This window comes from Emydura macquarii, unplaced genomic scaffold, assembly GCF_026122565.2.
Source record: "Emydura macquarii macquarii isolate MOO-44397 ecotype Brisbane River unplaced genomic scaffold, CSIRO-AGI_Emac_v2 contig_2825, whole genome shotgun sequence".
NCBI classification, from domain to species: Eukaryota; Metazoa; Chordata; order Testudines; family Chelidae; genus Emydura; species Emydura macquarii.
Window position 1 is genome coordinate 1,807,819 of NW_027132962.1, and position 72,089 is coordinate 1,879,907.

The 72,089-nt window shown below is 39.6% G+C and overlaps 1 protein-coding gene and 1 long non-coding RNA gene across 2 annotated transcripts; one reads left to right on the plus strand and one right to left on the minus strand.

Annotated features, from left to right (window-relative positions):
• Positions 1–866: 866 nt before the first annotated feature.
• LOC137166295 (uncharacterized) lies at positions 867–16,207 on the plus strand. The gene is made up of 4 exons (XR_010923635.1): positions 867–940; positions 1,149–1,491; positions 3,388–3,503; positions 16,087–16,207. It is a non-coding gene; the product is annotated as an uncharacterized lncRNA (long non-coding RNA).
• LOC137166294 (glutamate decarboxylase 1-like) lies at positions 9,004–38,571 on the minus strand. The gene is made up of 12 exons (XM_067567943.1): positions 38,485–38,571; positions 32,862–32,974; positions 31,760–31,875; positions 29,148–29,227; positions 24,860–24,914; positions 21,100–21,216; positions 18,779–18,843; positions 17,845–17,923; positions 14,966–15,115; positions 13,254–13,361; positions 11,453–11,542; positions 9,004–9,177 (listed from the first exon to the last, which is right to left on the minus strand). Coding segments are annotated over exons 1-12 (1,149 nt in total). The 5' UTR covers positions 38,487–38,571.
• Between the last annotated feature and the right edge of the window lie 33,518 nt (positions 38,572–72,089).

The following is a 72,089-nucleotide window of genomic DNA, read 5'->3' on the forward strand; positions in this document are numbered from 1 at the left end:
TTTCACTTGCATTTGGGATCACTGAGTCAGGAGTAAAGCCCTGCAGGTGCTCAGTATCCTAACACCCTAATGAGCCAGCTAGGCTGCTGGATGGATTGCCCTGCCTGATTGGCTGAAGAAGCTAGCAGGCCAGTTCTTAAGCAAGCGCAGCGACACAGTGGCTTCTCAATGTATATACTCATGAACTCTCATATCTCTTGCCAAACCCTGCTCCTGCTTTATTCCTCCACAGCTCAAGCCTAGATCCTGCCCTGCATCCAGCCTTCTTCCAGTTCTGTCTCAGCCTTGCTCTTGCCTCAGGACTAGCCCTCCTCATACATTCCCTGACCCCTGGTAATTTGGTTCTGACCCTTGGTTCTGATTCCAGACTCTGTCTCAACCTTTGGTTCTGGCATTTGGACTCTGACTCCATGTCTGACCTTTGGTCTTCTTTTCTGGCTCTGTTTTGACCCCATGGCTCTGGTTCCACTCACTAGGCCTGACCACCTACAATCTGGTCTCCTTGCACCCTACCCCCTGCTTAGCAGTCATAGCAAGTGAGGTTCCAGTTAGGGTGCACCCCATCAGTCAAGGCATGTTAAGTACAGTTCTGCTGCCCTTTACTTAAACAATAAGGATAACAACATTTAATTACCCCAACAATCAAAACTGAAAGCCAAATTTGATTACTGTGGAAAGCAGCTCGGTCCGCTGAACACCTAAACTGAATAGGTTTGGCTCTGCAATCAGGCACATGCTGCTCCTGAAGACTCCTCTCCCCCCATCCCCAGTTAATCACTAGCTAGCAGGGGAGAGTTCGTGCTCACCCTGGTTTTTACACCCACACCAGAACCCGGTGTAATTGATCTAATTGGGACAGGGGCCAGCTGGGATCAGCAAAGATTCAGATAATCTGGAGAATGGGAAAGTGCAAGGCTTCAGTGCCATCTAGTGGCCCCAGGTGAGATTGCCTGCTTCTGGATCTGGGTTTGCTGGTTTCAGTTAATACGGAGAGCTGGATAATGGAGGGTCAAATACAGGGGGGTTCTATTGTGTGTGTGTGTGTGTGTGAGTGACCTACAGCTGTATAAACTTCATCAGTTAAAGGCCATGTGGTATCAGCACAAGCCAACAATGTCTATGTTGAGCTTTTCTTCCTTTCCTCCCAGGTTTTCAGTGATTTCATGGAGACAGTACCTCTAAAAAGAGAGACATACGAAGTTCACATAACTTCTGAACTCCTCCCTGAAGCCCAGCAGAGGCTTCTTCATGTGAGGAATGTGAGCTACATTCTTCAGAGCTCTGTGGATCTTGTGGAATGCTGCAGGGCGAAGCTAATGAGCCGCTATTCCACTATAGACCCCACAGATGTCCCCCTGGATGTTTGAACAAGAATTAATGCTGTCCCACACAGCAATCGTTTCCCATTCCATTAGGACCTGATACAAGGCCTGTTGAAGTCAGTGGGAAGACTGAAATGGGATCAAGCTCTTCGGCCCACATCCTCAGAAGGTATTTACACACCTAACTCCTATTGACTTTAGGTTTTCAGAATTCTTTTGAGGATCTGGGCTTTACAATTCAGCTGTACAGGACAGCTGTGGAGAGTGAGTGTCAACATGGCTTCTGAGAGTGCTGTTTAGCCAGGGGGAAAAGAGGCCTGGAGAACTTTGAGGAGGCATTGCGGCTATCCTGAGGTTTGTGTAAATCTAGACACACAACTGATTTAGGGGTTGTATTCCTGTCTTGTTGATGGGGTGCAAACACCCATCTCCTCCCTTCCAATAGAATGATTGGAAGGAAACTCCATGGCCTGACACTGAGCCTTTCCTGCTCCATGAATGTAATGGTGTAATCATAAATTTTCAAAAAACTAGTGATTCCAGGTGCCCAAACTGAGACACCTGAGAGGAGCCTTATTTTCAGAAAGTGCTGAATATCCATGCTCTGATAGTCAAGCCATTTTAAGGTTTCTCAAGTTGCACTCTCAAAACTGGAGGCACGGAAAAGCACCAGTTATGTCTAAAAATGTTGGCCATAATGTAAGTACAATTATCACCATTGCTGACATTTAAAGAGACAGCAACTCTCTTTCCACAACCTTAAATATGTAGTATGCCAGTAGCTCAGTGTCACATTTTTGTTTCAATAGAATTTTCATTGTACATCAGCTGGGAGACTTTTCCTTCTGGTACAGTTCAGTTGAGCAGAGAAGCCTTCTGTGCACTCAAGCTACCAATAAAAGTGTAGCATCCTGAATTCTTTTCCCTTCAGTTTGAGACATTAACTATCAAAGGAACTGAATTATTGCCCAAAGGTGACATTGTAAAATATCATGTACATGACAAAAAAGAATTATGTTGAAACTCCTGACTGGTAGACAAAGCCTTCCAGACAATTTCAGCACCATGTAGTTCTCCCCAGATCAGGCCCCTTTTCAGCTCTAAACTACTAAAATTAATGAGTCTAGCCACAGGTTAGATGAGAGGGAATCCACTTGCTGCCTTCAAATTGCTGTTCAAGCAGAAACAAAATCTCCCCTGATGCTAATTTGAGAAATAATGGCTGCTAGCTTTTCGCCAGGATTTAAGGCTATGTAGTAATAAAGTGCACTATGGCAATGACAAAAGTGCATTTGGTGAGTTTATTTTTCAAATGGTTAGCTTTGTTTGGAACCTCTCAAGTCACCAAGAAGCAGTAAATGAAGTTGCCAAAAGAAGATGTCCAGAGTTACGCTAGGGAAAGGGTTAATGACCCTGAAAAGCTGTTTCAATGGCTGAAACACACAAGCACCAAAATCAAAATAAAATTTCAGGTGAAGACTACGGCCTAGTCTGCATTAGAAAATTAGGTCGGTATAACTGCCTCCATCGGGGGTGTGAAAAATCCACACCCCCTGAACAGTGTAGTTAAACTGACCTAAGTCTCCATGTAGACAGCATTAGCTACTGCCTCTCGCGGAGGTGTATTACCTGTGCCAACAAGAGAACCCTGCCCATCAGCATAGGTAGTGTCTACACTGAAGCCCTATAGCAGCACAGCTGCAGTGGTGCAACTGCACTGCTGTAGCATTTTAAGTGTAAACTTGCCCTAAGAGGAAGAGACAAGGCCATTAGGAAAAGAGGCTCAACTGTTTCTTTCTTATCTTTGAAAACCAGAAAAGGTTTAGAATTTAGAAGTCAATCTGATCTACCATGAGTAGCTGGGAGAAGAAAAACATTCACTAAAAGAAGTAAGTTATAACGAAGAAACATTGCTGACAGAAGAGATCAAATTGCCGGGAGAAATTTCTGAGATTTAAACACATTTTTAGTACATTTTGTATGTGGCAATCCATACATATTTCAGACCTGCCAATGCTCTGATATTTCCCAGGGAATTGCCTGTTTTGTTTTGGTTTTTTTTCAGCTTCCGTTTCACTTGCCAGAGGCTACAAAGTCCTTTACATCTTGCCTACAACTGAATGATGAAAAAACTTCAAAGAACCCTGCCCACCTTTTTCATGGAATTCTAAGCATCTGTGGGTGAGTGGGGGGATGGTTGTAATAAAGACAGACCCAGGTCTTTATCATAAAGATTTTTTTCATTCTTTATAGTTCAGCAGTCAGCACTCAACACATTACATCGAGCTACAGTACCATATTCTGCTGACAGACAGAGTTAGCCTTGTAGTTAGGGTGGCTAACAAGTCAGATTATTAAAGACCCAGGCTAAAAGAATCATGATGCTGGGCTGCTAAACAACTGATTTGCCATTCTACCCTCTAGAGGGGGCTGCCCCGTTAGTTGGAAATGGGATGTTTTCCTGACTTAAATCAGTCGCTTCCTCTCTCAATGTCTCCATTTTTCCCTCCCACCAATTCTCTGTTTTATCTAAGTCACTTTGTCCTTCTGTACCTCTGTTTCTCTTCTTGTTCTTTGACTGTTTTGTCTATTTAGACTGTAAAGTCATTGGGCCAAAGAAAGTCCATTTATTGTGTGTTTGTCCAGTGCAAAGTAGTTCCAATCTCTGTTGGATCCTCTGAGTGTTACTGTAATACAAATAATAATAAACTACAAACAACTCATCCTGAACAAGCTCTGAGGGCAGGTCTACACTGCCGGAAAAATTTGGTGGCAGTCGACAGGAGTTACGCAAGCTACTCTGTGTAGCTTGTGTAACTCCCATCGACTTCGTAACTTCCCTTTAGCATGCCGTCTCCTGCACTGCACTTCACTTCACCAATGAGAAATGTGTTCCCATCGACACAGTGCTACGCTTTCTTTTGGAGATGGTTTTAATAGATTGACTTCCGGATCGATTGAGTGTGTCTTCACTGCTGCTCAATTGAACCAGAAAAATTGACCTGAGGGTGGCAGATTTGCCACTGTCAGTGCGTACGTAGCCTGAATGTGCATAGCTAGCTGCCCCCACCACTTCCACCCCCACAAAAACCTGCGGTTGCTTGGTGAAACCTGCTCCTGATGTAGCTGAGTGTTGTGAGGTGGTGGGGTCCTTGGCCTGAGGTACTGGAAGACTAATGCACCCCCTAATGGTCACTGAAGAAGGTGCAGGGCAGAGCTGTGCAGGGGATCAGGGTTGGATATAGAGGGTGGAATAGCAGGGACCAAGGGACATGGGTGAGGGATGCAAGGAACCAGTGGGAGCATGTATGTGTCTGTGGAGGGGAGGGTTCTAGGTACCAGAATGATAAGGCAGAGTATGGAGCACTGGCAGAGATCAAGCTGGGATAAAGAAGTGGGAAAACTTGAACACTCTTATAAATATTAAACTGTAAGTACCTGAAATTTGCATTGTGGATAAAAGCCTCCTCTGCTCTCCTTGTCAATACTCACTAAGCCCCATATCGGACACCTGCTATGCACTTACTAAAAGCTCCAGGATGGGAGTTCTATTTGGGTAGGCCCTACTGCTGAGCCTGTTGGTCCTACTGTTTGTCCTGTAGATAGGACCCTGTTGGTCCTACTGCTCTATTTTGGTATGCCCTACTGTTGGTCCAACTTGATTGAAAATGATGGGGCTCATTCAAAAGACAGGGAAGTTCCTAAACAATAACCAAAACTTTTTGAACAAAAGGTGAGGCTGGAAGTATAATGTAAAGAAAAGCATCTAATATCTCTCCTGCACCCAAAATATTACACTTATCTCTTTACAACGTATCGACATTTTCAAAAACAAAACACAAAAGAAAACCCACCCCAAATGTTGGAACATCAGCTAAAGAATTCCGCAGTTTCTTCTCCATTGTCTTGTAATTCTTTATCACTCTTCCTCACCCCATCTCACTCAGGTTACAACACAATATTTGCATTTTCTTTTCTATATTCTAGCCCCCTGTTCATGAGGTAGTGTTTTTTCTATGGACAAAGAAAACTGGAAAGTTCCTGCCCACCTTTCTCAGGTAATAGTATTTTAATGGAAGTTTTGTCTGAGGAAGGAGTTCAGGATAGGGCCCATGGTGAGTGTAGTGCAGAAAAACCCTCTGAACACTCCTTTGAAACTAGTTTAGAGCACAAGTGCTGTTTGTAAGCTTCAACATTTTAAAGATTTGATCAGTTTTCTCCAGATAGTGGGTGATCTGTTCCCCTTATCCAGCTGGCATTTTTCTATTGGGAAACTAAATTTTATTAACCTTAAAACACAAGGTTTGTTTTTCTGTCTAATTTCAAGTAAATTTAATTTGTTCTTTTGTTGTTGTTCAAGCACAAATAACTAGGTTATTTTTTTTAAAAAAGGGCCAGATAGCATTAAGGGTATTGAGTTTACAATTACCTTGATGCTGTACAAGATCAGGAGAAATATCCTGTAGGTGAAACCTAGCAGAGTATCCCAAGGGCAGTAGTATAAATGCATCACTTCACTAAACTCAAAACAGACTGGCAAATGGGAGTAGAGCACAATGATATACAAGCCCTGGGGAATGGAGTAAATAATTCCAGGTCAAATGCCAATTATTGGTTATCTCTGTTAATAAGATCTAACAAAAAACATTTACTGCGTGTATACACACCTAGGTGAGATTATAAAATATATTTCTGAAAGGGTGATCTATTAGTCTCTGAAGTAGCCTTCCAAGGGAAATGGTGGAAGCTCTATCCCTTCAGCTATTTAAAACAAGATGAGGCACAGCACTAAAAAAACCCTCATCCTCCATTTCTACATATAATAAAAAAGCAGATTACCATGGATTTCTCTCTGATACCTCATATAGCCACGTCCATCTACCTCTGTGTCATAGGAAGTGGCCGCTGCTGCCTCCCTTTCTACCACAGATGACCCAGCAATGCCACCGCCAGCATTTCCTCAGGTAAGACTGCAGTAGTGAGGCATAAGGGGCTTTGCAGAAGGTCTTAAGAAGTGATAACAGCTGTCACTGGTGCAGAGGACTCAATCTGCCTTTCACACACACACACTTGGATTGCACGTCTTTGCTACAGTGTCCCCAGTCTGATGAGGACAAGGGTTTTGCTACCTTTGCCTGCACCTGCCAGTGCCCCACTCAATAAAATGATCTTTCCCAAATTCCCAACAACTAAGCACTAATGACTCCTCCAAATTAACCCTTCTCCCTGCAAATAAGCCAATCAAATTCCTATAATTAATTGAAAACTGCCCCCCCAAACACAAATCAAATCAATCAACATCCCTCCTGAATGCTAAATGTGTCCTCCTGCTATGCCCCTTTATAAGTTCTTCTTCACAGAATGCCTGCTGCTCTGCTCCCCTCACCCAGGGCTGATCCCTCTTCACAGCAATTGAAGATAGGGTGACCAGATATCCTGATTTTATAGGGACAGTCCTGATATTCAGAGCTTTTTCTTATAGAGGTGCCTATTAGCCCCCCGCCTCCTGTCCCGATTTTTCACACTTGCTGTCTGGTCACCCTCGCTGGAAATAAGAAAGGTGCGTGTCTGGCAGACTGGGGAAGGAGGGATTCCCAAGAGCAGTGAAGAAGTAAGTAGCAAACGGTGGCAATTGAAAAAGAAAAAGACTTATACCATGATTAAAACTACAGAAGCGCTGTGTATGGTTCCTATGGTGGACTCTACTGAAATAAAGGACGCCTTTAACACAGTAGGCGGAACATACGGGCAATGAATGAGGTCTTTATTCCACATTAGTTTAGAGAGTGCAGTTCTGCCATTAGGCCAGTGTTTTAACCCACCCTTTGCTCTACTTACCAGAGGGAGCAATTCTCAAAGTTACATACACATTTCAGCTACAAATCTGATTTCATGTCATGTTTCATTGTTTAGGGGATTCCCTATTCATGCACATATTTGAAATACCCAGTAATATAGGGCTAAAAAACCCAAACAAACAAAACAATACAGCACAAAGGTAAATAAATATAAAACACAAGCTACAAACATTAAAATAGAAAATTTTAAAAATATATCCTTCATAAAAAACCTTTAGAAAAGTCATCTAAATAACTGAACCTATTACCAATACAATGTACACTATGTTAATGTTAGTGTTATCTGTAGTGTCAAAGGAGAATAAAAATTAGACAGGGGAAAAAAAACCTGTTAGGTCATTTATTCCACATCAAGGGACCAGTGCAGGATAGTTCTCTATGGTATATTCTCCAGAGCCCAGGATAATCTGATTGGCATGTGTAGATGCAAAGTTTCATGTACACTGTGATGAGGAAAGCTTTGAGCCAAAGGTCCTTCGTGAGCTTCTGCCTCTGTAATCTGCTCTTCTTGTTTAATGAAAAAGAGTGCTATATTTATAGAGCCTAAAACCCATCTGTTCAGTTATTTCTAAGAGATCCATATTCTGATCTACTTGCCCAAAGGTTCTTAGGAATATACTCAGCGGAGAAAACAAGTAAACCTCTAGCATTCCTTTATATTCACTTGTGGCAGAGACAGAGGGAAGTATGGCTGAATAGATCATAGTCACTAAGGGATAGACTTTGCCACAAGCTTTGAGTTATTAGCAGTGTGTAGTTAGGGTGCCTCAGGAGAAAACTAGGAACAATCTGGTCCCTAATTGCCCCTTGTTCGGGGCAATGTGCAGAGAGTAATCTGTACCAGTCCTATATAATGTGCAGAATACTTCCTCCTTTGCATCAGCTCAGCTGAGCTGTGCTGGCTGGCACAGAGGTAAGCAGAGGGGTGGAAGGGGGAGTCCATACCTTACCAAGGCTCTACCCATTTGCACCACAGGGAGAGTAGAGGCTCTGCAGAAGAGCCTACACTATAACAGTAACCAGTACCAGAGAGTAATGTCCTTTATGTCCTTTTATTCCACTGCATGGGCAAGTAGGATGAGTTACACTCTTGCTCTGAACTGGAGGTGTAAAATGCAATGTATAAAAGGGGAGAGGGAAGGGAAACCAGCACAGATGTGTTTACTAAAGTCATCAAAACTGAAGCAAGGGATACAAACCAATAAAAGGTTCAAGCATCCAAAGAAAACTTCCTACTAAGTACTAATGTAGCTTGACAGAAAAAAAAAAAGGGCATATTCTAGGATAATCTGATTGGCATGTGTAGATGCAAAGTTTCATGTACACTGTGATGAGGAAAGCTTTGAGCCAAAGGTCCTTCGTGAGCTTCTGCCTCTGTAATCTGCTCTTCTTGTTTAATGAAAAAGAGTGCTATATTTATAGAGCCTAAAACCCATCAAAGAATCCCATGAAAACAAAGGTAAACCTTAATCTCAGTCCACTGTGCTGCTGCCCAGAATACGTACAAGGCCCCACCAACCTTCTGCTAGAAAATAAACAGGAGGAGAAAATAGGAAAACTATACAGTTAAGGAGGATGCATACAGTGACTTTCAAGCCCTGTGAAACAATGAGCTCTCATGTCTAAAAGGGAGTTCCATTAAAAACTCAGCTTTCATTACTTCAGATACTCTAGTAAATTGCAGTATCTTCCTGTCCTTGGAACAGGAGGTGCTATTATAATACATGCAACTAACTAACATGGAGTAGCAAATGTAACATTTTTTAATGGTACCCACTATTCCAGCAAAATATCGAGCCCATTTCAAAGTGCAGTGTCAGTTGTCACAAATCCTTGCCAAGTCTTTCAATTTCTTCAAGGAGGAAGTCAGCGTCTGATTTCCTAGTAGCTGGGTTGGAAAAGACCATTCTGAAAAAATTCACTTTGTCCCCATATGGCTGATAGCTCACCATCGTTGTTCCTTCTTCTATCATCCGCTCTTTTATTTTTGGAGCAACCTGCAAACAAAATGTCAGCTATTGCAATTATTTTCCTTTTACATATGGACAGTTGTCACCCTCTCTCATTCCAGCCAGCCTTCTAAAGTCAGAATATCACAAATAAGCTAGCACGATTAAAACTTCATAAGATTGTCGTCATTGACATCAATGAAAGTTCTGGTTGAGTAAGAGAGTAAAAAACCAATCAAGGATTTCAAGGTTTTCCGTTCAGTTTTTAATTTTAACAAAAGATATGACGTTAACGTTATACACAGAGGACAAATCCTGAAGTCCTTACTCAACTTTTACTCACTCCATACACAGGCAAAACTCTCATTGATTTCAGTGACAACATTCTTATGAAGTTTTAATCATTCTGGTTCATTTGTTATCCCTAATTTTGTGCACTTAAAATTGTAAATGTTTCTAGTCTGGAGTATGTACATTTTGGTTGATAATATGTCCAAGATAATGGATGAACAAACATTTTGATTTGCACACAACCATGTAGTATAGTGTGGACTTGTAACGTGACTGATTTATGGGTGTTATCAAAGATCCTCAGCACCCAAATGGTGGGAACTCAAAATCAGAAGTTATATTACTTTGAAAATCAGGCCCATTAGGCAAAGTTTCAATTTGCAATAAAGAGTGAGTTTTGCATGTGAGCTCTTACACATCACTTTTTATATCTTAAGTAGAGTTTACTAAGTAGCCTCCTAATTCTTTTTTCCTATTAACTTTAATCACTTTTTAAATATGTTGTGATGAGGATCAAGATGTTTTTTTCCTGCATCTTCATTCTAATTGGCTGTCTGATTTATGATTTCCAATTTTCTTCTATTTGCCATCATTGTTGAACTCTTACCATAATATTGAGAAGACAAAACATCTTTCCAAGGCTACTATCTGTGGCACATCCTGGAAATCCTGAGCATCTCGGAGAAGCTGAGCCCTATACACTAACCCTGGATGCTAGCATACCCCCTTCTTATTATAATATATGTGATCTCAGGAGGGAGAATTCTGACTCCAAATCATATTTTGTCAGGCACCCTGCTCCTGCCATATGACCAGGCATTATTTTAGTTGTGTGTAATATACATATGTATGCTATGGTATGCATTTTTATTAAGAGTCTTTCTGTGGATAGATTGTACATTTAGAGAATTGAAAACAAGCGTAAAGAATTTTCCCATTGGGATTAAAAAGGCTTGTCACCTGGACAACGTTTCTGAAGAGCCCTGCAAATAAATTAGATTTGAAAACTGGAATTTGGTATGGAAATAAGCCCTATTGAGGAACAGCGCACAGCCTTGTTTTAGATGACTGCTTGATTTGACCAAGATCTGAGCGTTTTAAAATCATGTAATGATTGTGCACAGTAGGTTTCCCCCCCCATTAAGCTCTCTTAAGTGTTCACCAAGGTCAAGCTGTCCTGTGTTTCTGGGTGCAGTAAATTAGCTTCGCTGTCATTTACACCATAAAATACATTGATTGCACCCTACACTACTGCCTCAACTCCTGTGAATTCTATAAGGTGGGAAAGGTCAGAGGAGGGTTGACTGACTAGACTTGGGTGAATTATATCAGGTGAACAAGTTGTTTAATTAATGTAGCCCCTTTCTCTGCTTACAAAGCAACTTGAGCCAAGATTTTCAAGAGCGATGGGTCACTGTGGTGCTTTAGAACCCACCCTCTGAAAAATCAGGCTTTTTACATTGTCTTAAGTTGGGCACCAAAATATTTAGGTACACTAGATTGCTATCATTTTTTAAATCTTGGCTTTCTATTTTTGCGTATTTGAAATGATCTGCTGAATAGTTTAAACAAACGTATCTCAGACTGGGGACTATTCGAAAATTATTCACTCTGGCTATTGATTTAGTTTTCCTAATTTAATATTAGTGCTCTCTGACTGGTCACTTAAGTCTCACATCATTGTTTCTGTTTCCTGACTGAGTGATGTCAAAACACGGAAAGAGCATTTAAGGTGGCTGCAGACACACTTGGAATAATGGTCTGTAATCATTCTTGTGAATTGAAAGTCACTCCTACAAACGTTCAGCGAAAGCAAATAGAAATGATCACAAACACATTCAAAGGACTCTTTTTTATTTGCATGAATGTTCATGACTTTTTAAGAGCTTGATGAGTTCTAATTCTGACACTAAGGAGAGGTCCATGACATTTAGTTTGTTCTTCTTTGGATGTCACACAAACTTTAGCATTTGAGTCCTACTGGCCTTTATTAGTCACAACAACCTCTGAATGTCAATACTAGAGATCTTACCTGATGAAGTAATTTTTCTTGTTCTGGCCCTTTTGGCATTCTTCTAAGACTCGGTGGAATGTACCAGAAGCACACATTGGTAAGTTCAGGCTTTAAAACAAAGACATTTATTTCTCGGTAAAAGATAATCTTGATTCTGCTATTGGGTCTGAAGTCAATAAGAATGTAACACTAAGAGTACCTAAATGACCTAGGCGTAAGTCCCACTGAACATCACTCCAATGTTTCTATGAGTATGTCTACACTACTGGGGCTGCATGGATCGATGCAGCAGGATCAATTGATCGGGCTGTGGAGACCCACTCAATCGATCCTGGAAGTGCTCTCTGGTTGACGCAATAAATCCACCTCCAACAATGCAAAAAGATTAAAGCTGGGTCGACCATAGGGTATCTCCCATTGACGCAGCGCAGTGGAGACCCTGTGGTAGGGCAACGTAAGTCAGTTGACGGGAGATACGCAAGCTATGTAATGTTGGCAGCAGTGTAGACCAAGCCTAAGTCAATTAGGTACTTTTGAAAATCCTACCTTTTATTCTTAGATCACTTGTTAAAACTGGCCCAGGTTGATAATTATCACAAAGGTTGCTATCCTCACGATTACTGTTCAGCACTCTATGCAATATAATTTAGAGCTCACTCCTGCAAGGCGCTGAGCACTCTGGACTTGATCTAGCAGAGCATAAATTCATGTGCTTAACAATAAGCACATGAGTAGTTCTGTGATTAAGTGTGGTATCGCCACTCACCACTTTTTGTGAGTGACAGGATTTCAGAGGGGACTGGAATTCATATCATGATGACACAAGACGTTTAGGTTCCTCATTAAATTAAGCACGCCTGGAAGCCAGCAGAATTTTCCCCCTCTGCTCGCTTTTATCACAGGAGGGGAGAGGACAGAGCAAAAAGCACAGCAACAGTGTGGCTCTGCTTTCTCTGCCCCATGCCTCTCCTGTGCACAAGGGAGCAGGATGGGGCCTCTGTTCCTTCCCTTTTCCCCTGCATTGACTGGGCTGGAAAAGGGGGAGGAGGGATGGAGAGCTCCTGGAGCTGCACCTCCCACCCCAATCCTTGAAAGGTGGAGAGCCCTGCTGCAGCCCTTGAGAGAGAAGGACAGATGTGGAGCTTGGGGGTGGGGGAGACTGACAGGGGACAAGATTGATTACTGGGCAGGGAATGGGCAGATGCGGGGGGTGAGAGCTCTCAGAGCAGGGGCTTAAAATCACTTTAGCCGATTAAAATTTGGAGAGTGGGCAACACTGGTTTGTCATACTTATGTGGGTGGGCAAGGGGAGGTCAAAACTCAACTGACAGACCACAAAAAATCTCCAGTGAAGAACTGTGCAGTCAATTCAGTCAAAAATGTTACAACCAACGCTACTCTGCACCTTGTAGAATCAAGTCTTTAGTTGCCCAGTTTTTTGTTTACAATTGTCCATGTTGTCACACAAAAAAACCATCACCTAAATTCAGTTTGCTACCTTTGTAATCCCAGAAACTCTGGATTAACAACACAGAGAATTTAAAATACCCTGTTCATTCAGGAAATGCATAATATGTCTGGATTCATTTTTACTGTACAGTAGGAATATACCCCATCAGTGAAGTGCCTATTTCAAAAAAACAGGGAAAATGATAAAAGGAAAAAGTTAGCTTTTTATATGGAACATCAAATTAAGTACTTGTGAAGTAGAAGAGAACACATACAGAAGAAGAGAACAAAAGAAGATCAAATTAAACGCATATAAAGTAGAAGAGAATACATGTAGAAGAAGAGAACAGAGGGATATTTTGATGCTTACTTGGCCATCAAACACAAGCTCAAAGTTCTCTCTTGAATTCAGTTCTTTGTAAAGATATTCAGCAAGTTCAAGGGATTTGTTGATAAGAATTTCAAAGCCTCGAGTGCCCTGTAGAATATCAATGCAAAACATATAGAAACTGAGCTACAAGAGTGGCTTGATCCAGGTCAGGAAAACAAAACGACAACAACGTTATTGTACAGGAATGAACTTCAATAGGAAAATCTATAGAATTGTCCTGAGGAACTTTATTTTATTGTTTTGTGGCACAGAATTTATCAGTGCTCATTCTGTATAAGTATGTAGCATACAAAAGGTAACTTTTTAGAAGAACTATTTAGCTAAATAACTGTTCAGCTTAACCAAAACCACATCAAATGAAGTCTGATTTGTCTGAGATTTTGTAGGAATGTGTGGGAGGGACTGCACTTTGATAAAAATCTGTAACCTGTTCAGTTTATAAATTATGAATCCCCCCCCACTTTTCTTTACCTTGATATTTTTAACATATTTCCTGTTTAGTGAGTAATGTGGGTTTACTCCATTAACTAACACAGTTTCAAAGGTTTCAAAAATTGGCTAGATTTCTTGTCCTAATCTTTGTTCCATAATTGCTGCAATTCTATAATTGTAAATTGTCAATAATAAAATCAGAACGTTATATCATGTTACACTATGATTGCATGTCTCTTCTATACAAAACGACTGAGCATTAGGCATCGATGTGCTTTAAGAAAACTAAATAAGTCCTTTTTTCTTCTGTCTGTACATCTGTTTTCTCGTGCAACATGTATCTTATTTCAGATGAACAATATAATAACCTCCATAATTCAAGGAAACAGTTCACAGTTTTACATGTAAAGAAAAAATGTCACACCTTTTCTGAAATATTGGGAACAAAGCAAGTATCATCCTCTCAGGACAGGAGTCTTGTCATTTTAATTGTAAAGCCCTTTGATGGGTTTCAAAAATAAAACACCCCAGAAATGAGCTTAAATCTTTAGGGGCCTAAGTATGAGCAAGACTGAAATCAATGGGAGCTTAGAGCACTCAGCCACTTCCAAACTAGATGGAGTAGAAGCATGTTTTAAATAATAGGTGAGCCTCAAAAAGATTTGGAGACCGAGATTAGTCCACAAGACTGAGTCTGATCACAGTTACATGATGTAAATAAGCAATAACTCCATCAACTTCAATGGAGTTATACCATTGTAAATCAGGGTGAGATCAGGTATCAGGCAGTATATACCTGTGTCTCTTGAGTCTGCAAAACTGAACAGGCAATGTCATAAGTATTTGCCTCCTAATGAGATTTCTAGTATGTATGGGTCAGAAAAAATGCAAGAACAATCTTGTAGATGATATTTTGGCATTTACAATTACGTCAGCATGATTGACATTGCTCAGTACTTTGAAGTATCAGAGCTCTTGTCTGATGTAACCATGAAGTACATATGCAAATACAAATGAAAAAGTTTATTTTTGGACCTTAAAAACTGTTTGGATTATGGATGAAGACTCATTTTAGTTCTTGTATTGTTATGTATGTATTTTCTAGATTCTCATCACAATAGTATCTACTCACCACATGCAATGATTAAATCAATATCAGTAGTTTATAAAGAGTAGTTTATAACTTATATATCCATCTGAAGTGACTAAAAAACACTTATTTTTCTGGTTAAAGCTGCATTTCTGTAGACCTTTCCTACCTTGGCTTTCCACATTAGCCAAAGTTTGAAGACATCGGCATGCCGGCCACACTGAATGGTCTTGTCCCCTGTGTCATAAGTTGTATCATACTGTTTGTCGGGTTGGAACAGATACCCAGCACACATCTGATTACACGCTTGCAGAAGACCCTAGAGCAGGAACACAATTATCAGCATGTATGCTCTATTTATGAACAAGATTCATTTCCCAATGTCCACTTCAACTTCAAAACGTGCATTAGAAATGATAATACTAATACTAATTATATTAGGATAATTACATTGGAATGCAAACACATTGCCATTGACAATAATGATATATTTAGGGCTTGTCTCTACGAACAGTTAGTGCACAGCAATCCGAGGTGTAAACCTCTCCCTTTGTAGCCTGCCATGTATTAATCATCCATGTGGATCCTGATGCTGGGCATTAAAAGTTCCTAGTGCACTTTGACCCACCCCTATGTCAAAATGGGGTAGATCAAAGTGCCCAAGGGAAATTTCAGTGTAAGGTGGCAGGATCCATGTGGACATTTAGTGTACAGCAAGCTAGCGCAAGGGAGATAGTGTACAGCAAGCTGGGTATCAAACTGTTTATATAGACAAATCCTTAGTCTTGCTCGTAAAACTTATTAAATAGGCCTTTTGCCAGACATATGATACTGAACTCCATATCCTGCACGTGCAACTTCTGTATGGGAAAGAAATGCAGAATGAAGTCTGGAGTATGTAAAATTTCATCTAATTGCCTCCTTTATTATGCAAGAAATCATAATATTTTTATGTTTGATGGATACTGTGTGACCTGCCAATGGCTACAGCCATTGTTCATAGCTTATGGATGGAATAAGCAAGAATACTGACAGCGCTACATTCATCTGAAGGGGAGAGGTAGTTTATGTCTTGGAAATAGATATCCATATAATAATGATTTCTCCTTAAGACATCAAGCCCGTTGTCTGCCTATTTCTCTTCAAAATATCCTTTTACTTTTTTTTTTAAAGCCCTTGATAGTTTATTTATACTTTGTGGTAAAGATCTCCACATCAAGCACTACAGAATTTTATTTGTTTGTGTCTGTGTAAAGCAATACACTTTTTGTTTTCAATCTGAATTTGCAGGCAGACAATTCATGGTGCAGCTGAAAGCTATTCTGCTGTGAAAAGAGAATCTACTACAGACTGAAAAGATAAATGAAGCAACATAATGAAGAAAAATAGAATAAGGACCTTTAAATCGTAGAATGAAGATAACTTACCAAAATAAATAAACAACCGAATAAATGCTTAGAAAATTATGTGTAAATTATACAGTGGTCAATATTAAACATTTACTTTTCCATGTTACTTAATTTTACTGCTGAAGTCATGGGGTTTCCTAAGTCGTCACAGAATGGGAAACAAGGCAAACACCATGGCAAATGCAACTACCAGTTGGCAAATGCTGACTTTTTTGTAATCACTTCCAATGTGTGCATGTGTATTTACATACCGTATTAACAAAGTGTTAAGATTACAAAAAGATAAATACTCATGACCAAGAAAACTCAGTGGTTAAGGTTCCCACAATAACATCAACTTAGAGACATCACCTAGTATTGTATATACTGTATTAGGGTATACATTTACCACAAAGGATAATATAATGTACTATCTATTTGCAAAGATACATTCCACTTGTCAGTCATTAGTGTGACAGATAACCTTTGATATCAAAAAGATGGCAAACAGGGATGAGTGAATTGTCTGCTATTCTAATTCAAATATCCAGACAGATGATATTCAGTGGAATAGCTTACCAGGGGATGTGGTAGGTTCTCCATCACTTGAAGTCTTTAAATTTAATCCTTTCTTTCTAAAAAGCTAGTTTGGGGTTTACTGAAAAAATTCACAGAGAGAAATGATATTACCTGTATTATGCAAGAGTTCAAATTAGATGGAAAGAATGTCCCCTTCTGGCTTTAAAATTTATGGCTATACAGACGACAGCAAAGTCGCCGCCATCAGATCCATTTCTCTGGATTGACTGAGCGGTCAGTGAAGACCCGCTCAGTCAATGCAGAAATCGACATACTAAGACCACCTTCACAAGTGACATAGCGCTGCATCAACAGGAACACGGTTCCCGTCAGCACAGCACAGTGAAGACGCAGCACAGAGGGGAAGTACAGCAGTCGATGGGAGTTAGGCAAGATTTTTGCATAGCTTGCGTAACTCCTATCAACTGCCGCCGAATCCTGGAGGCAAGTGTAGACAGGGTGACTGTGTATTTATAAATCCAGATGTGAACATTAGCCTTACTTACCCTCCCCAAGGGGCTATATTCTTCTTTCTGGACCCCAGGAAATTCTTCAGCAAAACTGGCCTAGATACCTTTCTTACTTGTGAATGCTATTCCCTGCTATCTGTGGGCTTGGATGACCCTTCTCTGTCTCCTGAGATCTTTATGAGTTCTGATATGGCAACTCTCTTCCCACACATTGCCTCTTTAGAGTGTATATGCCTGGAAGTCATATGGCCATGCAATCTTAAAAAGGTTTAATGGGAGGCTGTTTCCTCATTCACTAAGCACTAGCAGGATAGGGAAACTTGTCTCCTGGTAGTTCCATGGTTCTGGGGCCTCAGAGTGTGACCTAGAACTATTTTGATGGTGACTGGGAAACACATAGATTCTACAACACAGGGCAAGGCAAGGTTTTTGCATCATCAGAAAATTCAAAGGTAAGAGGGGTACAAGAACTGATGAGGATTGCTGTGTTCTGGGGCTTCTGTTCTTTGTCTTTGTCAACGTTCATAATCACATTAGTTGGCCTACATGTTAGCACTTTAAACCATTACCTAAAGACTGTTTTGATATACAAAAGACACCATTTACAGTACCTTTTCATGGACTAGGAAGGCAGAGCACTGAAGTGGAACGCCCATCAATTTGTGTGGATTCCAGGTGATAGAATTGGCCCTAGGTGATAAACAAAACTATAATGTAAGGAATACGCCCGGTGTTAAGTGCAGTATGTAAAAGTCTCCCAAAAGGCACCTGCACACACTACATACCACTTTCCCAGACATATTATGTGTGTCTTCCTCTTCTGCTTCAAAGAGCTTATGTTCTTACAGGACAAGGGCTTATGATAATAGTTCAGGGTAGGGAAAGCGAGGGAATTATTAATAATAGGAAGAGGAGAGGTTTTAAGGAAAGATTTAGAGGAAGGAAGAGAAGATAGATTGTAGGTGAGGAAAGCAAGGCTGTTCCTTGTGAAGGGATTAGTGTGATAAAGACAAAGCTCAAAGTGAGAAAAGGAGATTCAGGAGGAAGGCAAAAGGACTGGGGAGAATGTATGAAGTAAAGGAGGAAATGAGATCAGAAATAGAGGTGGGGCAAGATTATTTATGGCTTTGTAGGTGAGACTGAGGGCAGGTTTACACTGCCGCTTAAATCAATCTAATTTATGACTTTCAGGGGTGTGAAAAAGACACCCTTCAGAGCGATGCAGGTTACAGCAACATAAGCACTGTCCACATCGACTCTATGTCAGCGAGAGACACTCTCTTGTCAACATAGCTTCTGCCTTTCATGGAGATGGAGTAATTATGCCAATCGGATAGTGCTCTCCTGTCAGCATATAGTGTCTTCAGCAGATGCGCTAACACTTCTAGTGGAGACTTGTCCTGAGTGTCATGTGGTAACTGAGAGATTCAAGGTGTATGTGTGTGTGCGGGAAGGGATGGGAGGGGGAGGGTTACATGTGAGAATGACAGAGAGGGGAGGAAGATGACTTATGCTGAATAAGAACACACAATGCATTATGCTCACCTTTCAATGCCATTAAGTTTAAAGGAATGTTTCCTAGACATGAGCAGCCCACCTCCCCAAGCTGCCTGTAAGAAATGAGAAACACTGACGTTCATAATAAAAACAAGTAATGAAGAGTTCAATCCTTCATTAGATAGTTACTAATATATTTTTCTTCTAAAAGATATAAGCTGTTAAATGAATAACTCAGGAATTAAATGTTACAAGAAATACAATCTATAAAAGAAAAAACAAACAGGGCAACACCCAGCCACATCACACAGACAATGAGGGAACAAAATGGATATATTCAAGAAGATTTTCAGCTCATTCATTGGCATATAACAGAGTACTGGAAAGTGCTGTGCCACAGCTGTAGTTTTATATAGTATTTTGCAAATAATAATTATGGATAAAAATAGGCAATATTCATTGTGGTCTTACCTAAAAAAATTGCCCCATTAGTTTTAATATAATTTCATGCATGAGTAAGACAATCACAGCAAATAATAAGGACCAAGAGTAAATTTCTGGCCACACTGAAGTCAATTGGAGTTTTTTGTCATTGACTTCATTGGAGACATGATTTCACCCTTAGATTAATTCAGCCCTCAGTTACAGGTAGTGGGGTTGAATGAATGAACATTTGGACATAAGTTACTTAATGCACTGACCAGGGTGTGGGTGGTTATGCCAACTGGTCACAGCAGGAGTCAGGTCTAATGGTAGGAGCAGAGAGTCAAAACCAAAGACAGCATCAGGTACCAAGATGAAACTTAGAGCTGGAGATAAAGTCTGTTGCCAGGGTAGGGGTCAGAGCCAGAAAAATGTCAGTTACAATGCTGAAAGTCAGAGCTGGAGTCAACGTCAGGTACCAGGTCAGGGGTCAGAGCCAGAGACAGCAGAGGAGCAGAGGACTGGAGTACGGCAGGACAGCAGGAACGGGGGAGTGGACGGGGGTCTAAGAAAAAAAACCAGGAGTCAGGGGAGAGGAAGCAGGAACTGGGAGCAGGCAGAAGTGAGGGCTCAGGAGTCAGGTAAGCAGGAGGGATCCATAGTAGTAGCCAGCCAAGGATTCCTCTAGTTGCTCAGACAACTTCCTGTTGTTATTTCCTGGATTATATAGTACTTCTTAGCCAATCGGGGGGCTGGATGTTTCCCCCAAATCGGGATCTTTGGGGACATGGCTCTCTGTGAGCTAACCCTTCCCTAGTCCCTCAGGAGAACTGCTGGGTGGCAGTCGTGACCTGAACACTAACTGTGGGCTCGGGTTCAAGGCCTGTGATCCCTCATGTTTAATTCATTGCATGCTGTTTTAAACACCTTGGCCACCTTTCTTTAGAGAAGCAAATTGAAGCCAACAGTGCAAGACTGATCTTGATCCACAGTGCCTACTAACGCCAAGAAGAATTTATATGAAAATCCTCCTCATGTTTATCAGAGGTTAGCCTGCATGGGTACAGTAAAATATACTGAAATGACTTCATTTACGTTTAACTTGGTTATAGCAACACATCATTGTGCCAACTGAAAAAGAAACACTTCAAAATTCAACTTATTTTTAAGCCAAAATTTCCAACAAAGTTAGGTCAAAGTTAGGCCTAGATCAATATTTAGTATCTAAATAGAACTTGTTTGATTTTAGGAAGTGCTAAAAACTCATAGCTCTGATCAATGTAAAATGATCAATTAAAATCAGACCACCTATTTAGGGACCTAAATATGAACTTAAGTGCCACCTAAAGTTAGGCAACCATTACTGAGAATTTTGGCTCAAATTCACACTTTTTACTTCAGAGTAAAAAAACCCAAAAAACAACAGTCCCCGCTCCCCTCCCGTCCCGACTAGCTACTTATTCATTCAGTTGCATCAGAAAGAAGAATTTGGCCTAGGAATTTAAACTCATCTGATCTTGCCAGGAGCTGTACTTATGTCAATGACTCTGTACTTCGAAGGTGGTGTTATATGCTAAGAAATGATTAGTCATAAAAAGAAAAGTATTCACTGAACTGATAATTCATTGTATGACATAGAGGTGTATCATGGTATTTTGAATTGCTCTGATCTGATACAAAGATAATGTATTTTAAAGCAGTATTTGTTGTAGTATTCCAAGACTTGAATGGACACTAACAAATGCTATTTACTTAATTTCTTTTCTAACCAGGCACACCCCTCATTACAAGATTATGTCTTGTTTGAGTATGCCTATTCATCACAATCCATTCATACCAATTAGTTGTTTTGGAGCCCTTCAAAGCAGATGCTCTTTTCTGTGGTGAAGAAACCCAGATTTTAATCCTATAAAAGAATAATTGTGAGAAATTCTGAAAAGCATTACATCCACATGCATCCAGAGTCCATACTTCTTGCAGATGTCAGCAATGTTCTCAAGAGGATCAAAGGCTCCATACACTGTTGTGCCAGCTGTAGCATTGACATAGAGTGGGGTATGCTCCTGAAAATAATACAAGGTCATTCAGGCCATGTTAGTAAAAGGATAGCTCAGAGAATGTGTTCTTCTCTCTTCTCATATCAATCATCAGTAGTTATTGCTATAATTAATGTTGCAATACATATCCTTCATCACCCCTTTTCTTCACACTAATAACTTTCCCAAAATTCCCACTTGAGACTGAAATTTTCCATGTTTAATCTCTGCCTGAGGGTGGTGAATGTTATGGAAAGTTTGATCAGTACCACAATAATGAAATCAAAAAGGATGTACCATTAGGAAGAGATGGGGTCCATCTGACAAAAAAGGGGAATGTCATCTTTGCTCACTGACTCACCAACCTAGTGAAGAGGGATTTGAACTAGGTTCAAAAGAAGAAGGTGACACAAGCCCATAAGTTAGCATAAAAAAAGTGACCTTAACAGAAGGCTAGATGTTGGAAGAGGTGTGGAGGCACAGCATGGAAAATTATAATAGGGTCATAGTAGCAACAAGAGGAAAATCAGTGGGGGAATCTGCTCAACATCATAGATGTCTATACTCAGATGCAAGGAGTATGGGGAATAAAAGAAAGAACTGGAAGTAGTAGTATAATGATAAATTATAACTTAATGGATGTCACAGAGATTTGGTGGAATAAATCTCATGACTGGAATATTGGTACAGAGGGGTACGGTTTGTTCAGGAAGAGGAGGCAAGGTAAAAAGAAAGGAAGGGGTGCATTCTACATCACGTTTATATACTCTTGTACTGAGATCCTGAAGGAGGTGAAAGGCAGACCAGTTGAAAGACTCTGGATAAAATATAAGGGGTGATGTCATGGTAAGGGTCTAGTATAGACCACCAAATCAGCAAGAGGAGGTGGAAGATGCATTTCTAGAACATATAACAGAAATATCCAAAACACAAGACTTGGTAGTAATGGGGGGCTTTAGCTATGCAAACATCTGTTGGAAAACACAAATTTTCCAATAACTTCTTGGAATGTTCTGGGAACAACTTGTTGTTTCAGAAAGTGGAGGACATAGCCAGGGGAACAGCCATTTTAGACCTGATTCTGACTAACAGGGAAGAATTCATAGCAAATCTGAAGGTGCAAGGCAACTGGAGTGAAAGTGGTCCTAAGAAAAGGAAAGAGTGAGAGCAGAAGAATAAGGACAATGGAGTTCAAAAACACAGACTTCAAAAGTCTCACAGAATTAGTAGGTAAGGTTCATGGGAAGAAATCTAAGGGAAAAAGGAGTTCAAGAGAGCTGAAAGTTTCTCAGGAAGACAACGTTGAAGGCACACCTAATAAACTATCCCAATGCAAAGAAAAAATAGCTAGGCTAGGAAGATGCCAATACAGCTCCATCAAGAGCTCCCTGATGACCTGAGACTCAAAAAGGAATCCTACAAAAAGTGGAAACATGGACAAATTGCTAAGGAGAAGCACAATATCTGAAAGGTTAAGGTATAAAATGAATTACACCTCACAGGAGACATAAAAGGTAATAAGAAGAGGTTCTATAAATACACTAGGAGTCATAGGTGCTGGAAGTAAGCGTGAGGGGTTGCTACTGCACCCCATCTTGAAGTGGTTTCCATCATAAACAAGGTTCACAGTTTGGTTTAATGTCTCTCAGCACCCTCACTGTAAAAATGGTTTCAGCACCACTGTTAGGATCAAGAGAAAGACGAAGGAAAGTTCAGGTCCTCTACATAGCAGGGAAGGAGAGCTAAAAACTGATGACATCTAGAAGGCTGAAGTGCTTAATACCAATTTTGCTTCAGTCTTCACTAGAAAGGTTAATGGTGACCAGATATTCAAATATAATTAATATTAACAATAAGAGAGAAAGAAAAAGCCAAAATAGGGAAAGAACAGGTTAAAGAATATTTAAATAAATTAGATATATTCAAGTTGGCAGGACCTGATGAAATTCATCCTAGGGTACTTAGGAAACAAACTGGATCTTTGAGAACTCATGGGGGAAGAGTGAGGTCCCAGAGGACTGGAGAAGGGCAAACATAGTACCTATCTTTAAAAAGGGGAACAAAGAGGACACAGGGAATTATAAACCAGTCAGCCTAACTTCGATACATGGAAAGATACTGGAACAAATTATTAAATAGTTTGTAAGCACCTGGAGGATACTAGGGTTGTAAGGAATACCCAGCATGCATTTGTCAAAAACAAGCCATGCCAAACCAACCTAATTTCTTTCTTTGACAGGGTTACTGGCTTAGTGCATGGGGGGAAGCAGCAAACATGATAAATCTTGATTTTAGTAAGTTGATACAGTCCCACATGATAGTCTCATAAGCAAACTAAGGAAAAGTGGTCTAGATTAAATTACACTATGGTGGGTGCACAACTGACTGAAAGACCATACTCAAAGAGTACTTATCAATGGCTCTCTGTCAAACTGGTAGGGTGTATCTAGTGGGATCCTATAGAGGCCATTCCTGGGTCAGGTACTATTCAATATTTTCATTAATGACTTGGATAATGGAGTGAAGAGTATTCTTATACAATTTGGAGATGACATCAAGTTGGAAAGGGCTGACAAGCACTTTGGAGGACAGGATTAGAATTCATAATAATCTTGACAAATAGGAGAACTGGTCTGAAATCAACAAGATGAAATTCAAAAAAGACAAGTGCAAAATATTGCACTTGGGGGAAAAAAGCAAATGCACAACTACAAAATGGGAAATAATTGTCTGATGGTAGTACTGTTGAAAAGGATCTAGGGCTTCACAAATTAAGTATGAATTGATGTGATGCAGTTGGGAAAAAAAGCTAATATCATTCTGGGATTTATTAACAGAGTTTTGTATGTAAGACATGAGAAGTAATTGTCCCACTCTCCTCGGTACTGGTGAGGCCTCAGCTGAAGTACCATGTCCAATTCTGACAACTGCATTTTAGGAAAGGTGTGGACAAATTGGAGATAGTTCAGAGGAGAGCAACAAAATGATACAAGATTTAGAAAACCTGACGTATGAGCAAAGGTAAAAAAACTGGGCATGTTCAGTCTTGAGAAAAGAAGACTGAGGGGAGGGGACCTGATAGCTATCTTCAAATATGCTAAAGGCTGTTATAAAAAGAACAGGGATCAACAGTTCTCTGTGTCCACTGAAAGTAGGACAGAACTAATGAACTTAATCTGAAGCAAGGGAGATTTGGGTTAGATATTAAAAAACACTTTCTAACGCTAAGGTTAGTTAAGCTCTGAAATAGGCTTCAAAGGGAGGTTGTGGAATTCCTATCACTGGAGGTTTCTAAAAACAGATTGGACAAACCTGCCAGGGATAATTTAGATTACTTGGTTCCACCTCAATGCAAGCGGCTGGACTCAATGACCACTCAAGGTCCCTTCTAGCTGTACATGTCTGTGATTCTATGACTCTCTACTTTTAATTGTAAAACAATTTTGTAGCTTCGAAAGATAATGTTTTCTTTATAATCCAGGCAAATACTGCAGTCCTCGCTCCGGCAAAACTCTCATCAATTTAAATGATATTTCATTTGTAGCTATGGGTGCTAAATACCTTTGAAAATGTGGTTCCTACCATTAACTTCAATGGGAATTTCAGATGAGTGAGGACTGCCAGATTTTGCTCATTATTAATATCACAAGCCTACAGAGAAAAAACAAACCTGTCTCTTGGATTGAAGTATTTTTGCCTCCAAATCTGATGGAATCATCTTCCCCCTAAATGATTGTAGAATGTTGGGGGGAAAAAAGAGGAAAATGTAACTTATTTGTCCTGTTACTCTCTACCCTTGAGATCATGCAGTAAATCAAAGCCCAATGGGGGCCTTTCCGGGACATTTACCATACTATTCAGGTCAGCTCTGTTCTGCGATATTTACTTATATTTTGTAGCAAAAAAATTTCAACCTCTTACTACATAATGATATTGGGGTTATTTTTAAAAGATTACTTTGTAGTTGTGGTGATAGATAGATAAATAAATAAATAATAAAACAGTGATCAAAAGACAAGGAGCCTGATTTTCCACTACCCTGCATCTGTGCAAGCAGTATGTGAAGTGAGTGTAAAACATTGCCAAATGAGAATGGTAGCATTTGGGGCCTACTTTGCACAAGTGTGGATGGCTGCATGAGGTGCAGGGCAGTGGAGGATCGGTCCCAATGTTCTAACTGCTGCAATTTGTGGTCCTTATCACATCAAGAGAAAAAGACCATTAAGGTAAACAAACATTAACATTAAAAATTTTGAAAATTAATGTTATGTTATGATATGGGGCCATTGGGAAGAAAACTTACAATAGAGATTTCTATCCCCTTCTCACCATGTGTTTGATGGCAGGATTTGGCCCATAACATTTACAGAAGTTTGGTAATACACATATTTGTAGAAAAGCACAGTATGTGCCAACTTTAATCTGTTAATACTTTTTTTCCTCTCACCTACTAGTCATCTTTCTATTATAGGTACTGCTAGTGTGTTATCCTCTTTGCTAGCCATCTTATTACATTACATAGAAATGCAGAAGTGCTGGCTTTTCTATTTGTATTGTTGCAAGCTTTTCTCTTCCTATATTGTAAAATGTCCCCTTTTACTCTTGCAAATGTTGCTTTCCAAGTCTGTAGAAATTAAGGAAGTATTTGTAATATTGTACTCCATGAATGAATTAGGACCAATTTTCAAACTCAGGTACCTGATGTTAGATTCCTATATCCATATTTATGTTCCTAAACAAAAGTGGTCTGATATGCAGAGTAGATTAGGTCAGGAAATGGGGACTTTTCCCGTACAAAATTGTGACCCAACTGGTAAGGGAGTTACAAGAACAACGTTATCCTGCTATGTACATTCTGCTTCACCAAAGAATGTTACATGAGGTTTTACATAAAAGCCAAGGTCACACCTCTCATTAATACTGTTGTGAAATGTATGTACAGATACTGTGTAAGAAGTTATCTAATGTCTGGATCAAGGAAGACTTGACAGACAGGTTTTCTGCCAGATAAAAGATGTTTATTCACGTATATCTATGTTGGCATTGAAATTAAGCTTTCTAAGCCAACAAAGGAAGCTTCATTTTCATACGAAGTCAATGGGGTGGGAAATATGAATTCATCAGGAAAACAACACACAAGAGAATGAGCTGTGGGTTAGGGGGTATTATCCTGACTCTGGGTACAAAGAACTTGGGGGGGGGGGTATAAGGAGAAGGCAAGGAAGAGACCCCTTTATCCTGCACCTAGGAATTGATTGGACAGTGCGATTACATTCATTACAATGGATCACAGCCTGCCCTGGTTGAAATGCTACAAAGGACATTTGGAGTGAGATAATCTTTAGACAGAAGGTTAGCCAGTTAAGTTAAATTTAGTCTCTAGAAATCATGTTATGATTTGATGTGTAACTCTGTTGTTTCCATTATCCTCTCTCATTGTCTCTTGAATCTTTGATAATAAAATTATTATTTTCACTAAAAATCTAAGTGCTATGGTATTATACAAGGAGCTAATCTTGAGTTGAATCATCCAAGCTGGGGTGTATGCTGTTACCTGGGGGACAGCAGAGCTGGTATTTACTGTGAGTGTTCAGTGAAAAAGGGGCTGACAGTATAGGAGGATGCTTCAAAGTGGCTTGGAACCTGGGGTGCACCTGTTGTTAACCTGCAAGGCACAGTAAGGGCTGGTATAGAGCAGAGGAAATTGTTTGGGTGGCTAACAGACTGGTGGTGTCAGGAAGCACAGGAATGTCTCCCTCTCACTAGAGATGGGGGGTAACAAGGTGACTGACAATCCTGGATACCCTGAGAATATTTAAACAAAACAAAAATAATTTGATATTTGTCAAAATGTTCTTGTTTTTGCCAAAAAAGGGAAAATGTTCTTGAAAAAGGACATTTCCTATGTTGTAGATATTTCCATTTCTACAGAAAAAAATTTCTGGTTCTAGTAACAAATATCTGTAGCTCCCACTGATCTCAGCTGGAGTAGTGAGAAACACTTAGCTTCTCTAAAAATCAGGTCACTTTTATTTAGGCTCTTATATTTCTATGTATGCGCCTAACTTTAGGCACCCAGGTTTGAAAATTTTGGCCATTACATACTTTTTGTTCATGAAAATAAAATTGCTTTTCTGTATTCGAATCTGCCACAGTTGCTGAATTCTGACTAAATCTGTGTTCAGATATATATGTGCAAATTCCACTGAAGTCAGCGGGAGCTATGATTTTAGCTAAGGATCCATCTGGATTTATAGTGTCATAGGAAGAAAGCTACAGAGATGTAAATGGGTCTTCTACAGATTTCCTGAACTGAGTACCAATTTTCAGAGTAAAGCATCAAACAGATTTAGACAGTAATGCAAGTTTTGTGGAGATGTCATGGGATACTTATTCGTTAATAAAAAAAAAGATGTGTTTTAAAGATTCATATAAACAATGTACAAATTTATGAAAATAAAATATTACAGGAAATAGGCTATTGTGTAATCATGCACTTTAAAGTGCCATTTCCTTTTATCTCACATTTAACATCTCATCATCACTTGCATATTGTTTACTATGAGAAAGTTCTCAATCTTTAAACTTGGTAGAATAATCTTCTGCTGTTTAATAAGAAAGATTACAGGTTGGGTGCCTTGTGGCCTTTAGAAGACTTTAGAAGACTAGCAATAACTAGTAAAAGAAACACTAAGCATTGAAGTTTAATCTTAACTCTCTCTTTGTATCCATTATGTAATAGTTGCCTTTTTAAAAAACTCATTACTAATCTGATATTATTTCTAAAAATGTCCTATAGTACATCAATTATTACACAGCTTGTAAACATAATGGGTTTTCTCTTCCACATCACCAGACTACAATGTTACAGTACTCCTAAGTAATAAAGAAATCAATTTTGATTTTCTCATCATCAATACCTGAGACCTATAGGCCTCTTAACAAGAATGTATCTGAAACAGAATTACAGAATTGCCCTAATACATTTCTTCATATAGTCCCAAAGCAAAATATGGAAAAGAAACATAACCACAAACTCCTACACAGTCCCTCTCCCAAACACTAGCAAAAAAAAATTCAACACCTTGCTCCCCAGGTAAATATATAAAATGAAAGCTATTCAGATAAAGAAAAGATGGCATTAGAAAGAACAGGTTTAAAGATGGACCAGACTGCGATCTAGGCAACACAGGTATGGGAGGAAGTAGGATCTATCTGCCACTATACATATGTCCCTGCACTTGGTACTGAGCATGCAGTGAAAAGTAGGTGCTGTGTGCCTGTTACCCCACTTTCCCCAAGCAGATGGGTGGGGAATGGGCACAGAAGGCAGGAATGTGTGGACACATGGCTCCACCACACAATGCATTGGCCAACACAGCTGAGCTAGCATTCATTTGTTACTGGCATGGGCCAGTAGCAAATTACTACGCTTTCATGGAGCTGGGTGCAAGAAGGGAAGGAATTATGCCTCCCTGAGGTCCAATTTCCTTCCCGGCAAGATTCTTGGGATGGCTCAGCAATATCTTGCTCCATACATAGAGTTAGTAGTAAACACCTCAATCTAGCCCTGTATATGAGCCCAACCTTGCAATCTTTATTTAGAGACAGCTTCGGCCACCTTTACCCATGTTAAATAGTATGTATAGTTAAATAGTAAGTTAATAGAAACTGGACCTTTAGTTTTACTCTATCCTTACACAGGCAAAACTCCCAGTGAGAGTTCAGTGAGAGTTTTGTCTGAGCAGGGACCAAGTGAACACTGAATAAGGACCTACAAATTTGGCTCCGTATTCTTAAGTGACCTATACTTTTGCATTTAATCGATTCTGCTTTTGCTGTAACTGGAGACCATTTTATAAAGCACAATTTGCCTTAAGAAATAGACACAAAAGCAAGTGGCACGAGAGAAGATTAAATTCAGTAAAACATTTACAGGAAGACATTAAGGGTCATACCTTTCATCACACTTTACTGCAATTACATTATCTGTCCCAATTCCAAGGACTGCTGCAACTTTCTTTACTGAATAATGGCTCTTAAATATATGAAAAGGAAAAAGTTTGTAAGGGAGTTTTGTTAGATACTTGTGTGTACGCAAAATACATGCAATATATGGATTACATTATTTTTTCTGTCCTAGAGAAAAATCAAATACGTTATCGTTCAGGTGTTGTGATGACACATAAGAGTATAAGAATGGGTATGTTGAGATTTACCAAGAGTCCAACAAATCCTGCTTTTAACAGTGGTCAAGATCAGACATTTCAAAAGAGGCTTACCCCTCCCATAATGTGCCTAATTGTGCAAAACTGTGCTATGCTGTATAGGGATTCTACTTCCTGATCCCATGTGGAGATAATTATTTGCCCTGATGACCAATAGTTTGTACATTTTTTATTTTAATCCTAGCTAATGTCATTAAACATGCTAATCAGAAATTGACTAAGCAACTAGCCTCAGTAAAACAAAGAAAGCAAAAAAGATTTAGAAATGTGTACAATATGCCTGAGGTTATTTATTAGATGTATGGCAGTTATGTTAATCAGTAGGAAAATCATATGCTTATATGATCATTGACTATTTAAATTACAGGTTGCATGGTAAATATATTTAATTACAGGGTAAATAGTGGATTATTTTTGCCCTGTTTTTCAGCCTGACCTCGACCTTACTATTAGAAAGGAACCACAAATCTGCACCAACATACAACTACAAAGATAAATAGCATTTGGAATTTCACAAGTCCTGTGTTTTTTGCACAATATTTCTGCATTATTAAATAAAGCTTTAAAAATAATCTAGACCAGTTTGGTTCTGAACCAGGGGTACATGTATCCCTGGGGATAAGAGGTCTTATGGGAGTACATCAAGTCATCTAGATATTTGCCTAGACCAGGCTACATAAAAAGCCTACATCAGTCTACATAAAAAACACTAGCTAAGTGAGTACAAACTAAAATTTCATACAGACAAAATGAGAAAGTAAGCAATTTTTCCATAATAGTGTGCTGTGATGGGTTTGTATTTTTATGTTTTATTTTGTGAGCAAGTAATTTTTAAGTGATGTGAAACTTGAGGATATGCAAGACAAATCAGACTCCTGAATGGGGTACAGTAGTCGGGAGAACCACTAATCTAGACTATCCTCTGTTAACATTCATGTTAAATGAGATTCATGAGAAAAATGAATGAGATTTAAAAAAAAACCAAAACACTGAAAGCTCTATTGATTTCACTCTGTGCCTCCACTTTAGCAGAGCGAACAACTTTTGCAACTCTGGAACACTCCACAGTGAAATATCATAAAACCACATCTGAATAACCAACATTTACATCATGCTCCAGTTCCATAAGCAGTAGTGTAACGTAGTTCAAGCTTCATAATGTGCATGGACAATGACAATATTCAAACACTTATTTTTAGATTATGTGTATGCATAATCTGTGGCCTAATAAGGGAAATTGTCTGTGGCCTAATACGGGAAAAGTAGGAACCTGGGTCCTCATCCAGAGCTTGAGATCCATAGAAACACTTCCATTGACATCAGTGGGCTCTGGATGAGGCCCCTAGAAAGTTTCACTTAGAAAAGTGCAGCTGTTTTTGAGTTATGTATGTGGGGGGGGGGGGGGGGGGGGAAATCTGAGGGCCCGACTGGGACTTGGACAATGCACTTACATAAGGGAGTAGGAAGGAGTGAACTTCTTTCACACACCACGTGGGTGTGAAATCTGAAATTTGTGTATGCACATCGCATTGAATGGGTACTGCTTTTCCAGTTACTGGCCCATCCTCATGCCCCAAAGCAGTGGACTGGAATGGGTAAGGCCATGGCTCCATCACCCCAAAGTGCCAGTGCAAGGAGTGTCATAAATTGCTGCTGGTGCAGAGCTACAGGAAAGAGCTAAGAGAAAACAAGGGAGGAACTGTGACTCAGAGACCTATCTCTGAGTCACAATGGGTATGTCTACATTGCAATTAGACACCTGCAGACTGCCCATGAGAAATGACTCAGGCTCCTGGGGTTTGGCCTCAAAGGACCTTGCAATGTAGACATTTGGGCTCAGGCTGCAATCCAAACTCTGGGACCCTCCCACTGCGCAGTGTCCTAGAGTCCAGACTCCAGCCCGAACCCAATCATCTATACCACAATCAAAGAGCTTCTTAGCATGGGCCAGCTGGGATCTTTTAACTGCAGTGTAGACATACAGCGTATATATATAGTATGCAGTGTAGACATACTCAGTGATTTCCAGGGCTAGTCCAGTGCAATTTATACCTTACCACTTACTTGGGGCTGTGCCTAAAGTCACAGGATAGCATTTTCAAAGTGCCTAAGTGACTTAGGACTTGAATACAAATACCAATGACTTGCAATGGGACAGGTGCTCCTAAATCATGTAGTCACTTCTGAAAATCTCACTCCAACTTTCTCCAGAAGTAGTAGTAATTATTTCCAGCTCCTTTATTACAGTAGTCTGAATATTTCAATACTGAATTTCAAGATTCAATCCAAAATCTAACACAGGCAAGCAGTTTTACACAGACTTACTATAATTCTGTACTTACATGTTCAGAAACAAACAATGCAATGTGTGGAAGTGCTGCCATGCCTTTGGTTTTTATCTCAGGAAACCGCTTATAACGAGCCACTAGAACACTGTAGAGGTTTGATATGGACCCACCTAACAGTATGGAAGGGAAACAAACAGTTTTGTTTTGATTTGAATGGCTTATTCCTACTGGGAATTTAAATTTTACATCACTGCATCATAAGGCCAGATTTTCAAGTGGTATAAATCAGCATACCTCCATTGGCTTAATTTTGATTTCTTAATGGCCAACAATTTGCTGTTCTCCACCTGACTGCCCATTTTGACTGCAGGCTATACAGGTATACCAATCAAATTTTGGCCATAGAATTTTCTCGCTACCATTTAATCCATTGTGCATGTCCCCAGGCTTCCACAGATCAGATAAGATTCACCACTGGGAATCCCAGTTTCATGGTCCATTTAAAGATTTGTGCTTGTCAGGCAAATTTGATTGCAAGTCTCATTTTCTTTTCACCAGCCCACCATGTGCCAGTCCCTCGCAGAATTGGAGGGAACTGAGGAGCTTGATTCTGTAGTGTCCAAATTCTGATTGCCATGTCATTCATTTCTTTCCCTGCTCTTATTGCATCATGATTCCAGGGAGTGCTTTCAGAGAAGCAGCTTGAGGTAAAATTGAATTCTTGTACTTATCCAAACCTGGGAAGCTTTGTGGACTTTTTATGCTGAGAAAGTATTATTTTTAATGACTGATAACATTGTGGTCATCTTTTTTTTATCCTGTCATATTCTATTTAGATTATTGCTATTCAAATATTTTTAAATTATTTAATGTTGTTATTTATATAATGTATATAATGAATATGTATATGTATAATTTAACCATACTATTCCAAACTGCAAAAAAAAAGTTCAGTTCAAGTTTGCTTTTAAATTAAAGTGAAGGTTCAAGTTGTTGCCTATTTTATTAAATCTACTTTGCTCATCCCTACAAAAAACCTAATCAGATTTCATATGGGGCCTGATCCAAAGGTGAGTGAAGTTAATGGAAAGACTCCCGCTAATGTCCTTGGGCTTTGAATCAGGCCCATATCAAGGATAATTTCCTGTCTACTTACCAGGAGAAAATATGCCATCTGCTTCTGTTTCTCCCCATCCAACCATGTCATGCATTTTCTTGAGAAGGATCTCCTCCATGACAATGAACACTGGAGCTATTTCATATGTAAACCTAAAATATATGTGAAAAGATAGTGATCGGCTATTTTTGGAAACGTATTTCTATTACACAAAAGAGGCACAAAAGGAACTGATTCAGGAATGGCATCAAAGGTGAAATTAGACTAGAGGCCTCTTTTCCTTTTTATTTCCCCATTACCTTCTTTCTCATCCCACATAATACCTATTATTGCACTATACATTTAGGATGTGAAAATGTTGACAGAAAATATCATTCATTTATATTTAGATTGTATTTAAAAAGTAAATATATTAGCCAGGTCTCATAAAAATTATTTTGAATGTTACTATGGGGTAAAATTGACATACATATTATTTACAGACAAATCCTTTCTGTATCTGCCTTAAATCAGTGGAAAATGCCATGATTTAAGGTTGTTCCCCAGAAATATCGATTCTAGAAAGCAATATGCAATGGGTGTCATTAATGCTCAACATTTGCCAATCTGCAGCAATTGTGTTTTCCTGCTAATCCAAGCACAGGATCCTGTGATTACTGTAGATACCTAAGATGGTGAATGTTGAGTCTTTAACTGTGCCCAATGAAACTAGATACTGTGTTCTAGAATCTATCTCACCTACATCCATGTAACTGTTGAGTTCCTAGATTTATTTGTTGTTTTCACTGGGATGGCCCTAAAAAAATCACAGTGCAGCTGGTTAAAATATTCCAACATTTCAGGGTAATTCCTCAAGTGAATTTTGCTTGAAACTATGACATGAGACTATGTTACTGAAGGTATGTCTTCACTGATGGCGGCAAATTCGCCTGCCGTCAGATCCATGGATCCGGATTGATTGAGCGATCAGTGAAAACCTGCTCAATCGATCCAGAAGTCGATGCAATGAAGCCACCCCTGAAGTGGCGTAGCATTGCGTCGACAGAAATGCATTTCCCGTCGGTGCAGCACAGTGAAAACGCCATGTAGAAGAGGAGTTACAAAGTCGATGGGAGTTACGTAAGCTATTCTGTGTAGCTTGTGTAACTCCTGTTGACGGCCGCCAAATTTCCAGGTAAGTATAGACCTGGCCACTGCCTATTTATTACCACAGCATATCTCAGGTGTGCTTTTGAATGTGATGCCCTGGGCACCAAGCGAGGCAGAGTGTTTAGAAGATTCCCACACAACCATGTATGGCTGTGGAGCCAAATTTTGGCCCTATTAGATACCTGGGAGCTGCTGAGGTGGAGAGCTAAAGTTGTGGATGGAGTTGGAGAAGGCTCTTAAGCCAAAGTGACTAGATTTTTGTGGAGAGACGGACAGGAGGCCAGTGCTACAAGAATAGACAAAGGACTAGAGAGACATACAAAGTCTATTTATTACACCCACATTTTCACCTAAATTCACAGTTTATACATGACTCTATGCCAATTTAAAAAAGAGTCCATTCCCAAAACTCCCTGGTCATTCATTAAGCATTTCTATGGGCTCATAAAAACATACAAAGGAAGGGAGGAAGATCATAATTGACTAAATTAAGGAGTGTCACAGTAGCTTTTATCTGGCAAAACAGAATTACTTAGCAAAGTAAAAAAAAAACTGTACTGTTTGCTAACTGATATATTTGTCTTTGGCTTTGTATAGCTAATGCTGGTGTGTAATACAAGGAAAAGATATGAATGTTTACTAGGCAGTAAGTGAATGAAGGTTACTGTATCATAGTATTACATCATTATAATACACTGTATCATAGCATTTAAGGCTTGAAGGTATAGCTATTTCCTGTTCTCCCTTTGACTAAAACTGCCTATAATTGTGCTGCTCTCCAGTCACATATTTTTTACCTTCTATTCTTCCTCAGAATTGTATTTCTTTATAGTTTCATTATAGTTAATCTGATGGTGTAGCTACACTATTCGCTAACGAACTGCTAGATCTCCAGCTAAACCAGATACAGTTTTGACTGAGCCAGAAAACTATCACAGGACAGGTCTTATATTTAGTTCAAAATGTCCAAGTCAAAGACTATAATCTGCAGTAACTGGCCACCATAATTTTAACACACTACTCTATTCAGTTTCAACTCAGGCTTCTCCATAAACACCCAAATACCCCAGCTTTGTTGCAATAAGCAGCAATGGCAGGAATTTACTTTGGGTGAAAGGAATCAGGAGCTTACATTTTCAAAAAACAAAACAGACAAACCGACAGACAGACAAATGCACATCCTAAAACTGCAGGCAGAATTCTGCATGCCTATTTTTTAACCCGTGCAACGATCCATGCATTAACGAGTTTGATTGAAGAGCAAAAATTTAGGCTAATGAATGTAAACTATATTTGCATACAAGACCTCCAAAGTGATGAGACAGTTAATAATAAATTACTGCTTGTCTAAGCCTAGCAAAGCACTTAAGTACATGTTTAACCACATAACTAGTACCATTTCAGTTGGAATACTCACATGGGTAAAGTTAAGCAAAGTTAAGTGGTTTACTGGATTGCATCTATTGTGTTTTTCCTAGGTAGATTGAAAGTATTTTGCAAAGAGGAGTAAGCAATTAGTGTCCCCATTTTTTAGACTATCAAATAGATAAATACTACTGTATGTGAATTAATATATCTGTAAGCTCCAAAGGGTTAAGCTGTTACTGTACACTGACATTCTGCACACTTTTGCAGCTAATCTTCTCTAAGGAATTATATACAATGCATGTTTTTCTGAAATTTCTCCACAGAGGTGTGTTCCAACGGCCATGTGAATAGTGAAAACCTGCTAGGATATTTTAATTGAGGGATGAGGACAGAAATACTGTTTGACTGAAAAGTGTTTAGGTGCACCACTTTTCACTTCTGTGGACACTAGTCTCTGTTAGTGTCTGAAAAAGTTAATATAGTTGTCCTTTCAGAAAAGAGAAAGACAAGTTTGATCATTTTTCTCCATTACATCATAAACTGCACTTGAGCTGCATCCCTTAGAATGTACGACTAGAAATTACGGATGTAAGACACTTGGTTTTAGGCATATGGAAGGCATGTTGACTAACTCTAACACTTCCATTCTTCCTTTGTAACCTCCCTACAGTCTCTATGAGATGCTCTCCCCTTTGGCTTTGTGATGTCTTTTCAGTAAATACATGCACTTTATGGATTAGGGCCTAGTACTTTTCAACCTCTCCTGCCTACTAAGACCATGTAATCTACTCATTATCTGCAGATAATGCATCTTCAGTAAGCCTCTCAAGGCCACTGCCTCCATCTCCCCTTCTCAAAAATTGTCACCCAGGTCCCAGATCTGAACAAAACTTTTTTGTCAATTTTTTTAAATGAAAAATTATTTTTAAACTAAATTATTTTGGGGCAAAGTTTGCATTTTTTGGTCCAAATTTTTGTAAAAAAATAGAAACTGATTTTTTTTTATGTACTGAAATCTGTGTGTTGGTGTGTGTGTTTGTTTTTTAAACCAAAACAGGTTTTTAACAGATTTTATTTGGGGGGATTAATTTTTTTTGGAAAAAATAAAACTTCCTCCCTTCCTCCACCCACGCAAAATTTGATATAGTGGGGACAGGGGGCGAGAATTTTTTTAAATTCCCCATGAAAAATAAAAATATTTCAGTCAACTCTAATGGATCCTTTTCTCCCTTCCAGGAAGCATCCAGTTCTTGCATTCACTTCCTTAAACAAATCTCTGTCTCTCTCTGCCTTCCCTTATGTTAAACACCCTCCCTTAACCATTTACACTCCTTGCACAGTAATATAACAAATTCATACTAGGATTATTAAACACTAATCAACAAAAATAAAGCAAATTAGAGTTTTAAAAGTTCAGTATAAATGTAACAAAGTCCTATTTTATTGGGAAATATGCCCAAATGTCCAAGAGGAAAGTTTTGGAAGTATATGGGTCAAATTTTCCAAAAACAGCCTGTTAGGCTTGGTCTACACCTACCTTGGCAATTCGGCGGCTGTCGATGAGAGTTATGCAAAGTATGCAAAGAACTTGCATAACGCCTGTCAACTTCTGTGCTTCTCTTCTGCGTGCCGTCTTTACTGCACTGCGCCGACGGGAACTGCATTCCCGTCGACGCAGGGCTACGCCACTTGAGGAAGTGGTTTTAGTACGTCGATTTCTGGATCAACTGAGCAGGTCTTCACTGACCGCTCAGTCGATCCAGATAAGTCAATCTGACGGAGGCAACTTTGCCGCTGTCAGTGTAGACATAGCCTTAGTCTGCAGGTGCAACATGCTGTACTAAAAGTTTTGTCCATGCAGTTTTTCCAGTGCCAACTTTCTGCATGCTCAATCCTTGTATTTGCATATACAAGTCAGGCAGTTGAGCATTTAATTACATACTATGCATGTGCCAACTGAAGGTTTTTTGTTAACTAAAAAGTCTTGAGAGTGTCAAAAATATTTGGGGGTTCAAAACTGCACATGCAGAAGTCTGGTCTGAGGTCCCTTTGAAAACATGGCACCATGGGTCAAAATGCTCATTTTGGTCATTCAGTCCTACAAGTTTCACCAAAAAAAGTAAGATTTTGATGTGACATGTTTATATTGGACATTCTGCATATACTTAAAATCTTTGGGTTTTATTAATATTTCAGAATTTTTTTCTAATGAGAAACTGACAGCTCTGGAACTTTATTTATAATAGATTTGATCAGCTTTAAGCTGCAGTTGGGGTTTCCTGTGAACCCCACTGGTAGACACTGTGGTACAGAATCAGTTTATCCTTTGGTTGACCTAGCAAAGTTTTCTTCTCAGAAGTCCAATTTGGGGCACTTTCTGGTCAGCTATGAGCCCTCAGTGGAGCAGGGGTTGAGTGCAGTTTGTGTTGCTGCAGTCCCTCTCTGGGGATTTTCCAACATCAGGAGCCTTGCACCCTTGGTCATGTGCAGGGCCCAGGCATAATTTTTTCAGGCTCAGTACAAACTTGTAACACGGGCCCTTTCCCACACACATACCTATGGGGGTTGCAGCCTGGGCCGCCCAATGCCTCTGGGCCCTGGTAAAGTGTCCCCTTTTTCACCCCCATGTGGAGGCCCTGGTCACATGGATGTAACCTGAGACTGAATTTAATCCTGTAACATTAACAGGAATGTTAGGGGTTTTGAGTTTCCATTGTTCGGTGCTGACGTGTTTTGCAACCTAAGAAGTGGCATTTGCAAGTGAACCCTCATATTTCCTCTACTGCGTACCTTTTGCCTCAAACCAAGCATGGATAATTATTAGCTACTCTTAACTTAAATTAATTGGCTGATAGTTTTAAGTCTGCAGTATATTCTGATTGAAAGCAGCCAGTGAGTTTACACTCCTTAAGAGCCGCTTTGCTGTACAACATGGTTTATCCATCTAAATTATCTGTAGTATACAGATCCCTGATACACAGCCAACACCTTGTATTCAGGCATTCACTCACAGGGTTCAAAAATGGGTGATCTGTGCATGATTGCTTTCAAATAAGTACTTTGCATTCCAGAAAACTAGCAAAAAAGTGGCTGGCATTTGTTAGCATTTAATTTGTAATCAAAGACTGGGATTTACAGTTCATACATGTTTGTATTTGCAGTAGCTGACAGCCATTCACCAGCTAGTCCAACAATGTCAAGGCCACTGGAGAGTTGGTTGAAGTAACGAGGATGCCCTAAAATGAAATAAAAATAACCAGATTCTGTGTAAGAGATAAAAATTCATTGTTCTCCAGCTCAATCCCCACTTAACTTGTGTTAATAAGGACATTGACATCAGTATGGAGAATGAGAAAGACCATCTCTTTATGCTAATGTTGGGAAAAGCAACCATCCTTAAAAATGGATGTGAAGTAGCACCCAGGACATTCAAGTCTTTATTGAACAAATTCAATCAACTAAATTTACCAGTTAAGTAGTTTACTTTTTACTTACACCAGAATTCAAATCATTCAAGACAATTGATCCCTTATATTGGAATGTGGGTAACATTTTTAAAAGCATGTAAGTCAATAAGATTTATGTGCTTTCGAGCATTTTTCCTTTTGTGAACAAAAACCCTTTTATAGTCCTGAACCAATGTCTCTAACACTAATGATGTTTTTGAACCCAAAGTGCTATCCCTTATACCTCTGTAAATGCCAACTCAATTCACATTTGAAACTGTCAAAGATTAACTAAAAAGGTTTTAAAAATAAATATAAACAGCTGGAAAAATTGGTTAAATATTTTAGAAACCTCCCTCGTGCTATGAACTGCGAAGGGAAAACAGAATGGAAAAACAAAAAGAAACAAAAAAACCTCAGCCCTGACTAAAATGTTATTCGTTCCTGTACATTACATTCTTTAGTGAATAATTGCATTACAATATTTAAATAGTCAAATTAATGAATAATTCATTAAAATGTTAACCGGTTCCTTTGAGGAAGTGAATTCTCGCCCCCTTTTTTCTTACTGTAACAAAATAAGTTTAGAGCAGAACAATACATACACCCCCACTGGAAAATCAGGGTAAAGAAAAAATATTTCTGGAGTTCTCTGACAACATTACACTTCCTGGACAAATCAATTCCAGTTTTTGAAGTGTCATATCCCTAAATAATGCTTTATATGCCTGTAAAGGTATGAGACAGATACATTTTTTGCTGTGAAGGACACTACGTTACCTGTTTTAACTCCATATTTTAAGGTATCTCTACAGTCAACAAGTATCTGTTCCAAAGGCTCTGGCTGATCACACAGCTCCAAACTGAACCCATCTAAGCCTTCCAGAAGCTGATGGGGGTGATGAAAATCCAGCACTTTACTCTTCTCATCATAGGTTTTTTTAATATAATTCAGGAGAATGTCTACCACTTCAAGCAAGAACTGGTCGGTCAATTCCTCACCATTCCTAGTAGGCAACAGGTCTAGGAAGAGATCAAGGGAACATCAGTGTAATGTTTAACAAGCACTCACGAGTCAGCTTGGTTGGAGACAAAGGCACACTGTTTTTACTGACTTCACAAATACCCAGCTCAGCCTCACCCTACCCAGACTCCTGGGAATATCCAGTTTGCACTAAACACACTCAGAAGTTTACTCTAGCTGCTTCCACCTTGGTAACATGTTGTGATGTTCAGTAAGCACTCAGGCCCAGATCCTCAGAGGTAAAGAGCCTAACTCCCACTGAAATTACAGAAGTCTTAACTGTTCACTTTGAAGAAGTGAATTCTCACTGCACCGAGAAATCAATGGGCGTTAAGCTCCTCAATACCTGTGAGAATGTGGGCTTATGTGGTTAAGATGCTTGGAAAAGATTTGCTTTATTTAGTTACCAGTTCCAACTGACTGTGCATAACAACAACATGAACTTTTGTGGTACCCCACCTAGACTTTCTTTCTGGGAAGCTCAACCCTTAAAGGTACTGTCCCCATTACCACTTTACCTATGCCTACAATTATCATTTAAGGGCTTAGCATGTTAACCGTTTTGTAACATATAGCACCTTTCATGTGAGGAGCTCAGAACATATATACAGTTAGTGGGCAACAGGCATTTTGCTCAGTGACAACCCTTTTTGTTGTTGAAGGGACAGTTCAGAGTGGAAGAGGCTAGAAGGGAAGGGATGATTTCCTGCTGGTAGAGAAGGAGATTTACTATACTACTGTTTTCAGTTTGATTATCAGATCCAAAAGACCACTGCTTCCTGTCAGTCTACTAGTGACAATGTAATTGGTAGGACCAACATTTCCCGCATCCTCTTCCCCCCTGAAAAGGAGGGGCAAGATCATCCATAAATACTTGCATTTCTGCCTCACCACCATGGTGAAAATACCCCTTGAGCCCATTCCCTTGTACTCAATGGTCTGTGAAGTAGAAAGAGTGAAACTCCTAGGTCTTCCATGAGCATGGGCAAAAATCCTAATGGATTAGCAGCCACTCCTCTCACTATGGGTAGGGCTACAGGAACCCTTGGTTCCTCCTCAGGCTGGGGGGGGGGGGAAATTACTGGTTCTTGGCTTGTCAACCTGTGAAGGGAGGAAAAGAGGGAAGGAAACTTCTACTACCAGTTATGTCTGCTGATTTTATTTAGGAGGATTTGTTACTAGGTGAGTTTTGGAAAGTAAGGGAATTTGTCACTGGATGTATAAAGGTTGGGGAGAATGAGGAGTAGAGAGGGAGAGAGAAGAGAGGACATTCATCTTCATTGTCCTCCACCTTCCCCATTGGTCATATAAAATGTGGTCATCATGCTGGACCATCACACATCTCCACAATAGGCTGTTTGGAAACTGGGAATCTTCCCAAGAGAAACACCAGACAGGACTTGTCAACAACAGATTATATAACAAAAAGGAACCATTATAGAAAGGGTTGGTTGTTATGTTGGTGTTTTTCTTCTTGTTTTATTTTTTAATGATTTACCTGATGCATAGATATTTGAAAAATTAGTCACACAGCTCTCTGAGTTAGTATCCTTTTCCTTCTCCTTACTTTCTCCCTGAAGACTTGAGATCTGTTTCTCTCTCAGCTGGGTAGGTTCAAGATGGACCTGTTCATCTGGGAAAATGTCACCAGAGTGGAAAAAGAAAATGGCTTTAAACAATTATTTGCAACATAGGAATTGCCAGACCACAGTCCGTCCACTAGTCCCTTTATTCAGCCTGTGACGATTGCCAGTGTCACAGTTTCAGGGTAACTGCACCTGTCTTCTCACTCCAAGGTCACTAACTGGAGTGCTCAATCAGCCATCATCTGCCTCTGGGCAGGGAACTTTGTGACACGCTGGCAGGTCCATGCCAGCTCATGCCAAGGCCCTTGTGCCTCACTGAACACTGACAGATGCATAGCTGGAAACCAGTCTGGCTCACCTGGGAGTGGCACAGTTAGAAAAGTTGTTAAGTTGATAAGAATGTGTTTAGTCTCGATGAAAGGCTTGTAGGATTTGACTGCATGTATTTATCTCATTTATAATCTCTGTAACCCAGGGTATAAGGTGATACTGAGTGGTTGCTTTGTAAACCTCTGTAAATGTGTAATTCACCAAACAGGAGAGAAGCCTTCTCTAACACAAATATTGATTTCCTACAGAAGATCACTACAGAAGGTCCCACCCAGAGAGAAGGCCTTTGAAACCAAATGAGCCCTTGTGAGATCTCAAAGAACAAAGATGGTTAACTTCATTCCTCTCCGCCTCCAGGAAGAGGAGATCTGCACATAAATTTATCATCTTGGACTCTGGAGAGAAGGGGTTCAAAATCCCTGACAAGGAGAAACTAGTTTGTTTTTGCTCCTTGGACTCTAAAGGGGCAAGAATCACTAAGCATAAGCAAAAGACCCCCAGCTGTTTTGCCTGAGTTAGCCCTAAAGGACATGTGGAGTTTTCTTATTATGGAAGTTTCTATTATATTTTAGAATCTAAGCTTGTAACCCATTTGTGTGTCTATGTCACTTGCTTTAACCTTGTAAATAGCTCTCATTTCTTTTCTTATTTATTAAATCTTTAATGAGTTTAGTACAGGATTAGCTATAAGCGTTGTTTTTGGTGAGATATCTGGGGAGCAATTGACCTCAGCTAAGTGACTGGTGTTATGGAACAGGGAGTAACCTGAATATTGTTCTGATTTTTGGTGTAAGGGACTATCTATTACAAAGGCAGGCATGCCTGGGTGGCAAGATAGACCAGGGTGCCTAAGGGGACCACCTGTAACTCCATAGTAAGGCTGTTAAAATGCTTTAAGAGTTCACACTTTTTGCTTGGTTGGTGAAATCTAGTTATAGTGTGTGCATCCAGGTTGGGGTTTGTGCCCTGTTCCTGGACAGTCTGCCCTGAGCTTAGCACACATGCTTGTGAGCCACTCCAGACAGCTTGACACATTGTCCCACGCCTTTTGACCAGAGCGGTTAAAGGCTGCACAGCTCCTTGCCTTACCCCTGTGGTACCCCCAACACTACACCTACCAAACCACCAGTACCTCTCTCCAAGGGCAATGATCAGTGTATTGCCAACAGTTACAAGTTATCACCCAGCTCTTTCTAAGCAAGCACATTTATTCTTAAGGTAAAATATTACAGAAAAAAACATAGTAAAAACAACAAACAGATTTAAACATGAACTAAAGATACCAGGAGTCACCCATCAGTCTTATGGGGCTCTAGTAGGCCAAAGTCTTTCCAACCCTTCTGCATGGGTTAGAGCCCCTGTTTGACAGAAGGTCCTGTCCATCTGCTGGATCAGAAAGAAGACCCTGAGTTAGTTTAAATGCAGCCTTTTTGTACCAGAAGCCCTTTCTTTGGCTGTTGGTCTCTGGAAAACCCAGGTTGAACAAATATACATGAGCCTCCACTGAGGGGTACCTCTTTGGAGGTATTAACAAGCTGAGTGATTCATCTTAATATCCCTCAGTGCTTTTGGTTCCTGGAGGAGTCGTGATAACCCTTCCCAACCCCAGAGTTGCAAAAAATGCCTGGCCCACAATGATATATAAACCATTCATAAAACTTGTATTGTCTTGCAATATCTGTCACAGTCAATACTAGCTGCTTCAGAGGAAAGTTCAAGAAGCCCAGAGAGGAAGTTTCCTCCTCCAATAATCCCCATCAAACAGTGGCTGGATTATTCTCTGAAACATTTATCCCTTATATTTTATGCTAGCTAATAAAACTGGATTTTTCTCATTATCTTTATAAATGTCTAATCCTTTTCTGAACTCAGCTAAACCCTGGGAATTCAATAATATCTGGCGACAAGGAGTTTCATGAGGCCCTTTACACGTTTCTTTAAATCTCTCTTTCCACCATATCCCTGCGAGATTTATCTGTACTCCTGTATACATATTGCTCTGCCTCTCTTTTGAGGGGATGGAACATTAGTGTAGAGTTTTACTCCTTCTAATGCATATAGAATAGAGGTGGACATCCTTCTAAATCACCCTGGCTTCCTATCTTTTGCTTTACTTAATCTTTTGAGCCAGATTTTGGGCTTATCAATGTGAGAAAAGATCAAAATCTCACTTCTAGCTACTATTTTCTTCTTCTTTTTCTTTTTCTTTTTGGTAACACAAACATTTAACTTCCTTCAACAAACTCTCCATACAGCCCTTGAAGCTATTACTCCTGATCACCATAATTTCAAATTCTGACAGATGCCTACCTAGCATATTTCCCATATTCCTGCGGTTTTCCTAATGGAATATCTGAAAAGCACTACAGTGCATCCCAAGGGAAAGATTCATGTCAGGAGATGTGTTGCTGCAAGCCCAACAAAATAGTTGACTTCTGAAGGAATTTGCCTGAGGAAAAAAAAGGAGTGAGGCCTACAAGATTTAGCCTATTACCTGACTGTAAAACAAACTTTTTTTTAATTCTTCTTGTACAGATTCTGGAAAGAATCTGGACTTGGAGATGGATTTTAAAAATCTCTGTTTGCCAATTAAGTGCATCACAGGAGTTAATTTGAAACATTTAACATCTTACTCAGGTACATTACCACCACAGCTTAGCAACTTTGGGTGGACATGGTAACATAAGTAACAATAGTCACTGAGCTGAGGCTCTTAGTTTTTTAACTTTTTTTTTTTTTAATTAAATTATAAGTCCTAGCCTCTGTTTAATTATCAGACTGAGCTAATGCTTAAAACTTGAGGATCGAGGAATGGTTGAACAGTTATCCAGAGAGGCAATTAAATTTGAACAAACCTTATATTTATCAAATAGCCATCTGTTTAGTTTAATAAAAGCAGGTGCTTTCCTATTTTAGTTGTTGGATAGAAAGGATTGATTTAAATAGGCTTTTATTCAAATATTTTATTTGATGTGATTTTGGTTCAATAATTGTGGGACACAAAATACAAGAGTATTTTGGGGTTTTTTTAAGATGGAAATAATGGAAGTAAATGCACATTTTAGTGCAAGGCATGATGGGCACCACTGCTCGTACTCATAGCTGTTGGATCTCCTTTGCTCTCAGTGTTCTCGGGTTATATGTTTCAAACAACAACATTAATACTAATAATCAGGTCTTTGGTTAATCAGAATAGCAAAATTGAGGCAAGAAATACAACTTTGAAATGCTGTTGTTTACCTGCAAATAGAGGTTAATGGTGCAGTCGTTGGAGACCCATTCACAGAGTTTCCCTAAAATGAATATGGGAGTTTCCTCCACTCATGAAGGCACTATAGACTAGCTGTTGGGACTTGTCATTTCCTGTGGGATTCTGCAAACTCATGCAGTAGGGCCCGTAGGCCTGACACTTCTTATCTGATGTGCTACACTTCAGTTTTCATGGTTCATTTTTTGCCAATAAGAGAACAAATTAATATGAGCTGTCTTTTTTTTTTTTTTTTTAAGTGGGTACCTGCCTGTCAGAAACTGGACTGCACATAGTCACTAACTGGACAATCATCAGATAGTAACTTACAGTCATGAGTCACGCTGAAGGGAAATTTTAATTCTTAATTTTCCTTCTCGGTTTATAAACACTCATTACAATTTTAATTCTATGTTTTGTAATTAAACAAAAGATTTTTTACTTGCCTCAAATTCAGTTATAAGGCTTGATTTCTGAAACCCAGCTTCTAATTTTGCAGTACTATTTTTCAGGCACAAAAAACAGTTACATGTCTAACTATATGATTGTGCCTAAAGTCAGACAGTTCCAGGTAAACAGCTAACCATTTGAGTATTCAAAATGCCCCTGCAAAACTGAGGGCCTGGATAAGGCCTCTATTAAGGTTGTACCCAATACTGAATTCCTTACTCTGTTACTACCAATACCTCATGATGTCAAAGGTGGTTTTATCTGAGTGAAGACCCATATAAACTGTAAACCTATCTGTATTTTGCTAAGTATTTTTTCACTTAAATCACAGTCTAAAGCAGTAGGCATCTTTTTACTTGTGTAATTGACTGCTAAGTAACTGCAGTTTTGTTCTAGTCATGTTGGTTCTAGGATATTAGAGAGACAAGGTGGGTGAGATAATATCTTTCATTAGACCAATTTCTGGTGGTGAGAGAGAGAAGCTTTCAAGCTTACACTGAGCTCTTCTTCAGGTCCTAGAGAGTATCAGAGCTAAATAAAAGCTGGAACGGATTGTTTAGCATAAGTAGTTAAATGCATTTCAAGACTCCCAATTTTGCTCATGATGGGAATGCACCAATTGTTCTAGTTAACTAAATAAGTATTAACAATTATATAACTTCAAGATCTGTAGTTCTCCCTTGATAGTCCCTATACATCAATATTTTAGGTGATATCAGGGCTCTGATAACTGCAGAATTTGCAGTGTTCAAACAGCAACTATCACACAGTGAGAATACAGTGTACATATTTTCAATCTGAATTACTGTTTCAACTCAGCTAAAATCAAATTTTCATTTGATCTACAGGGTATATTTATTTCAATATGCTGGACCTATTGTAACTTAATTGAATAATAAATTACCCTCTTTTTTTTCAGTTTATTCTAATGTAGAATGATAAAATGCCAGCTGTATCCTGTTACTGCATCCTCCACAGGACTCAACTGTTCTTTTTTAATGAATAAGAATATATTAATGGGATTCCGTTAGCTTCAAACTACTACTGTCCTCTTAATACAAGTCAAAGCAAAGCAGCTCTAAAGTCTGACCCATTTGCTTTTCTGTGTTTAACCAATTCTCTCATTATTTATGTCAATATTGGGGCAAGGACTGTCTTTTTGTTTTGTGTTTGTACAGCACCTGGCACAGTAGGGTCTTCATCCATGACTCGGGCTCCTAGTTCTACCACATTATAAATATACATTATTATTTGCCCTGATATGTTTTTCTATAAATGGGCCTTACACCTTGTGTAATCATGTACACCTGTGAAAAGTGGGTTTAAAACACTAATTATGTCCTTGTAGCATACTGAACTCACTTTTGCACAGGTGAACATGATTACACAAGGTGTGTGGTATTAGACGATCAGGCTCCATATACTGTTTATGTATTTTGATACAATAGCTTTCTGCTTATACCCATTTTATATCAATGCAACTACCCTGATTTCAGAGGAGCTACTCCCATTTTGCATTGGTGCAAATGAGACCAGAATCAGAGACCAGAATCAGTTGTCTCTGAATTTATGGGATATTTTCTTAGGACATATTTCGAATGTGATCATTAGTGTGGAATCTGAGCACAGTGAGGAACAATTTGCTGTAGGGCATTATCTTCAGAAACATTCCTCATTTTTTTTTTAAATATGTTTACCAGTTAGAAAACAAAAGAGACTGAATATCAGGAGAGAAAACAAAGATGCAGAGCTTAAGCAGAGACCTCGTACTTATTTGTTCTCTTCTATAAAACAATTTTAACATCCCAATGAACAGAACAATATTTTGGGAAAAGAGGGGTAGAAATTGTTTGGTTTTATGCTATGTGGTCTCAACATACCAAGCATGTAATAGCTTTACAAAACACATCTCATTTTTACTACTCTTTCTTTAAATACAAAGACAGTGCTAGTTACCAGCTGACCTCTCTCCCCCCCCTTTTTTTTGCATGAGAAAGTAACATATCAAAATCTATCACCAAAATATAATCATTCCTCTTCTGTATACTCCTCATCATTTCATTACATCTTAAATCTGACAGTTCTTAAACAGATCATTAAAGGCATGATTCTAAGCCCACTGAAGTCAGCTGGAGTCTTTCCACTGACCTCAAAGGGGTACGGAACAGACCCATATTTGTGTGCTTTGCCAGTGTAGGCTACACAGTGATAGTTCCATATATCTGTGTATAGTTGAAGTCATAGCTAAGACCATCTCACTTTTCAAAGTGGTTACATAAATAAACTTTATTCTGATTTTTCTACTAAGCCTTTCAGTGAAGAGATTACTTAATGTCATCTTTGAACTTACTTGTCTTGTTAGCCCCTGTCCTGAAATCCATGTCTATGCTTCTCTGAACAACAGCACAACACAGGAAAATGCCCGGAGCAGTAAAAAGTGCAATTTTGCACCAAAACCCCCCCAAAACAAAACACGTACGTTCGTCAAGGCTACCGGCAGCTGAACTGATTTGTCACCGATACAGATTTATGTAATGTTTATTTTCTTTCTATGTAACTCAGAGCTTCTGGGCGTTCCTATTGTTAAACTAAATGGGAGGGGATGTAAGATCTCTCTCTCTCTCTCTCTTTCTCTCTCTTTTATTTAAGTGGCCAGCACCAGTTTATTTTTAAAGCAATAACCACTTTTTTAGGCTTCCTTAAAAACCTATAATATGTACAATCTGATAAATTAAAGTAGTTTGCATGCCTACCAAATTTTCCCTTTAACATTTTCAACTACTTTGTGTTTCTGTGGCTCAGTCCTGGAAGGTGCTAAGTACCCTTAGCTCACTTTGACTTCAGCAGGAATCAAGAGTACTCAGAAACTTGCAGGATCAATTCCTTGCTCATCTGGACTTGGGCAAGTCACTTAGACCATGTCTATATGTAGAGTGCTGCAGCAGCACAGCTGAACCGATGCAGCTGCGCCACTGCAGCGCATCTGGTGAAGACTCTCTGTGCCGATGGGAGGAAGCTCTCCTGTTGGCATAAAAAAAACCCACCTCTACCACTGGCAGAAGCTATGTTGGTAGGAAAAGCTCTCCTAGCATTGTGCACACAACATTTATGTCAGTGTAACTTATGTCATGCAGGGCGTGTTTTATTCACACCCCTGAGAGACATAAGTTATGCCAACATAGGCTGTAGTGTAGTCACAGCCTTAGTCTCTCATAGACTCAGGGACCTTAAGGTCAGAAGGGACCGATTTGATCATCTAGTCTGACCTACTGCACAACACAGACCACAGAACCTCACCCACCCATTCCTTTAATAAACCTCCAACTCATGACTGAGTTATTGAAGTCCTCAAATCATGGTTTAAAGACTTCAAGGTATAGAGAATCCACCAGCAAGTGACCCGTGCCCCATGCTGCAGAGGAAGGCAATGTAAATGTGGATGATAATAATTCCCTACTTCATGAGGAACTGTGAGGAAAAATACCTTGAAGATCATTAGCCCCTCAGGTAATCAGAGCTGTATGAGTACCTAAGATAGATAGCATCACAGAGAACCATCAGAACTCTCTGGGAGTGTTCCGCGTGGTTTTATTTGCTCATCTTCAAAACAATAACAAATTTCACTTCAAGGTATGATTGCATATGAACCACAAAACTGAAAACAAAATCTAGTCCAAACTGCTATACTTACATGAAAAATGACAGGGCTTGCCTGGTTTGGGAGTGAAGCTATCAGTCAATCCAAGTTTGCCAGAAATATTCTTTAATTTTTCAACTAAACCTATCTGAGTTTCAAATTTGTAATGAAATCTGAAACTGGGTGAATTATGCATGACCCCATCTCCTGGTGCTAATGTTTTCCAGACCTCTAATGTCAATCGGTTTAAAAACAGACTTGTTTTAGAAAGCCTTTTTAAAACTTATATGCTTTACTGACACCTTAAATCTGTTTTAATATCATTGTCCTCTTTTGACCCAGAATATTCAAGTTCCCCAAGTAATACACTGTTATAAGAGACATGCCATTTACTATTGAGAGATGCTGGGAGGGATGTTTTGGGGTGTGTGCAGAAACTGCAAGTCTCCCATTGAATATTAAGTGTTAATAATAAATTTTAATATGTAATTATTAATTAACATTTAATTAATATTAAAATTATTTTATTAATACATATTAATACAAGAATTCTTGCAAATAACTCAAACATTCTCACAAGTTGTTTCTAGTTTGCAACAGACAAACAGTACAATAAACTTCCTAATAATCACGTACAGTGTCTCAGAACTGTTACTCAAAGATGAAAGGTAGAGCATATACTCAGCTTTTTTGTGAATAGTTCCCATTGACTTTAGTGGGATTTGTGAGTGCTCACAACTTCTGAAGAGTGGGCCACTTTTATTTGGATACCTATCATCGCTTGGCAATTAATACATAAGAATTAAATATTCAGGACCTAATTTTAAAAAAAAGTCCTCTCTAATTTGTGGTATGTGCAATTTTGCTCTCCCAACACACAACAGATGTAATTTTGGGAACAGAATAATTTAAGAGTGAAATAAAATTTAGACAACTACCTGAATTGTGGGCACAAACACCATTTGTATCTTTATAGGAGACACTTCACTGTAGTCTATTTAAGCTTTCATATATTAGTGCTCAGAAAATTGTGCAATTGATGTCCAGTGAAAAAGTAGAGAATAAATGGAGTCCCCTTTAAAAATCTCTCTCTCAAGCTTTTATGAAGTCACCAGGACCTCTCTGTGTAACTCTGCGTGAGTCTAATTCGTATCAGCGTTTTGCCCTGATACTGGAAATGCCATTATAACAATCCCAGAAGTGAACTCCTACATATCTGTTCTGATAAACTGTTTTTCAAATAAAAAAAACAAACATTCAAAGGCTGAAATAAGGTAATCAAAAGCAGAAAATGAAAGTTCAGGGCCCGCAATAGTTATTGATTCCTTGGCAGACTCCCTTTAATCATCTGGTAGCCACCCAAACTAAAATAGCTATTGAACATTTAGCAGTCCCTAATATTTTGCAGCCCTACCTGTCTTTTCTATGTGACAGACCAAACTTATAAAAGAAAACCACTTATCTCACCCCCAAATTAAATAGCTTTTATTATAGCTTTTTAGATAACGCTCCAGAAACAAATAGAATTTTTAATGAAAACATTATACTCAAAGAATTTTACACAAAGCTGCACATCCCGGGATGACATAATGAGCAACAGTGATCAAAGATTAAATTGGATATTTGGCTAAGAAAACGAATGATAAAGAGCAGGATACAATGTAGAGTAATAGGGGACAGAAAATAATAAAGGAACAGGAATACAATAAATAACTAAAATTATAGTCTTTATAGACATAGGAGGACTAAGATCTGTAAAGGCTGAATAGATTAAAAGTACTTCAAAGTACCAGTAGGTAAATAAAGGTGAGACAATGAAATATGAATAGATATGAAAAGAAGACTATCCAAGACAAATATTTACGCATTACAGAGATTATGCCAAGACTGAATTTGGTCTCCAAACACAAGCAGCTCCCACTGAAGCCCACTTACATCAGGTCTGAATTTGGCATGAGAAGTCAATGGCATGAGGTACACTATGAGTCCTTAAGAGAAGTAAAAAAAAACACAAGAGTATTCATTCTCTCTCTAATGCACTAAACTGTCAAAAAGGTATACATTTCTAACCTTTTAAATCACATTAGCCCATCGTTTTTCCATCATTCTGTTAGGTGTGACAGAAACAACCAACTTTCAGGTGCCCATCAAGGAGCCCTGCGTCTAAATTCAATTGTTCTGAAGGCTGACAATATTCAGAAATGGAAAGTGTGGCCACGGTTTATGAGATAATTAAATGTTTGCATCAGTAATCTCCTGCAAGCAGCTAGAAGCAACAAACCGAATGAACTAATTATGCATTTTAAATAAATAAACTGGCTCATTTTATACCAATAACAATTTAGCTATGACCTCAGTCAGCTAAGCAATAAGTAATCAGAAGCTGAACAGCTAATGAATACAGCATGTCTTTAGGGGAAACGCTGCATATTCTTACTTTTTGCTTATAGTTCTGAGGTATTATAATAAAACCTGCCTAGTTTTTTAGAAGGAATAAATTAGTTTATGTCCAAGGGTGCTTATTTGTTGCGATAATCCAACTTTGTTTTTCAATCACTGAAATACAGACACTGTAGAAATGATTGCAAATCTTCTTTTAAAAGTCCATAGTGGTGCTGGGGAGCATTTTTAAAATTTGTTTTATCATAAAACAATCTGGGAGTCATTTTTCTATAGAAAGCTCTGTATCAGTTGTAAAACAGAAGTTGTTCATTCCCTCCCCCCCAGTCAAACAATTTAACCCACCGTTACTTTGCTATAACACACTCATAGACTTTAAAGTCAGAATGCACCATCATGATAATCTAATCTGACCTCCTGCACATTGCAGGCCACAGAACCTCACCCCACACTCCTGCAATAGACCCCTAACCTCTGGCTGAGTTACTGAATTCTTCAAATCCTTGTTTAAAGACTCCAAGTTACAGAGAATTCACCACTGACACTAGTTTAAACCTGCAAGTGACCCATGCCCCATGCTGCAGAAGAAGGTGAAAATCCCCCAGGTCTCTGCCAATCTGACCTGGGGGAAAAGTCCTTCACAACTCCAAATATGGCGACCGGTTGGACTCTGTGCACATGGGCAAGAACCACCAGGCAGATACCTGGGAAAGAATTCTCTGTAGTAATTCAGAGCCCTCCCTAGCTTGTGCCCCATCACTGGCTGTTAGGGAGTTTTGCTATGGGCAGTCGCAGATTGGCCACATGCCATTGTATGAAGATGCATCATACCATCCCCCTCCATAAAATTATCAATCTTAGTCTTGAAGTCAGTTTGGTTTTTTGCTCCCTTTGGAAGGCTGTTCCAGAACATCACTCCTCTGATGGTTAGAAACCTTCATCTAATTTTGGGCCAAAACTTGTTGATAGCCAGTTTATATCCATTTGTTCTTCTGTCCACAGCGGCATTTAACTTAAATAACTCCTCTCCCTCTGTGGTATTTATCCCTCTGATGTATTTATGGAGAACAATCATATCTCCCCTCAGTCTTCTTTTGATTAGGATAAACAAATCCAAGCTCTTTGAGTCTCCTCTCATAAGGTAGGTTTTCCATTCCTCAGATCATCCTAGTAGCCCTTCACTGCACCTGTTCCAGTTTGAACTCATTTTTCTTAAACATGGAAGACCAGAATTGCACATAGAATTCCAGATGAGATCTCACCAGTGTCTTGTATAATAGTACTAACACTTGCCTGTCTCTATTGAAAATACTTTGCCTGATGCATCATAGAACTGCATTAGTCTTTTTCATGGCCGCATCACATTGATTGCTCATGTTCATCCTCTGATCAACCAATACACCCAGGACTTTCTCCTCCTCTGTCGCTTCCAACTGATAAGTCCCTGATAGCAAAAATTCTTATTGTTAATCCCTATATGCATGATCTTGCACTTTGCACTATTAAATTTCATCCTATTTCTATTACTCCAGTTTACAAGATCATCCAGATCTTCTTATATGATATTCTGGTCCTCTTCTATATTGACTATACTTCCCAACTTTGCGTCATCCGCAAATTTTATTAGCACACTCCCACTTTTTGTGCCAAGGTCAGCGATAAAAAATGTTAGATAAAATTGGTCCCAACACCAATTCCTTAGGAACTCCACTAGTAACCTCCCTCCAGTCTGACAGTTCATCTTTCAGTGTGACCAGATGTGGTCTTCCTTTTAACCAGTTTTTTATCCACCTTTCAATTCTCATATTAATTCCCATCTTCTCCAATATAACTAATAATTTCCCATGTGAAACTGTATCAAGTGCCTTACTGAAATCCAGGTAGATTGGATCTACTGCATTTCCTTTGTTTAAAAAATCAGTTATCCTCCTGGGGTTCTGAATTCTGGGTATCTCAATTGACACTTCCCCCTCTTCTTACAGGACCACCCACACTTCTCTTCTTCCTTGCTCTCCCTCTTTCAGTTACAGCCTGCTGTGCCCTTTCTTCATTTTCCAACTGAGCAAACCTGTTCTTGAGCTATATTTCTCCTTCACTAGCTGATTTTTTTCTCTGCCTGATTCTTGTAGCTACATGCCCCACTGACTACTTTCCTCACCCAACAGTCTCCCCTTTGAGTTCCTCAGTCCAGCTTGCATCTGCAAGTCTTGACCAAGGGCTCTGGAACCATTGTAAAAAAAGGCGACATGTATATGTGGCTGGGGGAAGGACAATTGAAAGGTTCTATGGGGACACCTGACTGCCCCACCTCTTGCTTTTGCTCCATCATTTGCTCTAACCCCCTTGGAAACTCAACCATAGTTTCCACCTGCATCTCCAAGCCTTGGATCTTCTCTTCTATCAGCTCTATCAGGCGGCACGTCCCACAAACAAAGCTCTCTTCAGGTACCTGTTCTAGGATCATGTACATCCTGCAGCGTCCGTATCCGGTCATCCTCATTGTTTCTTCCACTGCTTGGGTAATGACCACTGCTGCCACTGTACCTGTAAGAGCCTTCCCACCGAAACTCCTGTCAAGGAACAAGAAAAACCAATCAAAAACCCAAACAACCACACACACTCCTTCCCCCAAACTCCCTTTCAAACTCCCATTTACAGCTGCTTTTTCTGGCACCTGTGCAGCGCTGGCTGACTGTTTAGCTGCCTTTATAGGCCTCCTAACAAGGGAAGCCCTGACCCCTATTCAGGGCTGTGCTTCTATCACCCTTTCTATTATGGCCACAAGGCTTGAGTGTAAAATAAACTTTAAATTGGATCTGGTAATGATTTGGGAGCCAGCAGATTGCACAGAACACCACTGCGATGTGTTTTCTGAAGCTGATTAAAATAAGCCAAATGTTTTTTACAGTACATTTTGGAAAAATGAAAAACAAAATGTTTGGGTTTTCAAAAAGCATTTTTAGTTATTAAAAAAGTTGGTGTTCAATAAAAATATTTTTATTTTCAAAATCTGAAAAGTGAAATTTTATACTGAATTGTTTTTTTTAGGTGTTTCACTGTTGTGGAGCCGGAGTGTTTTTCATTTTGCTTTGTTTTGTTTGAAATTGCTTCTCAGTTAACAGATTGTGATTGTGAGACTGTTTTCCCATCCTATGAAAATGTGTGACATTAACATTTTTCCCATCCCAAACTGGGATTAAATAGTCAAAATCTCAAACATTTTCTTTGATTTTGAGAATCTCAAAGTATTTTCAGTTTGGGTCAATCAATGTGTTGTTTCAATGTTTCCATTTTTTCTCTTAACATTTACTATAATTGGCTTAAATTTGTAAATAAAATGTCATTTAAAAAAAACCCAACTTCCCAAAAAGTGTCGAAATGGGACATTTGGAGGATTTCAAAAGTGGGAAATGATGATCATGAAACAGCAAAAGCAATGAGATAACAGCTGTTAAGCGATAAGGTGCCAGTAGATGTCATTCAGGAATATACAATACCGTCCTGGATTTTGTAGGACTGTAAATGCACTGTGCACTGTAAATGGCTTCCTCTGGCAGCAATTTCCATCAGCTCCTTACAGAAGCTTCAAGTTTCTTCAGGAGTGCACTGTGCATAAGAAATAAAAAAAACATTACAAGGGTATTTATTCAGCTCCCTGAAGAGGTGAATTTCATGTGACATTTCAACTCTCTAGAAGATTTTTCTGAGAATAACTGTTGTCCTGAATGATAATTTAAGTCATGGGTTCTATAGTTACTCCTTTAAGAACCTTTCCCGAATCCCTACTGAAAACTGGGTTCTGAACCTTAAATCTCAACCGCATTTTGATAGGCCAGTTTATCTTTCAGTTCACTCAGTGAAAGGTGCCTTTATTTGACTATTTGGATTTGTGTTTGAAGATATACCTCCATAGAGTATATGTGCCATGGCTTTAAAAATCATGTCCCATAGTCCTATCAATTGTTACAAAGTCTTCATGGGTTAATCTTATTCAGCATTTTATGCTGGTACAATAGCTTTCAAAGAGGTATCAGATAAAAAAGCATCCATATTTTTTATTCTGCAAATCTCCACTGTTATCCGATTCTATTTGCTTTTTTAAAAGCATAACACAGAATGTTCCTTTAGGTCCTTTCATCTCCATTCAATGATAAAAATTAGATCATGAGTTAGTTATCATAGCCTAGAGCAAAGATCTCTTCTTTAGTTTTCTTAATTACTCTGTCTAGTCATTCAAAGCCAACTTGTGGTATTTGGCTCCTGGCCCAAGGAAGGGGCAGACTCAGAGCATAGCTGAACTATATCATGGCCCGACTTCTTCCCTTTTTTTTCTCCCTCAGGGTTATCCTGTGCTCCCAGGATGCACTGAGGGAGCAACCTCCCAAGCACAGGAATAGAAGTTGTTACAGGCCCTGGGGTGGGCCATGTAAGGACACAAGGGGAGGGCCCTGAGTGAGGAACTACATAGCCATTAAGGTGGTGCAATGGGGAGGGACTGAGTGGGAAAAACTGCAACTCAAAATCATGATGGGGGAAGTTTTGCAACAGCTGCATGTCCACAATTGCAACTCATAAGCTAAAATACCAGCCATAACCCCTCCATACAAACTGTGTGGGCATTTAAAGTCCACCGACCTATCCCACATCTTCCCATAACATTCCCTCCACACCAATATTCAGAACCAACTCATACAATGTCTTCCCAGTGCACAGAAGCGTATATGTTCTTCCTGTGCAAATAATATAACTGCCTGCTCCCCCCTGCAGAGGTACCATGGGGAATCATTGGTGTAGAGGATCTTTTGTAAGCTTTCACCAATAGAGCTGTGATTCTGGAAAGCATACCTAGTCAGGAGGGCACTTCAGCACGTGCTTACGTCCACAAAGCCAATCTCTCCTGAATAGGAATGAACTTAAGCAAGTGCTTTCTTGAATAGTGGCACAGGTTAAGTTCACTTGCCAACACTATATGAAAGAATGGAGAATTAGCTGTTTTGTTAAAAAAAATTAAGGATAAATGTAAATGGGACCCAGCCTTTTTACAAAAAAAAAAAAAAAAAAAAAGGTTGTGTTCTTAGTGAACAGATATATGGCCTGCAGCAAATATTCTCAGAAGAGATTCAATTTAAAACCAGTGACTCACCCTTCATTATTAGAAAAAAAGAGTTACTGAAAAAACATTAATTATAACCTGGCAACACAGGGTACAACCTGGATGTCTGTCAAGGAATGTACAGAAGTTTGTCCTGAAAGGTGATTTGTTCATCATTGATAGTTTCTTCAAGGTACTTGAATACATTACTCTAAAACTGCTCTTTCATTTTGCTGGCAGATAAAAAATGAATGAACCCAGGGGCAGTTCTAAAAATATTCCAAGCACAATCTTCCTCTTTCACAGTGTTTAAATAATATAAGCTACAGTTACATTCAAATGTGTGAGGGGTTTCATTATTATATTATTATTATTATTAGAGGTACTATTTATTTACTTATACCAATTGGGTGAATTCCCAACTTGATATTTCAGCAAAAAGAAAAAAAAAATTCCTCCAGGTTTTAAAGCATGACTGGTCGCTTCCCGCCTCCCCTCCCCTTCCCCCCCCTTTTTCTTCACTTATTAAAAAAGTGAGAACTAGAGTCCACTATTTACCAATATTGATCTAGTTCCCTTTAATTAAAAATGGTCTCTTTTTATATGGGAGAGGAGGAAGGGTGTTCTTGTGGGTCAGACACTGGCCTGGGACTCAGAAAACACTAAGGGGAAATAGCTGGAGGAAAAAGACCAGACAGAACAAGCATATTATGGCAGGAAAGATACAAAATTATAGCAACTCAGCTGGGGGGAAACTAGACAACGAGAAAGAGTAAAGAAAGGATGCACCAGGATATGAATGTGTTGTATTGCACTATATCAATTGCCCTCATTTTAATTTTGAAATCTGATAGCTGTGTATGTACTCCAGGCTCCCCATAACCCTTTGCTTCCTCTCCTACCACTATATTGGGCCCACTGCAGTTCATTTCTCTTCTGGCCCTTAATCTTTGAATTTACCCCTCTTTAACTTTTGCATTTCTTGTTTTTTCCATTTTACAAATTTGCAACCTTAAAACTACATTAACATGTTTTATTTGATTATTCAATGTTGCCCATCTCTCAAGCAGTAGCAGATGTCCAGGGCCTCTCAGGTCAGCTCCCAATAGAGGAGAAATCCGTGATGGTGTTGTGGAGTCTGGGTGTATGCTAAGTGTAATATGTTTTATTTACATGTATACACTAATCCTGGAACAGAGGTTGTCAGACAGCATGGAGGCAACCCCTTCTTTCAGGAATCTGAACCCAATGCCTGGTTCAAAGAGACTAATCCTGTCTCAATAATATCCAAAAAGGCACACAGCAAATTCTCCTATTGCTTGAACAACTCTCTCAACAGAAACTTGACATAACCTACTTTGCACCAGTATCAAGCATGTCTACTAAAGAATGAACATTTATTTGCATGCTAAGAGAAAAAAAAGTAGAAGACTATGTACAACAGCATCACCTATTGACATCTGTCAAAACAATAATTTACAAAAGAGACCTAAAGATTGAATGGAGAAGAACACTGATCAGATTCAGATTGTATATACAATGACAAAGATAGCAAAGACGCTGAAGGATAGATTAAAAAGCACATGAACACGAGAAGTAAGCTGAAATCAATAAAATGAGATTCAAAGAGCATAAATTTCAAAAAGAGGTTAACAGAATGAGGAAAAAACAAATACTAATGTACTGAACAGGCTAGTGAAAGCTGGTAATGATCCTGATCACTCAAAAATGAGTCTACAGATGAACTTTTTAAGGAAAGGCCCTATTGTAAGAACTGCCAAACTCCCATTTTACCAGGAGTTGATGATGCTCAAAAACTTGAAAGATCAGGCCTCCATTTAGAACTCCATTACAGTTCTGGAATAAAATGATTGTTGTGATATCAGCTTCCTGCTACCTTTTTCTACGTCAGTTTCTGAAGCTGACAAACAAGGAAGACAGAAAAATGAGAAATGGTGGTGGGGTGAGAGATATTTATTTTTGTGATTTTCTGCTGAAATAGTTCGACTGGTACAACTCCTAATGTGGATGCACTTATACTGGTTTAAGGCACCTTTATACCAGCATAGTTTATTCCCCTTTCTATTCTGGGAGCAAGCTAGATAAGTATGACACCTTTGCACCCATGTAACTGCTTCCACACTGTGTGTTGCGCCCCTTTAACTGTAGTCAAAGACTCAAGCAAACCTGGCAGTTGAGCTTGTATAATTAGATTACGCTTTACAATATATGTGTTCTTTGCCTTTATTATCCATTTTGGTAGTGGAATATGGTGTAATTCCAGTTATCTAAATTCCCTTTATCTGAAAATCCTAATTATCTGAATCCACAGTGTTCCCCCTGATGTAGCCCTATGTTAATTAATAGCACTTCCACTTATCCAAACACCTAGTTATCCAAAAGCTTCTGATATCCCCAGTCCATTTGGCTAAAGAGAAGTGGACTGCATTGCATCACAAAACAAGGGACAATTATGTTAGCACTTGAATGCAAAACTTTTGCCAAATGAAGAAAGTGGGATTGGGGGAGTGGTTACCACTGCAGATGCTCTGCCTGAAGGCCCCTTTCATTACCTTAAGGTGAGGACAGAGGTGCAGAAAGACAGATTGAAAGTTCTATGCAGTTCCTGTTCTGGTTGGTTCTTGGCTCCTGGGCTCGGCAGTCTATTCTGTCCTCCAATCTACATGTACAAAAAAGTATTTGATTATTTTACCAAAATGAGAAAAGAAATGGAACTCTTATGATCTGAGTTTGATGGCGTTATCTGTATTCTCACATCAGTTACAGCATCAAATCCAGAACCCCTCCACTCTATTTACCTAGTACTTACTCAAACAATCTCTCAATGAAATCAAACTAGAGTCGCCTTAATTAAAAAAAACCAGAGATTTAAGGATGTGACTCTCAAATAACTCATTACAAATGTGAGGAGCTATTTAAACATGAAGATTCATATTATGCAATATAGTGTAATTGAAGTGGACAACTAATTTTTATAAACCCCATTTTTTCTTGTGTGTGTGTGAATAATGTAACAAAAACGTTGCCACCTTGTATGAATATTTTTATTCCAAGTCCATTGTCGTTTTAGACATCGGTTGTTAGATGTGCTCGAACTGATGAGATGTAGAGGGCACTGTTGCACTTACTAATCTTAGACTGTCTGACTTGAGGGCTGAAATCAGCTATTATCTGTTTATTTTGGCTTGTGGCTCATATATTGGATATTTATTATCATTTGCCAGAAAACAAGAATTTTTTTTTTTAAATCATAACTGGCTTTCAATCTCACAAGTGTAAAGATGTGCTAAAGGCAGTTTCATGAATGTGGTTTATATTTTATAGGCTCTTTGCTGACACATTGATTTCACTCTTGGATAACACTGTTAAATTTTAAGCATGATGTACTGGGAGTTATGATACCAACTCTTGCTGCTAAAGGTGAGCTGGCAAGGGGAATTTTTGTTCCACTTTTTATCCTGAAGTACAAAGAATAAAGTTCAGGGTTTTGTGTTCCTCTGCTGGAGTTGATAGTATTACTCAGAACTTAATCAGCACAGCGAACAGTTGCGTGGTAAACCTGGCAGCCTCTAGGGAAATTAGTGAAAGCCAGAGGTGATTTTCAATTATTTTCTTTTAATAGATTTGCTATTTTGGGGCTAAGTTTTCAAAGGAGCCTAATTCCAGCCTCAGCTGTGTGTGAGCAAGTTTTCAACCCCAGCTCTCCATCCACCCTCCATATAGATTAGTGATGGGAAGAGGGCAGTTTGTGAGGAGGTAGGTTATCTGTTTCCACCAGCAAAGAGGTCCCCTGAGCAGGGGGAATTCTCCAGTATCCATTTCTACCTATAATGATTTGGTTTTGTTGTTGTTTTTTCATTTTTTATCCCAGCTCCTGAAGAGAACCACTATCTGAGAACTTCAACTTTCCTGAAAAAAAAAAAAAAAAAAAAAGCCTAGATCCTCAAAAGATATTGATTTCAAGTTCACATGATTGTGGGGAAAAAACTTGAAAGTGTGTCCCCAGAGTATCTTAAAGTTTCAAAAATTTAAAAGTAAATAAAAGAATCCCAACTGTTCACAAAACAATAATTTGATGATTTTTAGACCAATCTCATGATTTTTGAATGGTTGGGGCTGCAAATACTGAGAATCCAACCCATATTTTACTAACGACTCTTTAAAAAAAAATTTAAAAAACTAAGAAAAGATTCAGTTCCTTTTTAATGTGAATGTGGTGTTAACGCTTCATTCACGTAATTATTGTTATTTCCCAAATTTCTTTTAGCATTTCCACTGCTTGAGGATTAAGAAATTATGGGAATGAAAGTGTGGGAAGAAAGTCCAAAAAAAGTCATATTATAAAGTTAACACCTTTGGAATTGGTTAAAAAAACATGCTAGGAAAATACTTTCTTGCTTCCCTTTCCTCTGATAGATAAATATGAGCCAAAATGCAGAACTGTGGTAATGTCAAAAAGCAGTTCAGAACATTCGTCATCAAATTATTCTGATGAACATTTTCCAACCAGTTCAAAGGACAACACAGCACAGACAAAAGACCATAGCTGAAGATAGTCTGTGAAAAGAAAAACAAAGTCACACCTTCTATATCTTGCTTATTTGCATGGTATCTGAGACCAAGCCTGGACAGTTTCACTCCAAAAGGAAATTCTGAAAGATTTATGAGCAAAATGAAAAACCTGGGATTACAATGGAACACTGTTAGTAACTTTACTCATCAGCCTGATTCTCTACTGCCTTGCGCTTTCTGTAGTCATATACACCTATGGAAAGTGGGCGCAAAATGAGTGAGTGAAAAATTTTGGTTTGGTCATCTTCAACATTCACTTTGCACAAGTGTAAGTTACTACAACAAGCTGTGAGGTATTGGAAAATGAAGTTTGGCATTCTCTACTGCCCATGATTCAAAGATCTTTGATTTGCCTTTCTTGCTATCTAAAAATCACACTCCTACATTAAAATCATCTTCCCTGTTTTATGTGGGTCTTAAAAATACCACACACCCACTAGAAACAGATGGATCTGGATCTAGGAGAACTATTTTCTTTCACCTTTGTTGGTACATTGCTATACAATTACAGCATTTCCTCACCTGATCCCCACACTCTAGTCTCTGACCTGTGCTCACCTAATGGGGACACAAACATTTCCATTAACATGAAACATGGAAACAACAAACAAAAAACATAGATGCAAGCTTCCACTGTTAAAAAAATTACATACATGGAACCCAGTTACATGAGAGACCACATCTCTTCCTGGGTGATACCTCTTCACTGTCATAATCAGAAGCTCCTGAGCTAACAGCAGTTTAAAAGAGTAATAGTGGCAGAGGATCTTCCATATAGGTCCATAACTCGTAAACACTCCTTCCCCTCCCCTCCAACCATCTTGTCTAATCCAGAACACATTGGTTTTTCTTGGCATTCTGCAAGGCAGCTTGATTCAGCAGAGTAGGCCCTGGATGTATGTAGGGTGACCAGATGTTCCAGTTTTACAGGGACAGTCCCAATATTCAGGGCTTTTTCTTATATAGGCACCTATTACCTCCCATCCCCTTCCCAATTTTTCATACTTGCTGTCTAGTCCCCCTAGATGTATGAGCCTTAGGAGACCTCTGGTTCGGTCACTGACCTGCGGTATGACTGTAAGTAAGTCATTCCGCTTGTCTGTGCTCTTCTTTCGCTTTCCGATCCTTTGTTTGTCTACTTAGTTGTAAGCTCGTTTCTTGTAAAAATCTCTTTACTAGTGTACTTACAGGGCCTTGCACATCAGATCTTGATCTCATTTGAATCTTTGAGGTGCTGCTGAAATATAAATAACAAGAAAGAGCCATTTAGCTTTGCAGGGATTGGGGAATGGTTGGATTGCTGTAGGTTTTATTCATTATTTTTTCGGCCCCCAAAACTATTCAGGGACCTGTGCAGGGTGCAATAGATGGGGAGGGAATCACTTTGAAGGCTGATTCAATCTAAAGGGGCTGATATATTGCAGCAACTTTCTCCATTTTGGATTTGTATATTTTTGATCTGGTGTATTTTAAATGTTATGAAAAGCACCGGACGCTAAGGAAAAGCACTTTAAAGCAAATAGTTAAATAATATGGGCCTGTGCTAAGCAGAAGCATATTTTGGGGCTTGGTAGATCAGTCTCCCACTTGGAGGCAATGTGGAATCCAGTATTTTCTTAGGGTAGTTTATGTACAAAGTGTACACAGGTCCCATTTCCTTGGAGAGCAGTGGTAAACTGCATGTAAGCAGTATTCTAGAAACCTCATAAGGTCCCATTGCCCTTTTAGAGACTAAAACATAACTTTAATAGGTTACAGTCTTTCTCAACAGCAGTTTCTCATCCTGTAAGTCTTTCCTCAGAGTTTGCTGTTTTCAGTCAGAATCCAAATGATCATGAATTACCCCCCTCCACCAAGGTTGTTCCTCATGAAATGGATAACAGAGTGTTGTCCTTGCACACCCTGTTATAGTTCAGTAAACCTTTGAAATGCCGGGTGTTGTTCATTCTCTGGTGTGCTCGTGCTAAGTTGCCTTCTCCTCCCTATGTTAACTTGCTTTTCCTGTTTACTTCACCTGCAACTACAGCTCCTATTGGTTTGGCTCTCACTGATTAATTTATGTAGGACAGAGATAACTCTCTTCCTTTTGGTCTGGAAAATACCTATTTCTCCCTTTGTTTGAGTACAGACTTTAAAATATAATATCAATACACAGTTCCTCAGGAAGTGAGAGTACATATATTTCACAATGATATTAATGACCAGTGTGTTACTGACTTTCATTTGATACCTTACAAGATATTTTTTGGATAAATACTATTAAAGTAGTATGTTAGGTGTAGTGAGTTTGCCAGCCCTGTGAGGAAGTGCTGTTACAGAACCATGAATCCTTTGCCAGTCAGCACTGAGGGGTTCTTATGGTCTCAGTACCCATTTTCCTTCTTCAGCCCCTGCCCTTTATACCTGGGAAATTCCTAGTCCAAGCTTTTCCTTGGAATACATGGTCTGAAAAAAGTGGTGCCCATTACCCCTTTTTTTGTGTAGCTGCTCTGCAATGGTAAGAAACTCAGAGGTCTAATGTCCTTGGACAAAGGAGAGTGCTTTAACCCACATGCTGCTCTTCATGGCTTTCTGGATGCAGTTACCGCATGGCATTTTTAGCTTTTTCTATGGGGAGTTTCACCCTGGCTGTTTCAACATCCATGACCCTTACCCATACAAGCCATTTGCACCTTTCACCATACAAATAACACAGCTTTAAATATCACATCTCAGCTTACGGCTTTAAGAGATACATACAGTTAAAGTCTGATATTAATTTGATATATGCACTTGGTGCCGCTATTGACTTCATTGCTCTCCTTGGGCTGTGGCTCTTGTGCCACTGGGGTGGTCCAGGAAGCCCCAGTGAAGAAAGTGAATTCCTATAGTCTAACAGATATTTAACAGATGGAAAAAATAGTTAACAGAATTAAGATAACTCAGGTCACTGCAGAAGAGGCATGAAAGGGAAGAGTGCTGGTGGTCTCCAAGAGAGGAAGGCTACATTTATAAACCAATGGACAGGAAGGGATCCATGTTTGTTCTGCAGTTTTATTCTGATGCCATTGCAGTAACATTATTTTAATTTTTATGTTGAAGGTTCATAGTGTGCTGAATAATGGCCCGCCACACACATTCAGATGGGAATAAGTAAAGATTGAACATATACAGTATTGCTCCTAGCCATTCCTAGATGAGTTAATAACTCAGTGTGAAAAGAAAGGGTAATATTCCAGGCTAATAACCGGATACTTGTTGAAAGTGTCAGCCAACAACCAGCATGTCTTGCATCCATTATGATGAATTATTGTTTTAAGATGCCTTCTGGTTAAAATAATTTAAAAACAAAAAACCACAAACATTTAGCTGCTTTATTTACTTTAAAGTGGCAAACCATTTCCTCTTCTCTGCTGGAGTAGAGAGAATTAACAGCAGTAACAAATAGTTCTGACTCCTTAACAGTGTTTTCTTAAAGTGATGTTTTACCTGAGGCTTAGAGACTTTAGAAATTAGAATTTGAATACCCTTCTGGCACAGGGCATGATGATGGTTGGGGAATTTTACTCCCTCTCCATCTGTATCCACTTCTTGTCTTAAATTTAGATTGTAAGCTCTATGGGGTAGGGACTGTGTTTCTGTTCTGTCTTTGTACTGCACTTAGCACAAAGAGGTCATGGTTCATGCCTAGGGATCCTAGACACTACCAGAATAGAATAAATAAAAGAATAATAAAAGGAAGCGTTCAGGTGAAAGATGATCCTATAAGGGATTTGTAACAGCAAATTAGACAAGTCACACATTTTTAATTTGACAAGTACCGGCAATGTGCTCACTGTGGTACAAGATACAAAATGAAGACTATCCTTCCAGTTCAAAACTCCATACAGTGTGCTAAGATACAGAAGTGTTTGCTATAACATTTTGAGGGGAAATTAGGCAGTTGGAAGTGTTGACTGGGAATAAGAGAGTGGGGAAAAAATGTCCCAGTTTAGAGCATTGAATTGGTTGATCATTAGTTTACATTGGAAAAGATGAACCAATGAGTCACAGATGGTAGAATGGAAAATGGAGGTTTGTCCATTTAGGCAACAGACACTTGGCATGTAGGGAAAGGATGTATGGGAGACTGGTAATATTTTGTTAGAATAGCAATGAAACTTTTTTAAATAGTACTTCCAGGCTTTGCCTGTAACAACTTTAACTCAAATTCGGCTTACAGTAGAATGACTCAGCAGCAGCAGTATAAAATCATGTCAAACAAATTGAAGTCTGAGATCAGATTGATATAGGTTCTGGCATACTTGAAAGCATTTAGAGGCGCTATATTTTCTTATCAACAAGAACTAGAGTTAAGATTGCCAAACAGTTTCATTTATAACCATCATCTCACTCACGCACAGCTTTTCCAAAAAAACAGTTTGCCTTTGGGTCTGGAATCACTTATAGCTATGTAACCTCATAGACTTCTGTTCAGTTTTTCCTGATTTACACCAGAGCCCATGAGATCAAAATCAAACTATTAGGCTCTGCCTTGTCATGAAGATTCTGATTCTTTCCTACCTTTCATCTCATGTGGTTGTTACACCTATGCAATGAGCATTTTCCTACCAATATTTCTATACTTTCTTATTTTAAAGAAGGAAATTAAATTAAATGCAATTAAATATATATATATACACGATACTTATACACCCCCATTCCCTTCCCACACTTTTAATATAATTGAGCTATCGTTTAAATGCATATTCCAGAATATTTATGTCATCTTACAAAATGTGTTATCAAAGTGTTTGTGGAGAGGAATACAAAAATAATAACAAGGTGTACGGAAGGAGATTCATAGCAGATACTGAAAAACAGGGAGGGAAGGATGGTATAAACACATGGCCATGCTTCTCCTTGTTCCTCTGCACCAGCCAGTACAGCCAGCTAGGCACATTATGGGGACCGTGGACTTTCAAAAGTGTAGCAGTCCACTAGGCACCATGCATTGCATGTATCAGTATCAGTATCAGGCACAGTGTTTTGGGGATCTTTCACTGTGGAATGCACTTCTGGGCAACCTTCATAAAGCACGTAATTTTACAGCTCTGATTCGAGGCCGTCTTTTGCACAGAGAATGCATTTCTTGCAGAGTTTAGCATATACTGCTTCTGCATGGTAACAACCCCAATCCTACTTAAAGGGAGGATCAGCTTATATTAATTGGAAGAGGGAGCTCATTTTTCATCATAGGGGCCTCACTGTCCTTTCAGACCCTCTCACAAGTTGGACATAACATGATTCACTACAGAAGTGCACAGGAAAAAGGTATCTGATACTAGAGAGCTCTTCAACCTAGCAGACAAAGGCATAACAAGAATCAATAGCTGGAAGTTGAAGATAGAAAAGTTGCAACTGGAAATAAGGTGCACATTATTTTATAGTTAGGGTAATTAACCACTGGAACAGAGTACCATGGGACATGGTAACTTTTCCAATCATTTGGCCTTTAAATGAAGATTGGATGTCTTTCTAAAAGGTACACTGGAGCTCAGCTGTAATTTATTGAGTTCAATGCAGGGATAAATGGGTTAAATTCTACAGCCTGTGTTACGCAGGATGTCAGAGTAGATAATCACAGTGGTCATTTTGAGTCCTACCCTCTAAGAATCACCAGTTTTAACAGTATGTGATACTGGTCATCGGTCTTATTTTCCTGAAGGATTTCGTGTGTTATTAGCTATCTGGAAGAAATATTTCTCCTCTCTCGCTAACTTATTAAAGATAAAGAACAGTGTGCAGGGACTGCACCCTGTTATTGCCCCTGGGAGAATTACACCCCCCCCCCAAGGTAGTGGAGATGATGAGATCTTTGCCCTGCTACCCTTTAGCATCAGCCAACAGAGTTAACTAGGTGGAAGGGAGCATATGCTATAGAAGTGGCTCTCCACCTTTCCAAACTACTATACCCCTTTCAGGAATCTGATTTGTCTTGTGTGTACCTTCAAGTTTCACTTAGTTTAAAAACTACTTGCTTACAAAATCAGATACAAAAATATGAAAGTGTCACAGAACACTGTTTGAAAAACGACTTACTTTCTCATTTTTACCATATAATTATGAAATATCAATTGGAATATAAATATTGAACTTACGTTTCAGTGTATAGTACACAGAGAAGTATAAACAAGTCACTGTCTGTATCAAATTTTAGCTTGTACTGACTTCGCTAGTGCTTTTTATATACCCTGTTATAAAACTAGGCAAATATCTAGATGAATTGATGTATCCGCAGGAAGACCTCTGTGTACCCCCAGGGGTACTGGCTGAGAACCACTGTACTATAGCCTCCTAAAGAGTGGTTACTTCTTAGTTGCTGGGAAGGCCTGGTGAAGCATCATGCTCTGCAGAGGCAGTGCAGGTCTGCAGCACCTTCACTGCAGGTTTGTGCTGGAAGGCTGCATCCAGTCCTAAGGGAGAAGCCTGCCCTCTGGTATGTATTACAAGGTCTGCTATTGCAGTTCCTGATCGCTGTGGCATACATATTTGAGCGAACAGCCTTCATATAGTATTTTCCTCATGGGTGCTTCCTCATTAGTAACAGGTGCATCTTTCACAGCTGCAAAATGAGATACAATTGTTTTCGCCTTCTCTGAAGGCAGCTCAGGAAACACCTTGAAATAATCTTGAGTGCAAGTATATTCTGGCTGCTCTGAGCGTGCATGTCCCTTAGCATCTGCTCTAAGTCTCCATGTCCCTTATTATCTACATGGAAAAGCAATGTAAATATTCTCAAGATTAAACTTATCAGTAAAGTTGAGCTTCGTTGCAGCAACTAGTCTGGATATAAGGAAGGAAAGAAAAGGAGATATTGAGAGGAAAAGGGGGAGAGGAGCATGGAGGTCAGGGAGAGGGAGGAGGTAAGTGGAAGGACTTTGAAGGAAAAGGGGATAAGTGGTGATCAGAGCAAACAACCAATTCACAGAGGGTGCATCTACATGGCCATGAGTCTCCCTTCTGGGGTCAACAGACTCAGGCTCATTCTACTGGGCTAAAAATAGCTGGTAGATGGTGGCACTTTCCTAGGCTTTAGAGCAGTGGTTCTTAACCTTTCCAAACTACTGTACCCCTGAAGCCTGAGTCCCACCCCCACGGGGCTGAGGCATGTAACTTAGTTTCATGGCGCCCCTGTGGCTCCAGGCAATTGCCTTTCTTGCCACCCCCAATACCAGCTCTGCACTTGCGACCCCTCTAAAACCCCAGGTTAAGAAACACTGCTTTAGAGCCTAAGCTGCCATGTCTACATAGCTATTTTTAGAGTTGTAGCACAAGCCCAGTGAGCCCAAGTTTGTGGAACTGGGCTCAGAGGCTCACTGCCACAGGCTGCATAGACGTATCCAGACAGGAAACACTGTACACAGTCCAAACAGCAGCAAATAGCCTGATGACATTGTAAATATAGGGGCTGCTCTGTAATGGAGTGTGATGTGGTGCACTCACCTCTCATGAGTGCTTTCTGCCAGCTGGGTGCAAACCTGCACTCACTCATTCTCTCTCTGCTCACGCTGCCCCTTGTTGCTCTCGTCAGGTGGGCCTTCAGTAACTCAGTCCTCCAGCTAAATCATTCAGTTAATAGGTGAAAGAATGGTGAATGGTGAAAGAATGTTACCTCCCAGGGTAACAAGTCCAACAGGGCCTGTCCCTGCACCCTTGTTAATGTCTTTAACCCCGTCTCTGGGCTCAGTCCTCAGCCCCTTTTGGGCTAGCTTTATGTTGGTGCCTGCCCTGGTATAGAGCAGTGTCCCAGGGGCTCTCTCCCTGTGGACTCTCTGTCCTCAGCAGTTCTCGCGTGTTCTGTTTAAATTCTAGCCCTTTTCTCCAGGGCTAAAGTACTGAGTCTCATCCCCTTCTTGGGACTTAGGCCACTTCCCCAGCAGCCAGTTGGGGGGGGGGGGGGGGTGGCTAGGCCCACCAAGAGCTCCAGGTCCCAATCCAGGGACCCTATAAATAGCAGCCACATACTGCTTTCTTTAATAGTTGCTGCTGCTGCTGCATTCTCTGGGCTGCTTCCCACATAGCCCCTTCCTCTTCACCCTTACATCAGGGTTGAAGTTCTCAACTCCTCTTCTTCCTCATCTAGTGCCACCAGAACCCATCTTCTGGTTCTTCCTTGAGCTCTAGCAAGACACACCCTTCCTTACTCAACTGGTCCAGGCCAGGAACTAGCACAACCCCTGCAGCTCCTTTTAACTAGGCCTGCTGTGCTCTGATTGGCTGATTCACTGCAGCCTTTCTAGGCAGGACTGGAGGACCCACCTTCACAGTTCCTTTCCTGGGGTGGGGTGTGGTAGGATCACAAGGCCTCCAGCAGGGGGTCTCAAAGGGCCTGGTACACCCCATCACATGGAGGACACCGAATCCCTAAGATTCTGGCAGAATGCCAGGTGTATTGTGACCTGCAGGCAAGAGGAAAGGTTGCAAATACCCTAGGTACAAATGCTTAAGCCACTACACTTCAAAGCAAGCAATAGCTATTCTTATTCTGGGCACCTTGGGCAGTGCAATGCAGAGACAAGTCTATTCAGGCTTTATGTCTGGTTTGTTCTCTCCAGTCCAGTCTCTATTCAACAAACAGGGGCTTGAAGGTTTCCTGGCCAAGTTCAGTTAATGTCTCACATTGGAGCCCTCTGCAATTCCTCCCTGCCTAGCCTCTGCTGTTCCCCCATATGGCCGACACAGACCTGCTCATAGACCTGTCACAGCCTCTTCCACACATCTCTGTCCATAGTTCCTGGGAATGCTTCTCTGAAGCTCCTAGTTAGCCATATGCCATCCATATTCTCTTCTGCTCCTGGCTAGCTGTGTAGTCACTACTTTCCAAACAGAGCCCAGCCACTTCCTGGTTCAGGACCTTTCCCCTGACCTGGTCAGGAAGAAAGGGATGTGCAGTGAGGAGGGAGCAGTAGTCCCCCCTTAGCACATCCATCACAATATTACTGTTGTCCAGGGGATCCAGGAAATCATTTTAGGTAGGGAGAATCCTTTACACCAGAAGGTGGTTCTATCCCTGAGAGTCCCTGCTCTTCCTTGCTGAGCCAACGTTTCTGCGAAAAGGACCCCTGCTGTAACTGGAAGGGCATCCCTCACTCCAGACAAGGGAAGAGGATGGGAATCAATATACGAGTCATATATTGGGGCTCACCTCTTCCACCCCACTGCTTCTTCAGGTGCATCTGTATGGAGTGGAAACATCTCTGTTCTCAGGAGCCAACTCCACCCTCCAGAGTTATTGATCTTCTACTTTCCCTGAACCAAAGTGGCTGAAATATGAACATATGTTAACCATCACCTGCGTCCTACCGTTCTAGGTACCTAATGAGACTTGTAACTTTTGTACCACTCAAGTGCTTTTAAAGTCGCCTTAACGTTTTCTTTTATCATCTCCCCAAGTAACGAACTACAGGAAGAGAATCATGCAAAATACAGACAGATCATTTTATAGCCTTTGTTCTTTTGCAGGGATCACCGCCAATCATTTTTATCTTTGTCCTTCAGTGATGAAGGAACTTGAATATTTTCTAAGTCTGAAGTCCACCTGCACATCCAGAATGTAGTGTCTTGAGGAAAAAGGTTTCCTATTTTCTAAAATCCCCTTAGAAGTCCACTTGTCTGCTCTTGATTCTCCCTAGACTGCTCCTGTCCTCTTGCAGCCACTTTTTCAAGCCCTATGTTTATGACTCACTGTCATCCAGTCTTGGAATAGAACCCATATCTTGTGACTTAGCATATCTGACCAAGCACATGGAATGCTCACAGCTGTGTTCAGTTTACAATCCATATGCTAAAATGTGCTTCCATAAAACATTTGTCAGATAACTAAACAATAAACACAACTTCTGATTTTGTTCCTGGACAATTTGTGGATGGAAAAACAGGCTACATTAAATAGATATATTGTTTGCTGCAGTTAGTTTTTACCCTCAAGAGATCTCATCAGTATCACACTTATGTCTGGATTATACGTTTTTTTTCCTCCTTGAAATTTGCCCACTGCTTTCTTTTGAGGTTGTGGTTGCTTTATTAGTTGAAATTTAGAGTGACTAAAGTTGCTGGAAGCAATTGTAGTTGTCCCAGTGGGGAAAGGGCAATTCTAAACATTCACATTTTTAATCGCAATGTCCTAGATAAATGTATTAATCACGCCACCTTTAGAGGTACATGGCTCTCTGTTTTTTTTTTAAAAACAAAAATTATATAAAGTCAAATTACTCAGCCATAAGATTATGCCTAAGGAAACCCCAGTGATACGGATGGGAGCCAGGAGTGCTGGAACTAGGGGTGCTGTGGGTGCCTCAGCAACCCCTGGCTTGAAGTGGTAGTAACAAACAAATACATTGTTTCTACTTTCAGTCCCCTTCCTCCCCCCAAAAAAATTGTTCCAGCACCACCTGATGGGAGCTTTCAGAGAGGGATATGATTAATTGTTCTACTTAGTTTCTCATTCTAATTATTGCATTGTGAATTAGTAAAGCAATTTAAACTTAGCCCACAGACATATTAATCGTGTCATTCTGGCTTTGTGTCTCAATAATTTCTTATAAAACCTAATAACTCTGCTCCATCTGATCTGATTAAATCCATTGACATGTTTATTTGTTAAACAGTGTGCACACACACAAAGAAGCAAAAGATGAGTCCTCCCATGTTTCAAGTATTTTCTAGGTAATTTATCAAAAGCAAGCACAAAAAGGCAGCTGGAACACCAGAGTCAGGTAGCATGACTATTCCTCAGGCAAATGTGTGCTGTGTATGCTCAACAGGAATACACAGCAGCACACATTCTGTTACAGAAATGAAAATTCTGCGAAATGCTTCCAACCCAGGAAGATAAAGTATGATCATAAACAGATTTTCAGTGGAACAAACAGCTACCTAGCAAAATATCGCACTCCTTTCCCTTTGGATTTAAGAGATGGCAGAG

What these genes read in the sequence shown, in the direction of transcription:
- LOC137166294 (XM_067567943.1), bottom strand. An exon ending in TACTTCAATCCAAGAGACAG is followed by an intron (nt 21,217 to 24,859) that starts GTTTGTTTTTTC and finishes TATTATTTTCAG; the next exon opens with GAGCATACCCCACTCTATGT. An exon ending in AAACTTAATGGCATTGAAAG is followed by an intron (nt 17,924 to 18,778) that starts GTGAGCATAATG and finishes TTTATCACCTAG; the next exon opens with GGCCAATTCTATCACCTGGA.